The 72089-nt window shown below is 32.1% G+C and overlaps 4 protein-coding genes and 1 pseudogene across 5 annotated transcripts in view; 3 read left to right on the forward strand and 2 right to left on the reverse strand.

The window, feature by feature from the left end:
• Window positions 1-20129: 20129 nt before the first annotated feature.
• LOC100775359 (protein FAR1-RELATED SEQUENCE 11) lies at window positions 20130-24285 on the forward strand. Its single transcript, XM_006597651.4, has 5 exons — window positions 20130-20354; window positions 20530-20670; window positions 21125-22139; window positions 22643-23086; window positions 23164-24285. The coding sequence occupies exons 3-5, from the start codon at window positions 21171-21173 to the stop codon at window positions 24025-24027; spliced, it is 2277 nt and encodes a 758-aa protein (XP_006597714.1). The 5' UTR covers window positions 20130-20354; window positions 20530-20670; window positions 21125-21170; the 3' UTR covers window positions 24028-24285.
• Window positions 24286-28508: 4223 nt separating this feature from the next.
• On the forward strand, window positions 28509-30635 carry LOC100807429 (uncharacterized; annotated as a pseudogene).
• A 5931-nt stretch (window positions 30636-36566) lies between these two features.
• LOC100808498 (importin subunit alpha-2) lies at window positions 36567-41016 on the forward strand. 2 transcript variants are annotated; one of them, XM_006597652.4, is made up of 11 exons: window positions 36567-37024; window positions 37217-37313; window positions 37406-37497; window positions 37589-37720; window positions 37812-37997; window positions 38080-38243; window positions 38337-38415; window positions 39144-39272; window positions 39809-39936; window positions 40041-40427; window positions 40545-41016. In XM_006597652.4, exons 1-10 carry the CDS (start codon window positions 36809-36811, stop codon window positions 40411-40413), a joined length of 1596 nt encoding a protein of 531 aa, XP_006597715.1. In that variant the 5' UTR covers window positions 36567-36808; the 3' UTR covers window positions 40414-40427; window positions 40545-41016. The 2 variants fall into 2 exon arrangements, with proteins under 2 accessions (XP_006597715.1, XP_003546338.1); XM_003546290.5 differs by having other exon boundaries at window positions 40041-40423.
• A 13379-nt stretch (window positions 41017-54395) lies between these two features.
• LOC100809037 (leucine-rich repeat extensin-like protein 6) lies at window positions 54396-55315 on the reverse strand. Its single transcript, XM_003546291.5, has one exon. The coding sequence runs from the start codon at window positions 55160-55162 to the stop codon at window positions 54662-54664; it is 501 nt and encodes a 166-aa protein (XP_003546339.1). The 5' UTR covers window positions 55163-55315; the 3' UTR covers window positions 54396-54661.
• A 15316-nt stretch (window positions 55316-70631) lies between these two features.
• The window catches only part of LOC100809583 (two-component response regulator ARR2), a 9396-nt gene continuing 7938 nt past the window's right edge, over window positions 70632-72089 (reverse strand). The window contains exons 7-8 of the transcript XR_001385193.3: window positions 71821-72089; window positions 70632-70884 (exon numbers count right to left, since the gene is read on the reverse strand). The exon at window positions 71821-72089 is cut by the window's right edge and continues 1941 nt beyond it. The gene's annotated coding sequence lies outside the window, so the exon portion shown is untranslated. The remainder of the gene's footprint in view (window positions 70885-71820) is intronic.

The following is a 72089-nucleotide window of genomic DNA, read 5'->3' on the forward strand; positions in this document are numbered from 1 at the left end:
ATTTATTAAATCATATATATAAAGAGATGATATATTATATAAAAATGATCATTTTATATAAGAATAAAAATGATTAATTTTAATCGTTACATTCAAATAAAATATTAACATTAAAATATTTTAAATTTAAATTAAAACTTTATTTAATTATAAAATTTTCATAAAATTTATTAAATAGAAAAGCAAATATCTTAAAAATTTAATTTATATTAAGATTGTCACCATGACGTTGATGACAACGATGGTCATGATAAAAACTTTATTTTTTTCTCTCTCTATATATATAATATGATTAAAAATAATAGAAGGTTGAAATTAAAATATAATATAATGATTAAATATGTGTTTGGATTAAAATTGATGATGTTAAGTTTGAAACTTAAGTTTGCTAAGACAATAAGTATACACAACTTGATTTACGTTGGAATATTTGATTCAAAATTACTTTTAGTGAAATGAAACTTGTTTAATAATAATAATAATAATCAAAAGTAATTTTAGATGTGTAATTACTAAAAAGGGTATGAAATTTATAATGTAATATTAAATATGAAGTAACAACATATTGTTAAAAAAATAATAATTCAATAAAAATATTTATATAATATTGAATATTTATTTTCATTATTAATAATAAGATTCCAAAAATATTAATAATTGAACTTTATATATGATAGAATGACTTATTATGATGCCTGTTCGTAGTGATCGAGCTCAAAAAAGTAGGAAGCTTAGCAATGCCTTTGGCATTGATTTGTTATATATTTATTTAGATATAATTGCACTTTTTGTCCATAATTTTTTGATAAAGTTTACCCAACAAACTATTTTAGCACATTTTGCTCCTATTTTTAAAAATCTTGTGAATTGTGTCTTCTGGCATCTCCCAATCAAATTCTAAACTTAATACTTTCTGTGAGTTTTTAATCATCACTATTTAAAATAAGTGTTTCTATCATTTATAATGGTGACTAAAAACAATTATTACAATTATTAACTTTTATTGTCTCCCTTCACCCTTCCCATCATTCTTCTTCTTCCTCACTCCAATCAAACTACCTCCATCTCTAGATCCAAGTGGAGTCGATCAATGTCTCTCCCTCTCTAGGTTAGCCTCTTTCTCCTTCTTTGCTTTCTATTTATTTCTCAAGCTCTTCTTATCCACTGTTTGTTTCCTTCAATTGACAATGCTGATAAGTTTTTGGAAGTTTCCAAGAATCAGAACGTGATTCCTCTCTATAATTGCATATTTTCTCATCACTCACTCTGGTGCTTGCTTATTGGTGTTGGTTAAGAAGGAAGACAAAGATACATTAAGATTTCCAAAAATGACCATATTCTTGAAAAAGTTTTATACATTTTTCATTCCCTCTTATGTTTGAATTGCTTATCATTTGAATTTCAAGTGTATTAAGGTAAGACAAAAAAAGGACCATATTCTCTGCAAGGCTATTTTTTGTTCGTACAAGTAACGAAGACAACATATTTGTAGCACACAAAATGACAATATCTTTGTCCCATTTCTCTCTCCACCCCAAATTTTCACGTAACAACACAATGAGAGAACGGATATTTTTTTTAGAAGGCTTTAATCCCCACAACGATTACTTTTCTAAAGCTTATAAAGGAAATATCAAGCTCAGCACATAACAACTTTTGCAATCTAAGATATTCAAGTGTTGTCAATTTTGCTCTGATATATTCTTTATTGATCTTAAGGGAAAGATTGAGGATGTGTTAGAAATACCAGGATGAAATACTTATTTTGTAACTAGTGTTTGATTAGTAGATACTTCAAGTATTTCAAGAAAAATTGAACTTAGTTCAATTGTACTTTGAGTAAACCAATACAAATAAAGTCTTTAATTATACTCTTTCTTTAAAGCTTTAACTTGTTTTGTTTTTTTTAACATACCTTGCATAAGTTCTTAGGAAAAATTGTTTCGAGAAAACTATTTTTAGCCTCTTTGGAATTTCCCTGATAAAAATCTTGTTTTACAAAACTTGGCTACAAATTGTGTTGGAAAAATTTTAAGCATGTCTATTTTTCAAGTATTTTGTCATATATGCTTTAGAAAATATTTTCATCTTAAAAAAAAAGTTTAACTTTTTACTAACATGTTATTCAACCTTTCTTCTAATGTGTTTTATTCATTTCATTAATGTCTTATCCTATTATGATGTATAAAAAGTATCCTCCAAATTATATTTATTTAGGCTTTAGGGGTTAAATAAATAAGTATATCTTTGCTTTTCATTTTAATGAAGAACTCTCAAGTTATATTATTTAATTTAGGATCAAATATTTTTTTTTTGTCTCAAATGCTATCTAAACCACTTTTTACTTGGAAGGACCAAAATAATGCATTTTAAATTTAAAGGAAAAAATAAATATTTTAAATTAGAGAGACAAAAAAAATAATTTTTTTTAGAGGAATTATGGGCCAATTTATTTAAAATTAAAAAAATTAATTTTAAAATAAAAATTTAAAAAATGTTTCTAGTGAGTAAATATGATTTGTTTCTTAAAATAAGTAGATGACTACTTTTTAAAGCAAAAATAGCTAGACATTAAAAAAATAAACAAAAACTTCTTATTTTATTAAAATAATTGTTTTTAATAAATAAATGTAAACAAACTTTCCATGTATATAACTAAACTTTGGAAATACAAATTAATGTAGTGCTTAAGAAACAAATATGCTATATAGAAGTGGATTGAAACAATGTGAGAGAAGGGGAGAAAGAAATAATGAATTGACCGGTTTGACTACTTTTTCTACATGATTTTATATTAAAAACTATGTGTATATTAATTTGAATAAAGTTGTTGGAGTCTAATTTGCACTTTTACAAAAAGGTTACATATATATATATATATATATATATATATATATATATATATACCCTGGTTCACACCAAAAGATTATATTATATAAAAAAAATATTGTCTACTAAGTGTAAATCATTTTAGATCTAAAATTAATAACTTTTTTAACTATATAGGAATAAATGATTGGACGATATTTTAATATTTTTTTACAATATAAATATAATTAAATTCAATTTTTACATTATAATATAATACCTCATACATTGCATATATTAATAGTTTTCATAAGAATTTAAAGAGTTGGCGTTTTATAAAATTATGAGATTTAATTATTGTTTTAATACTTCAATTTGAGGTTATGTTTTTTTAGTCTTTAAAATTTAAATTTGAATTTGAATTTTTTCATGATAAATTAATAATTTGTAATGATTTTTAATTGTTAGAATTTGATTTTTAATTTTTAATTATTTGTATTTTAAAATTGAAATAGAATGATAATTTATCACGTGAGAGGTAAAAAATTATAATTTTCAAAAATAAAGACTAAAAAAGTAAATTTAAAATTTAGAAAATAAAAAGAATAGAATCAACTTGAAGTATTAAAATAGTATTTTTACAAAATTAATCTTAGTATTAATATTACACTGAAAAACTAAAAAAAAAATACTTAATACTAATATTTGTGAAAAAATAATTTAATATTGCATTAAACAGTTAAATTTAACACTTATTTTAAGTTTTTTTTTTTCAAAATGCGACCTTTATTTTAAAATGAAGAGAATAATTAAGTCAATTTATTAACTTTTTAGGAAAATACTAATCTTTTACGGATTCCTATATGTACGAAAACCCTTATGATTAGAGGGGAAAGAAATATTCTAATTTAATATTCAGCTTATCATATTTCGGCACATACCTGTACTTTGTTCATGCCAACAGTGTTCATTTCATACTATGTAGGGTTGCTGATTTTCCTAAAATAAAATGTTCCCTTACTTTATGGATATCATCTCTCAAAAGGTAACAATGTTTTCCATCCGGAGAATATCTGAATATTGCGATGTTTTCAGTTCCGACAATGAAAAAAGCCAATTGGAGCAATGAACACGTCCATAAAAGCACGAAGAAGCAAAAGTAGATGTTCATGTGGGGGACGGTCTTCCAGGAAATACCTACATATATATGATATGATGATATAAAGACACTACACAAGTGACCAATAGTTTAAGCTTTGTATGTGTTTAGTTTAGAGGTTAAATATAAAGAAGATAAAAATAGAACAAATTTTTTAAATTAAAGATTAAGGTAAAAGTTGTGGATTTCACAAAAAAAAATACAATATCTTTTAATATTATTTTTTCCCTTAACACACTAAAATATGGATTTAATATTTGACTATATGAATAAAACATCATTTCTGGTGGATAGAGGAGTTATTACTATTTTCTTTTTTACTTTTGTGAGAGATTAGTTTCATATTTTTTCTGCTATAAAAATATCTTTTAGTCCAATTTTAGATCAAAAAAGATTAAATGATCGTGACTTAATTGATGGCAACATACACTACATTTGTAAAAGAAAATTTGAGTTTGATTTTTAAATAAAATATTTTTAAGTTTGAAAAAAGAAAAATATTTAAAGATTAAAAATAATTATTCCGTTCGTTTTAAAAGAAGTGTCGTGTAAAAGAAACAATATTTCTTAAAACAGTTTCATGCCTATATATCGAAAGATCCAATTACAAAATGCTGTTCAATAATTATTTTAAAATAATTATTTTAAAAGTTAAAAAACTTATTATATATATGATAAATTATAAGTAAATGAATGTGTAAAACTTAATGCATAACTTTTTTTTTCTTCTCAAAATAATCGTTATTTTAGTTTTTTAATTTAATAGTAATTACATTTTCCCACTAATACCCCTAATAAATAATAACTATCACTTTAACTTTTAATATAATATTAATAATAAAGTTATTATGTAATTTATTAGTTTTTCTTGGTATAAAAAAATATTAGATGACACTCATTATTAGATAAACAGTAAAATTTTATGATTATATGGATTGACAGATGTCATTTTTATAATGGATCGTTTTTTTTTTTTTTACAAACATGTGGTTGATAGTTTCTTATCAAAAGGAAAATGCGGAATTGAATTTCATTTATTTATTTCAAAATGTAAAATATGTTGAATGTTTTTCCAAATTCAATGGTTAATTTTAAAAGGAGTCAAATAATTCAAGTGATCCACTCTTTAGCAAGAACCTCTAGGTCATATGCTAATAACCAAGATTTTGAGCAAATTTCAAATTGTATCACTTTCTTATCATAAATGAAATGACATAAGATGGTTTAATTTATAAAAAGAAAAACATTTTTCTTTCTTTTTTGGTTACGTCATTTATTATATCACACAAAAACTTTCTCTTTCTATTTTTTTCCTTGTTGCTCTCTCTTTTTTCTATTCATTCCAAAATTGTTTAATAATGTTTATTGTTATTTTTTTAAAAGTAAGCGAAAGAGAGTGACTAGGGGACAAAATATTGCCGACACCTAAATAAGAAAATGGGACTACCTAGGCACGGATTTTCGGAATATCTAATAAAATGACCTATGTTTTGGTAAAAAAAATGTCAAAATGATGTGTAACAATTATGGAAAGTTGACTGGAGTGATTTGGGGCAGATATGATTTAAACTTTAAAGCATGCATGTTACACAGTAATGCCGATGAAATAAAGAGGAGGAAACAATGTTTTGAATTAAGAGAGGGCCAATAATACATTTATTAAATTATCATTTTTATCATATATTTTATTCTATTATTGATTAAAATTCATTAAAAATTATAAAATAAGACATAAAATTTATAATTAAAATAATTATGAATTTTAATAATTTTTTTACTAATAATAGAATATGTATTTAAAATTATGTCAAAAAGTGTGTTGTTGGCTTATTACTAATTAAGGATAACAATTCTATTCTTTATGAGTACTAGCCAAAAGTATCTACAACAAATAGAATAGTTACCCACTTGATGAGAACGGATCCAAAGATGAAAAATTACCTACAAATTTTAATAAAGATAGATGTAATTATGAGTATTATAGTATTCATACCTCTCTCTGTATGTAAAACATAGCATACACTTGAAGCGATTTACACCTTTTCTATTTTTTCATTTTATGTTTTGCCATATCCAGTCTTCCCATTTTTATTTGGTTTATTAGATTTTGTGACTTTATTATCCCAAGTTGTTTTATATATTTCACTTTATAAATTGCCTTTTTCGTAGTGTGGCACTGTGCTTAGTGCGCACTCTATCCCCCCTTCCTTGTGTGCTAATTATTTGTTTGATGATTAATTCAGCCCCTACAATTGCAAGCTTGTGACTAAATATACTGTATCTTGTTTTTTTTTTTTTACACAACCACACATTACAAGGGTCAAATGTCTTGGTGAATGACTACATTAAATATGCAACCCATTAATGCTCATTTTTGTATATAGAGCCATAAAATAATTTAACTATCATTTAAGTATTAGAACATCTATAACACATTTAGTTATATAAGTTGCTTGAAAATAAGGCAAGTTACTAAACAAAAACTATTGTTAGAGCATTTGAGATAGTTTTTCATATATAACTATATAAGAGCACTGTTGTTTAACTATTTTCTTATTAATACAAAAGGTATTTCCCAGGACAAGAATTATAAAAAAAAAAAAATTTAAGTTAAACAAACATTCATATCAACATCCAATTTTAACAACAAATTCAAACACATGAATCTAGGTAGTAGCCAACAACATTTTCCTCTTCACCTGCCATCTTGCATTTGATCGAACGATGCTATTCCTCCTTCAGTGTTGCAAAGTAATGGTCCAATGGAAGTTGGACATTTGAATAATGATAGTTTCAAATCATTTTGAGGTTGAAGACTTCTTTAAGTTGAAGTACGGATCTAGAAATCATCCATTCAGAGCGCAAGATGGAAGTTTCGAGACGAGCCACGATTAGTTGCTATAATAAGATGACTAAACACAACTAAGAATGAATTATAGAGAAGATAGTAGGGGACGACCATCCTCCAACGAAAGTAAGGTATAAGATTCCATGTTCCATGGCTCATTTCGTAAATTACAAGAATAAATTCGATACATCACCAAGTATATTTTATATAAGATTTTGAACAAGAGCAATGCTATAGCTATTTGGTAGAACCTTTATAATTTATAAAATAAAATGAGACGAACTCAAGCGGATAATATTTTGTTGGTTCTTTAATAAATTAAAAAAAAAAAACATTAATAGAATACAATAAGAAGTACGTTGTTTGTGTATAGGTTTCGTGCAAAAACTTCGTACCATCCAGCATTTTCGTTTGAATAAATTAGAAACAAAAGAAATAAGGGTAGAGAGATGAGAAAGAAATAAATTGTTTCTCTATTTGAAATAAATTAAAGTAAGGAAAAAGAGAGGTTTTTTATGAATAAAAAAGATAGTTTTTTTTTTTTTATATGAAATTCACACTAAACAAATTCTTTCTTCTTGTGGTGAGATATGTGAGGAGAGAAGAGTCCCTTCGATTAAAAAATGTGAGTATAAGATAAACAATTTATAAAATAAAAATCTCTTTTTTTTAGTTAAATAAAAATTACTAAGAAAATTCTACATAATTTATTTAGGTTTCACCTTTCTTCTTTCCATATTTTTATATTTTTATTCTGTTATTCTTCTTTCCATCTATATAAGCGAAGAAAATTTTCTCATCTTTTTCCTTTTTTTATTCTTCTAAACAATATATAGTTTTTACTCTATTTCAACTCTATTTTTATTTTTCCTATTTTTTTCCTTCATCCCAAAAAATGTAAGACTTTAAATAATAGTGCAAACAAAATCCCAATTATTTGTATTTTACTTTCAAATATCATTTTTTTTTATATAAATCACATTTATTCTTAAAACAATCATGTTCCAACATGATAGTATCACTATTTACCCCTATCACATACCCTATGTCAACATTGTATCGTGTAAATTAAACCAACCCACTGCAAGTAACATCGAAAATGCAAATTATAGATAAAGCAACAATCGATGAGTTCAAGCAGCTAAGACAGTTACAAGACACTGGCAAAAAAATACAAAGAACATGAAGAAGAGAAGTTGGGAACATGAGACACAATCAATGGGGCCTACTTAACCCTCACATGTCACAAGTACCGCGAAACATCCATGAAAATAGAATATTTGCTCACTTCAAAATAATCTATATTGGGGGACACAAACTTCTACATAGTGGGCATGCGAAAGCTTTTACATCTCTCTCCAAAACCTTTTTACATACAATACAAGTCCTTATTTATCCTACTCTAAAAGACAAAAACATTTAATACTCTACGTAATTTTTATGTAATTTTACCATTAAAATAATACCAACACGTTACAACACATTTGTTACATATTTGGATTTCTTTCAAGTCAATAAAGTTTAATATAATTAATAAATAATCGAGTTTCTTAGGCACAAGCACAACTTTAAAACCAGAGACAATACTATAATTAAAACTAAAAACACTATCTATCTATCTTCTTCGTAGTTCGTACTACTATGGAACAGGAGAGCCAAGTCTGTGGCACTGGAAGCGCTATTTTAGGTGATAATTCAAAGACAGAGCAGTGAGTTTGGTCAATGCAACAGCAATACTTACCTGATATGATGGAGGACTCATGGACTACACTACACTATGGGGCGCTACATGAATATTCAGAAGAAGACAATCAGTGCTGCATCTGCATGAGTGACAGTGACGGCGACTTCGGTGCGCGGCGCTGGTGATGCAATGATTCCGATTTGGGTGCTTGACTAAGAATACGTTGTTGATCACGGCCGGGGAGAATGCATGGTGGCGATGGCATTTGGGGTTAATTGGAAAATAATTGATTCTCGAAATTTGATGGAAAATTACATATTTGAATAGTTAGATATTTTTTTAATATTATTTTTGCTTCATTATGTTTTTTAGTTATTTTATTTTAATATATTAAATTTCAAAAGTTTTATTTTGATTTTTTATGTTTTTAAAATATATTATTTTAATTTTTTTTAATTTTTTGTTAAAATTATTAATGTTATGATAACTTTTAAATTTTAAAAAATGATCAAAATCATATACTTTAAAAATATAAAGGATCATAATAATTTTTTAAAAAATTAGTATACCAAAGTAAAATATTTATAAAGCATAATAGACTAAAAGTAACATTAAATCTATTAAAATAATTAACTTTATATAATAATGGTTAAAAATTGTCACTATTTTTATAAAAAATAAACAACTAAGAAAAATTTCTTTGACGAAAGGAAAAAAAAATACAACACCACATAGATCAAATGACATCAACATATAATCTTGTTGAAACCACAAAAAATTCTTATACTCCTTACTAGAACACCAAAACTTTTCACGCAACTATGTTATTAGAAACTGATGCAGGGGAGATCAGAGTAAGAATTATCTTTGACGAAAGAAAAAAACATGACTTTAACTCGCCAATTAACCTAGATCTAAACAAGAAAGTTACAATGTGACTCTTTATGAAGTTTACAAGCAACACCTCTATTTGTCGCACACAGTCGAGTTGGACAAGTAGAGGGTTTCCTATTCGACATTTACAACCGGGCCAGATGAAAGCGAGTAGTGCAAAAAAGGGTCAAAGACTGTGTTCCATTGGACCAAAACAAACTAATGTTTCCAACAAAAAATATAAAAAAAAGATCAAAATGACACATTTAAAAAACTTAAAGGACTAAAATGAAACTTTTAAAACATAATGTACCAAAGCAAAAAAACTTTGAAACATAATGGACCAAAAGTAACACGAACCATTTTAAAATTTAAAAGTTAGCAAAACACTAATGTTTCTAACAAAATTAAAAAAAAAAGGTCTAAAATGATATATTTCGAAAACATAAAGGATTAGAATAAAACTTTTAAAACTTAATGTACCAAAACAAAAAAACTGTGAAATATAATGGACCTAAAGTGACATTAAGCCTTTTTTTAGAAATTTGAATACTTAATATTTAATTCAAAAAAAATTCAAGGGAAACCTTATTGAATTTCTTAGTAAACTAGCATGGAGTGTTCTAGCTTAAGATCCTGGGTTCAAGTCCTCGATATGCAGCTTCATTAAATACTTAAAGAAAGAATTTTTTCGCCCATGATGACTCTACCCAACTCAAACATGATTATTTTCACTAGAACAAACCAAAAAAATAACTTTTAAAATGGAATTCAAATGTATCCAAACTTTGTTTTAGGTGGTTTATAAATGTTAACACCTTGAGGAGGGTCACCTATGATGTTGTGTTGATGTTGGGACTTATAGTGATCGACTGTGGATGTAACTTGATGGTTTAAAAATCAAATGCATTGTTGATTTTTTTTATCTCCATGTAAAGGTGTAAGTAATAAGGATATGTACATGTTTATTGTCATGTATGGAAAGTCTAATTGAAGCATGGGTTATACCTTGGGGATACTCAGAGGTGTGGAGTCATGCATTACCTTGTCATGATAGTAACTATTCCTTTATAAATATCTTGAAGCATCTATAATGTTGGATTTTAAGCTGCATTCTTGAGCTCAAAATTTATTCTTCACAAGATCTACTACTAGACACAAGTTTGGGATTTCTAGTGTAAAGGATGAGTTCTTGTGGAAGAATTTTGAAGATCTGCATTAGTTTAAAAAAAAAGGGTTTTTTAATGTCTTTGTCCCTAACCGCTTCAACCTGGAATCAACAGAAATGGAAGAAGGGAAAGAAAAAGGAAGAGCAAAACAAGGGGATGAAGAGCAACAATCAAGTCTAGAACATGAACAGATTCAAAACAATAACAACAAGTTTCAAAATAAGAAATAAAAAATAAAATAAATTAAAAATATGCTTCGACGGTGGGCATTCGAACCACCATAAATGACACCACTCTTTCCCCAACGGGGTCCTTCACTTCTTTCTCTGTGATCGTCGAACACCATACTAAGCACCTCCGCCATGTCACGACCATGACACTTTGAACCATATTTGGCAGGGCCACCCCTTCCTCGATGAGATCTTTCACCTTCCTTTGTGATTTTGAGAAGAGGATCATGGAGATTGTTGATCTATGCAATTTTCACGAGATCGACGACCTTAGAGGTGAGATCATGTGCTCCTAGTTGAAGATCGACAAGATCCTTGTTAATAGGGGCAAGATGATGGTGGGGTAGAGAAGAGTGGGCGAAAAAGAAGGGTGGTCGCCGAGAGGATGGGGGCTACGGAAAGGTTGTTTTGGGCTAGTGTTGCATCTTGAGCTGTGAGTTCCAAAAGACTTCTCTTTGTTGGCGTGTATGCTCGATCATGAAGGATGGCATGATCATTGGCCGCCATGTTCTCTATCAGCTCCATTGCCTCCTCTAGTGTCTTCATCTTGATTTTTTCCCCTGCGAATGCGTCAAGGAGTTGCTTTGACTGTGGTCGCAGGCCATCTAAGAAGATGTTTAATTGCACTAGCTCGTTGAGTGATTCATCGGGGAATTGATGGAATGAGGATATTTCCATCTTTCCTTCGACAGTCTTTGACTCTGGGAACTATTTCTTTAAGAACTTTTCTACAACTTCCTCACAAGTCTGCAAGTTATTGCCTTTAAAGGAGTGTAACCACCTTTTTGCTTCCCTTGCCAAATAAAAAGGGAAAAGATTGAGGCGTATGGCATTCTCGGGAACACTGACTATCTTTACCGTGTTACATATTTCTATGTAGGTGGCGAGATGAGCATAAGGATCCTCATTCGGTAGACCATGGAAGAGGTTTCCTTGTATCAACTGTATGAGAGAGTGGGGATAAGAGATGTTGGCCACTTGAACCTCCGGCCTTGCAATACTAGTGAAGAATTGCGGGGTAGTTGTACTAGAGTAGTCCTCTAGTGTCACTCGTCATGCATGCTCCTCTTCCTACCTCGCATACACAAAAACAAACACTACCGTGCAAATTATAGAATAAAAAAAATGAAGAAGAAAAAAATAATGAATAAATTTAAAATTGTAAAATATAGAATAAAAGAATTAATATTTTCACATTGAAAATGTATGGCAACCAAGTACGAAGAACAAAGTCCCTGACAACGACGCCAAAAACTTGTTAACCGTTTGACAAGTGTACCAAATATCCAAGTAGTAAAGACTCGGAAGTCCGAGTGTTGATTTCCATAGAGACTTTGTTTTGTACTTATGTTGGATAATTTCCAATTTATAACAAGAAAAGATAAGATGACGTATAAAAGATGAATTTAAAATAATAATAACTAAATAATGACTATTAATAGAAAACAAAAGGAAATAATAGGAAATTCAATGAGATGAGAATGTTAAGACCTAGCATGCTTTACTTGCCTAAGATGTATTAATTGAGATTTTTCTTATCAATTAGGTGAATTTTTCCTACCCACATCTATTAGAATACTTGTCCTTGATGTCTCACGATGACCAATCTATCTTACCTATCTATCTCCTAAATGTCTTTGCAAAGATTCAATAGATAAAATGTATGAAGTTCTAATTCTAGATGCTTGCTTTGATGCATGAGCATAATGTAATCACTCTATGTCTAACAATGATTTTATTAAGATACCCCTTCTTTTTTGTTCTATTAGAAATTATCCTCTGTCGAGCGACTAATTCCTAAAACTGATGCATGCAAAAGCTTCCTTGTATTTCTATTAAGGATTACCTTCTGTCGAGCACCTAACCCCAAAGATAATGCAAGGATGGATGATGCGTGAAACTTAAAGTAAGAAAGGATAATAGGAAAGAGAACTCCTATTTGCATTGATAGATATGAAGTATACAATACATCTTTTGGGATTTTAGACCTATCAGATCCTAACTAAGGGTTTAGCCTCTCATAGCCATAAGGGGCCTTACACTTGAAAAGGAGCTTAGAAACTGATGGAAGAGAAGGGATGGAAAAAGGGAATAGAAAATAATGGAAGTGAAGAAAGAATTCCTTAAGGGAGAGTTCTCAGGCTTTGGGTGTGTATTAGAGTGCTCTGAGACTCGGTGTGCCTTTTCTTCTTGACTTGACTTTTTTTATAGTTGTTGGAGTGAACTTGAGTATGCGTACTCGTGCTTAGCGCGCGCTGCTCGCTAAGTGCGGGTGCCTATATTCGCGCTTAGCGTGTATCCTCTCACTTAGCACCAGTGTGTGTTTTCGGGCTTAGCGCGCCTCGTCATGCTTAGTGAGGGTGCCTGTATTCGCGCTGAGTGTGTGCTGCTCACTAAGTGTGTCTTGGGCGGGGCCTTTTTTCAAAATTTTGCCATTTTCTTCATCTTTTAGGCTTTTAATCCCTCCTTTTCATATCTGCAAGCCATGAATAGAAAAAACATCAATTCTTAACAATTAAGCATGAATAACAGCTAAATAATTATTTTTAAGGATATTTTCATTATATTTTTAGTATAAAAAATACCTCATATTTAATGGTTATCATGTAGTATGGATAAGTAAAAGGAAGTAAGTTGTAAAATGAAGTAAATATTTTGTGTGATGGATATTTCCAAAATCTCAATCTCTTTGAAATGTAAACTTTGCAATAATAAATCCAACCACATATATAAGAACATTGTTGGGTTAAAATTTGACAAGAAAAAAGAAAGAATAAATGTGAAAAGAGTGGGGGGGGGGGGGGGGGAGGGGTTGCAAAATAATAATTCCCGAAGTTCTTTTTGGGTTTCCACAACTGGGCCTTCTTAAGAACCAACCTAAGACAAATCCCCTAAGAAGACGAACCAAAACCAAGGATTTCACGAAATCAGGACTAGACCAATTAAAAAAAACATGGAAAACCTACGCAGTTAGATTTTAATCTAATGACCAATGTTCGCTCGATGCGCTCGATAACACTATGCATCCATGACGCATGATAAGGTTTGTTCCCCTATGAATGTTTGGGCATTTTTACCCAAAAAGGGTACTTTTTTCGTTTATTCTAGATGGGGTTGATTTTGAATTATTTACCGAAAAGGGGTAAGTTGTAATAAGTGTTATGACTTTAATTTTTTTTTAACTGAAGTCGTAAATAATTTTACGACTTTCGTGTAATTTTTTTACAACTTCAAAATTCTAACCTTCTTTTTTTTGCTTTTACAACTTTGAAGTCGTAAAAGGTTTTTTTTCTTCTTTTTTTTGGTATTATGACTTCAAAGTCGTAATACCGTTTTATTTTATTTTAATTATTACAGCATATTAAAAGGTTTTAATTTTTTTTATTTGACGCAATTTTTTTAATTTTATTTTTTTTATTTTCAATTTTTTTTTAAATTGTAAAAAAAAATATTTACATAATTATTAAATAAATAATTTTAATTTTAATTTTTATTAGTTTTATTTAATATGTTGTATATTTTTTATGGTTTTATTTAATATGTTATTTTTTTAATGTTTTATTATTTAAAATATATTATATCTTTTTAATATTGTTTTATTTAAATATTTTTGTATATTTAAAAGTTAGATAATCTTTTAGTAATAAAAGTAGTTGTTAAATTAAAAACAACATAATACATTAATATAAAATGAACAATACAAATTAAAGAGAAACATAAAAAGTAGAAACTATATTAGCCATCTACTTACTTGTATGGGCAACTAGTACAATTATGTCATTCACTTCTACACAATAAGCATTTCTTAGGCTTATTTGGAAGTGGTTCGTCCATCTCATTATACATACGAGTAGTGACTGGTCTTTATGATGTTTGTTGTCGTTTCGAAAGATCAGACATAAAATATGGACCTAAATATTGAGGTCATTTGTCTTCACTTCCAAGGGAATGAAAGTGATGTTGATAAACTTTGAAAATATTTTCCAACTTGTATAGAGTGTCAACAAAGTCATCATAATTTAAATTGCAAAAAACACACGCTGCAATCGCATGCGAGCAAGGAATTCGAAGTGCTTGAAATTGTCCACAATCACACGATCATTCATTCAATTTGATAGTGCATGTCATTGCTCGTCGACCAAGTCGCATATTTGCAATTTCTTGAACCTCAAACTCCCTTGTTTCTCAAACATACATGCGAACATAATGTGAGGTAGTAATGTGTTGATTTTCTTGTATTATGACATATATGTCTTCAAAGTACCTATGTCCTGCATGTATCATATTCATGATTTTCATGCCATTAGTAACAAATGAATCATTTATTTTATTAAATGTTTCATTGACTAAGGCAGTAATAGGTAATGTTCGAGCTCCTTTCAAAACATAATTCATATATTTAGCAAGGTTGGTAGTCATATGGTCGTACCGTTTTCCTTCATCGTAGGCCCGGGACCATTTACTCTTGGAAATTTGAACCAACCAATGTGCTGCTTGTGGAAACTCTACTCACATTGTGAGCAAATTTGCCTCAAATCGTGGTTTCCTTATCTCATATCCTATACCAAAAGATAAAACAATGAGTAATAAATATAGTAAAGATGTAATGAAGCAAGAATTTGATGCATGAAATGGTTAGAAGCCTACCCATATTGATGACTTGTTTTTGTAAGTCAACATTTTTAAATTGTTTGTTGAAATTTGATGCAATGTGACGAATGCAATACGCAGACGAAACATCTGGTCCAATTCACCCAACTCGTTTTGATTGTAAAGCTACTAGCAAACTGGTTCCTTTACCTGATATTATATACAAATTTGGTTGCGGTGTAAGATATCTCCTCAAATAATACAAGAACCACATCCAAGCTTATTTGTCTCGCTCTCGACAATTACAAAAGCAAGTGGAAAATTGTTCCTACTACCATCTTGTCCGATGGCAGTCAACAAAGCGCCACGATATTTTCAGTTAAAAATATGTCATCTACTTGCACAATTGGCTTGTAATATTTAAAGCCTTCAATGCATGGGTTAAACACCTAAAATACACGATTAAGAATCAGCCTACGAGACTCATCCTCACCATCCTCCATTGAAGATGAAGTTTTGTATTTTACTATTGTAACTGGTACAAAGTGTTGAGTAGTTGTCAATCATATAGGCAGATAACTGTATGATTGTTCCCAACTTCCAAATGCCATTTCAAGGGCTTTTTGTTTAGTTGTCCATACTTTTTTATATGAAACAATATAACCAAATCGTTGTAGTATGTCTGCAATCAAGGTTTTGATTTCGATACCAAGATTTGCTTTCACTAAATGAACAATATTATGAATAATTACAAATAAGTCTAACCTAGCATGATCTTGTGATATAAAAGAATTTGTGCAAGTGTGAATACCGTTTAATTTCTTTAACTCCCACCTCTTGCGTATTTTGCTAAACGATACTCTCGTCCTCCAATAACATCCATTATCATATTGACTACACATGAAAACATACTTGTCACTCTTGTTCTCGACCACATCAAAATTAAATGAACACATAAAATGAAATTGTTTAATGGCATTCACAACTTCTTGTTTTGATTCAAATGCCTTCGTAAAGGTCATTTGAACTAGCACTCCCTCTATTTTAAGAGTACTCTGGATTTTCTGAAAGTTGACTACTAATAGTTTCAAAACTTGAAGATGACTAACTTTGATTGTTTGGTTCTCCATGTTCATGAAAATCATGTTGTTGCTCGTTGTAACTAAAGTTGCTAACATTATCTCTTATTGTGGGTTCTCCGTTAACCATCGGTCAAAAAATACAAAAAGTAACTTATTAGTGAAAATGTAAATAATTTAGTGTATCCATCGTTAAATAAAAAACACCAAACCAGGAAAAATTTAAAAAAATACATTCTTTTAGTAAAAGTCCCTAATTTTGTGTATCTAACGCTAAATAAAAAATATACCGAGAAGACTGTAAGTAAAAGGTGAAAATGAGAGATCCTTTTGTATTTTGATAAACATGCAAGATTGTTAGTTCGAGAATTAAAAGTGTGAACTAGACCTCCTTTTATAACTCACATCATAGGGAATAGTTAAATGTAAATAGTGAATACTAATTAGTGAAACATACATTTGTATCAATGAAAATAATAATAACTATCATAAAATATTATTATCTAATAACTTATTTAAGTTTCTAAAACCCTAAATTAATATTAACCGAACACTTATAATTTATTAAAAGACTAAACCCTAAGATATTATTATGTAATGCATTATTTAAATTCGTAAAACACTAAAAAAAATTAACTTAACACTTATAATTTATTAAAAAACTAAACCCTAAAATAATAATAACTTAAATCTTATAACTTATTAAAACATTAAACCCTAAAATAATAATAACAGTTACAATATTCTAATATTTAATAATCTATAATGTTTTAAAATTTGAAAAAAGCAAATAGTGAAGTCTTGGAGAGGCTCATGACTTCACTAGCCTCCATCCACCGTCCATTCTGTCAATGCACCAATCCAAGCCGTCCATGCACCATGAATAGTGAAGTCGTGGAAAGGCTCACGACTTTGAAGCCATTTGTAGTGTTGCGACTTCAATATGCACCATTTTTTGTTGCAGACTGCATGAAATATGCAGAAAATGAGCTACTATTTTGGGCATTTCGTGCTCAATGCTAGTGTAGAAATTTATTGCAATAATTTGGCCATTTGCACGCAATTAGTATGTCAGTCAAAGTGCTATAAAAATACAGAAAATTGCATCATTTTGGCCTTTGAATGAAGCTGAAATAAGTAGTGAATTGTTGAATCAAACTATAGAAATAATGACATCAACTTAATGCACTCATGAAGCATGCACAAGCCTTCATAATAGTATGATTCTCGTGCTGTCTAATTAATGGATGCACATGCTGATACAAGAATAGCATGCTGAATATTATAAAAGTAAAGCTTTGTACATGAACATGCTTGAATAACCTGCACTTGTGAAGCATGCACATGCATGAATAGTATACAAGTAAAGCTTTGTACAAGAAGGATGCACATGCTAGTAAATATCAGCCTCCTGAATATTATATAGGGTCTCTTACATGAAATGAGGTATCATACTTGTGGAATCTTAGTAAAAAAATAGTTGGGTGAAAGACTACAACTTGTATATAGCTAGTGAATAATAAGTTGTCATCACGGGCCACTGAAACGATTAAGTGCGTGAGGTCCAATCAAGTTGAAATATCACATCATGATGTTGATAGGCGGTTGTTTGATGCCGGATACATCAGGTGTAAGAGTTCATTTTATGTATCTCCTTTTATTATCAAATTTGATTGTGGCAGGTCATTACAGTTGGGGTGCAGCAGTATTAGCATCCCTTTTTTGAGCTCTAGATCGGCATATGAAGCCTGACCAAAGGGAAATTGGTGGATGTTTGTTGTTGCTACAGTCATGGGCATGAGACCACATTAAATGTATTGCCCCGAAGATAGATTACCTATCCATGGAAGAAGTACAAGAAGGACTTGGATTTCCTCTTGCATGAAGGTGGTCTTGTCCAACCTACCAATTCAATCAGATTGATACGTGTCATATTTGATAGATTACATATGAATGAGGTTCATTTCTTAATTTTGATGAGTTAAGTATTTTTTTTGTTTCCTATTCGAACTTAAATATGTGACAATAATAATGTATGTCTTGCAGTTCTTGTGAACTCCTTATGACACCACATAAATAAAATCATTAATTAATGATGTTGAGGTATCAATGCTTGTTTAGGCAAAAGTCCCTTTCATATGTTTTGCAATTGTGGAATGACATCAGGGCCATGAGACAATTTGAACTACAATAAATTATCCCAGATGACCTACCAAACCTATATCAACTCCATGACATAGATATGAGAGGGAAAACATATTTTTTGGCCTCATCATCATCGTCACTGGATTGCCAAATGGAATCATTGGAATGATTATATTATTCACGGTGAAATGGACCAAGGTCTTTTGCATGAAAATTCAAAATACATGCAATGGTATGTTCGTTGAACTAGACAATATATATCACGTGAGGGGACACTATTTACTGAGGTTGTGAGTTTAATTTACAATTTAAAAAAATTATTGATATTATTATTCATTATTATTTCTAACTTTGTAAATCTTAATTCACAGTATTATTCTAGCCATCACCAACATTAATCATATGCTGAACCCAATGTACCTCTAGTGCATGTTTCTGGATGTATGCCCCCACATCATCCATCAGAAGCTCAATATCAATCAGCGACCTTCTCTGGATACAGGTCTCAAGGATATCAACAAAGTTTTCAATCATTAGAGTTCTCATCGTATATGCCTCAATACTCATTTCAAGTTCCTTCTATCTCAAATGTTTTTGATGGACCGTCACAAAGGTTTGACACTACTTTCAACACTTCATCACCTGCATATAATTTACCACCATCGAGCTCTTGTTATCGTCCATCATTACCTACTCAAATGCTTGACATGAGTCATGAAGATGAAGATGAGGATGAAAATGATGATAACAACAATACCAACAATAACGATGATGATGATGACGACGACAACAACGGTGGTGATCAAACTGATCATGTTTCTCAACAACAACACACAATTACATGTGATCATCCTAGAACAAGAGAATGTAGAGGTCATAGAACAAGAGGACAACAAACACATGTAAATCCAGTCCAACAAGATGATAGACCTCGACACATATCTAGAAGAACTCGTTGTGGAATATCATCTGATTATTAATTTTGTTTTAACATGTATTTTTCATATAAATGTCTTCGATTTTTAAATTAAAATGTTTTAAAATTTTAGTATCTATTTTTATTAATAGATTATCTAAATTTTAAATAAACAAAAATATTTAAATAAAACAGTATTAAAAAGATATAACATATTTTAAATAATAAAACATTAAAAAATATATAATATATTAAATAAAACCATAAAAATATACAACATATTAAATAAAACTAATAAGTAAAATTAAAAATATTTATTTAATATTTAAATAAATGATTTTTTTTACAATTTAAAAAAATGAAAACAAAATAAAATAAAAAAAAATTGTGTAAAAAAATTAAAACCTTTTAATATGTTGTAATAATTAAAAAAATAAAAGGGTATTACAACTTTTAAGTCGTTATAAAAAAACCTTTTACTATTTCAAAGTCATAAAAGAAAAAGAAAAAGTTACGTCTTTGTAAAAAAACATTTAGACGTAAAATTATTTACTATTTAACTAAAAAAAATAAAAAATATAATAAATATTATGATTTTTAACTGGTAAATCATAATTCGTGTTATGAGTTATAGCCTTTTCTTAGATAATTCAAATACAAACCCATCATGGAAAAACTAAAAAAAAACCTTTAGGGTAAAAAAGCTGAATGTTTATCGTTCTCCATGGGATGCGCTTTACTCAGCAACCCTCCCCGCCACTTCTATCTTCGTTTTTTTTTTCCTTTGATTATTTTTTCTTCTTCTCAAATTTTGTAGTTTGTTATTGACTGTTGAGCCCAACCTTTCTAATTGGTATGTTTTATGGGCATTTTAATTTCATGTTGAATTTTCAACCTGAAAAACTGAACCTTTTTTAAAATTTAGTTTATCACATGTGCTTGATTATTGGTTTTAATTTAATTGCTTGCTTCAGTTGCTTGCTTTCTTTTGTTGAATTTTGTTTTGTTTTTTTGGGTGTGTTTGTCAGTGTCTGGAATGGCGTCGAGTTTGGCTGAGATTTTGGATCTGTGAGGGTTAAATGTGAGTTCATTATTGTGAGAATTGGGTGACCCACGTGAGAGAATCTTGGACATTGGAGAATAGTTCTGTTCTGGGAAGTGGAATTACGGTGAGAAACTTACTTTACTAAATAGGTGTTCATTACTCATGCTGAATTTGATCATTTTTAAGCTCTCCTAGCAGATAAGTTCAGTTTGTTGTTATGAGGCTTTGGCATTGAGATTAACACTCACTTTTAGTTTTACTGAATGGAACGTATCTGTATTCTGTAATTGGATTTTGGAGAAGCTGTGCTTAGTGCTTACTGTGTTGTTTAGAAGTTCTGTTACTTGCCAATTGCCATATATAGGATTCGCGTCCCCTCCGGTCCATTTTATTTATCCCTGTTCCGTGCCACAATTTTCCTTTAGTTTATCCTCTTTATCAATTGTTAGCCTCAGAGCTAACATGGATATAGGTAGCATTTAAGCTTACCTATATCATTGAGTATTTAAGTAAGCTAATGCCTTACATTTGAAGGCAAGTCAACTTAAGCTGATATTTTTCATTTGCTTGACTTGCAGGTTTAAACATCTGCAAATGAATTAGGCTGTTATTACTGACAACAGAATGTCGGAAGGAACCAGTCTGGTGCTGGAATCATCTGAAAATGGCACAGATTTGTCTCAGGATGACATTGGCACCATTGAGGAAATAGCAGAGGAAACAATTTTGTCTAGACAAACTTCTGTCAACCTTGTTCCTTTTATTGGTCAAAGATTTGTCTCTCAAGAAGCAGCTTATGAATTTTATTGCAGTTTTGCTAAGCAATGTGGCTTTTCAATCAGACGACACCGGACTCGAGGGAAAGATGGGGTTGGCAGGGGAGTTACAAGGAGGGATTTTACTTGCCATTGTGGTGGATATCCCCAGATTAAACCTTCTGATGATGGGAAGGTGCAAAGGAACCGCAAATCATCTCGCTGTGGTTGCCAAGCATACATGCGTATTGTGAAAAGGTCAGATTTTGATGTCCCTGAATGGCGTGTTACTGGTTTTAGGAACATTCATAATCACGAGTTGTTAAAATCCAATGAGGTGCGTCTTCTTCCAGCATATTGTCCCATATCTCCTGATGACAAGAGTCGTATATGCATGTTTGCTAAAGCTGGAATGTCAGTAAGGCAGATGCTAAGATTGATGGAGCTAGAGAAAGGCATCAAACTTGGTTGTCTTCCTTTTACAGAGATAGATGTAAGAAACCTGTTGCAGTCTTTCAGAAATGTGGATAGAGATAATGATGCCATTGATTTGATTGCTATGTGCAAGAGGTTAAAGGATGAAAACCACAACTTCAAGTATGAATTCAAGATAGATAGTAATAACAGGCTTGAACATATTGCATGGTCCTACAGTTCATCCATTCAATCATATGAGGCATTTGGTGATGCTGTGGTTTTTGATACAACCTATCGTGTAGAAGCTTATGACATGCTGTTGGGAATTTGGCTTGGTGTGGACAATAATGGAATGACTTGTTTCTTTAGTTGTGCACTTCTACGGGATGAAAACATTCAGTCTTTTTCGTGGGCTCTAAAGGCAAGAACCTTATGATATTGTAACTTGATAATCTTGTATTTGATTTCTCAATTGTCTGCTATCTAATGTAGGCTTTAATTACTATGCTGAACCTACTATTTGCTAGCTTTTGATAAAGTTTTGCAAAAATAAAATCTGATCTATTTTTTTATATGTATAAATATCAATTAGTGAGAACATATAATAAATATAAGGGTTTTATTAACATGTGAACACAAGTTAAGGTATCAAATGCTGTTTGGATTTTCAAGGTAAGGACCTTAACATGTGCCCTGATAACTGCTGTAAACGAAACCTTATTATTAAAGCAGCAAAAAATGTAGTTTTCTTTTCAATGTTTGATTCTTTGCTTAGGTATAATTTTTGTTTTCTTGATAGGAGAATAACAATGACAATATATAATCCATTGATTGATACTTTTGTTGAAATTTCCTTTACATGATGTTTTTATGAGATCTGATTCATTTGAGTTTTTGTTTTTAACCTAATTGTCATTGATGCAGGCTTTCTTGGGCTTCATGAAAGGAAAAGCTCCACAAACAATATTGACAGATCATAACATGTGGCTGAAAGAAGCTATTGCAGTTGAATTGCCTCAAACTAAACATGCCTTTTGTATATGGCATATTCTTTCTAAGTTCTCTGACTGGTTTTCTTTACTTCTTGGATCACAATATGATGAGTGGAAAGCTGAATTCCACCGGCTCTACAATTTGGAACAGGTGGAAGATTTTGAAGAGGGCTGGAGGCAAATGGTGGATCAATATGGACTCCACGCAAATAAACATATTATTAGCCTATATTCATTAAGGACATTTTGGGCACTACCATTCTTGAGGCATTACTTCTTTGCAGGATTGACCAGTACATGTCAGTCTGAATCCATTAATGCTTTCATCCAACGGTTCTTGAGTGTGCAGTCTCAATTAGATCGATTTGTGGAGCAAGTCTGTAAAATATAATTTGTTTCCTTTAGTTTTATTTATCAATATAATATGCCATATTTAAATATCGTTTTTTACAGGTGGTTGAAATTGTTGATTTTAATGACCGAGCCGGAGCAACGCAAAAGATGCAAAGGAAACTGCAGAAAGTGTGCCTCAAAACAGGTTCACCTATTGAATCCCATGCTGCCACTGTCCTTACTCCTGATGCCTTAAGTAAACTCCAGGAAGAGCTAGTTTTGGCGCCACAATATGCATCCTTTCTGGTTGATGAAGGTCGTTTCCAGGTCAGACACCACTCTCAGTCAGATGGAGGATGCAAAGTATTTTGGGTTGCTTGTCAAGAGCACATCAGCTGCAGCTGCCATTTGTTTGAGTTTTCAGGCATCTTATGTAGACACGTGCTACGGGTCATGTCAACTAATAACTGTTTTCACATTCCTGATCAATATTTACCAGCCCGTTGGCGAGGCAATAATTCATCTTCTGTTAACCACTACCGTGGTACAACCAGTAGGGATCAGTCTGAAAGGATACAATTTTTGGAATCCATGGTTTCAACGTTTTTAGTGGAATCCATTGAAACAGAGGAACGCCTGGATGTTGCTTGCGAGCAAATTTCCATGGCGCTATCACGCATCAAAACCTTTCCTAGGTCCCCACACGGGGTGAATGACATTGCATATAGTTATCCATCAGATTCATTAATCCTGCCACAGGTAGAAGATACTGATGGAATGATTCACGGCTTTACAATCACAAATCCCCACGATTCTATCACTACTGGAAAGCTAAAGGAGAGAAGAGCAAGAGATGGAGTCGATCTCACTAGGAAGCGCAGGCAGTTCTCCTTGCCATCGTGTGCTCAATACGGACATGATGTGTCTGATTGCTCAATAATGGCGGGTGACAATATGAGTGGAGATGCATTAGGATACTTGTAGAGTGAGTGGAAGTAGTACTGCTGTACAAAGTAAATGCATTTTTTCATGGGGGGTACATAAATGCATTTTTTATTTATTTCAGATGCATGTTGTAATACACATCTTTTATATTTGCTTCTCCTCACTCTTTACATCAGCAGAGGTTTTAGTCCTATTTGCACCACTTATATTAGCATTGAGAATTTTGATTTACTTGAATACATATACATTTTCCTTGTACTTTTTGTGCCTGTGTTGTAAGAATCATTGCCTTTTGGAGCTTCTGCCTACAAGCATGCCGGTTGCGGCCTTTTAGATTCCAGTTTGTACGTTGAAAGTTGTAGTTGAAAGTAAAATATTTGTATGAGTTCATAAGCTGCATAAAAATGTTATTTATACGTATATTCATAAGCTGCTTGATATTTCACTTAAACTTTGAGTTGATATGGCACTCATGTTTATATTACGGGTTGATAACTAGGGTCGTATCAAAATTTCTAAGATCGTTTATGAAAATTAAAGCCTTTTTGCACGCTGCCATGTCAAGTGAGGGATAGAAATATTGATTGCCCGTACATTTTTAAAAAATCACTTTAACTTCGTCTCAGAAAAATGATATTTTTTCTTTTTGGAGCCCCCCTTTTTTTTTCTCTGTCCTGCAAACCAATGCTAGTAGTAAGGAAATCATTGTTGACCCAGTAAATGATCAGTTGGGGCAATACATTATTAAGCTATTTTACAAAATTGCCGATCATTTGTACCTCCCATAGAGTCACTGCCACTCAATTTGTTTTGCAAATGAATCATGATTACTGCCATAGACATATCTGGAACTTCTATATTTACATTCCATGCTATCAATCATAAGCTAGCATTCTAGATGCTTCATCTCTTATTGCAATATGGAATTATACATTTTTGGGCAGTGTCAATTAGTCATACCTATATCTATGACTTATTCAGCAGAATCTTCTCCCAGAGAAACTTTACTTAGCCTGCTTGGCAATGATTTAGCACTGTTACTACTTGCAACTTTTCTTCTCCCATTTTTGCGTAGGTGAGACCTCAAGAGAGCTCTCCTGGCTAGTTCTTTCCCCATATTGGATTTGGTTGTGGCAGGAATCTCTGGGGAAGAGTTTCCTTGGCTCTTGCTAGCATCAAAAGAGACCTTCTCAGAAGCCATATTAAGATGTTCAAGAAGGGTAGCTAGGACTGTGAGGTGGATACTGAAGAAGAATGATTAGAACATGGTAGTAGGTGTTAGATTTTAAGGTGGTTTAAGAGAGACACTTTTCCACTTATTATGCACCACATGGAAGAGAATATATATGTTGGATGGCAGCAAGGTTAATGGGGTGCTCAAGGAATCACTTGCAAAAGTTCATGACTCTTGGAATAAATTAAACAAGTGTGTGATGTCTTGTATATGAAGAAACTATGTTCAATTATTGGACCTGGCATTGGCCATGCGGTCATTCACGAAGAAGGCCTATGCTGTAGACAATATATGTAGAAGATGCTTATGCAGTTCTTTTTTCTTGTTTGGTTTACAGCTTTGATAGAGATCCTTTAATTTAATCGTGCACTTCATGATCGCAAGAATAAAAGGACTGAGTCATCATAGAATGGTCGTCGCAATTTGAAGTGTCAAATTGAAGCAGCTATATGCTAATAAATTGATGTGAATCAACCAATGGTAAAAGGTTTCATAATTTTCATTAATTAACATAGTATAATATAGATTTAAATTTTAAAAGTTAAAAGAGTTGGAGGGCTTTTTCACTATAGTAGTGTTTTTCTATTATTTTTATTTGACTTAAATATGTTTTTTGATCCAGTTAATGTTTTTTCATTTTTTGTTCTTGTAAATTTTTTTTTAAATAATCCTTGGAAGTTCATATATTTTAAAATTTTAGTTCTTATAAGATATTTTATTCATTTTTATTTTTAAGAAAAGTGTTAACTTCAAACATTATGGGTTCAGAGGCTTTCATGTTCAAATTGGGTAAATGCTTCAATTATTTGGTGATGGTGGAGTTTTATGCTTGTCTAACAAATTTAAGGTGGCCACATACAAAAATTCTAACACTCAAGTAAGATCTTCAGTGTTATATAAACGTTTGCGAGTGGAATAGACAATGTTATGTGAGATTAAGGGAGAGTTGGTCGTCTACCTATTAGTTAAGCACATACATATCATGTCTCAGATACACGACCAGAGGTGGCGTGGCTACATGACTGACATACTGATCTAGAATAGAAAGGTTTGTGTTAAGTTGTGTTTCTCACGTCTCAAATATGAGAAACATAGAAACTAGAACCAATAACTTTTGTTGTTATGTGAAAAATCATGCACGTGATCCATTTTCAAATACCCTATCATGAACACCTAAACTACACGTTAAAATAATTATTGAATCGGACTAAGTACATGTTTAGAAAATCGTTACACCTCTTCCAAAAGTATGTTGAGGATAAAAGATACAAACGAGTATTCTTCTTGAAAAGTATATTCAACGCCTAAAAGTACATTCAAAGAGGTTATCCAAATACTCGGCAATTTTCTGGATGAACTTTTGAAATCATATGCATCGGTTATTTTAATACTTTGTTTCTTAAATTTCTATTTAGTTTTCGACTTATGATAGATTAAGTGAAAAAAAAGACCAAAGTAAACATCTTTTTTACAAAGTCAAGTATTAAATGCAAATTAAAGACGACTAAGGTAATTGATATCTATAATTTTAAGTACTAATTTAAGAATTTGTCAAACTAAGCTTGAAAATAATTAAATAATCAATAATAAAAGTTTTCATTGGTCATTAATCCTTGCATATAAATAGGGGCAAATCTTCACGGGTGTTCTCTCTAAATATGTCACTCTCTAGCTTGATGTACTCTAATATATGCCATTTTCCCAACTTGCATTGAAAAGGATTCTTTTAGTCTCACCGGACTCTCATCAGTATCCAATATCTCTCAACATATTATCCATCTTAAAATATGATGGTAACATTTTCGTAGAGCTATTGCAGGGAAAAAAACTGGCTCCTAGTCTCTAACTATATATGTTCCTCTCTGTAATATTTTAATGAGAAAAAGGACATTGGTAGTTTGGTACGGTCACATGATTGCGTTCAATAATTTTAGTTATATAACTCATTTATATTATAAAAAAAGACTAGTACAATACGATAGTATGTAACCAATGAGTGTGTAACCAGGGTCTATTTGTTTGTCATATTTAGATAAAGTGTCGTGACACAGATTGCATTTTGGCGATTAAAGATAAGCTTAGAAATGGCCAGTACAATTATGTTGGGACAACTATGAAATGCATTTTACAAATTCTTGTGGGGAATAAGTATTAGGTTGGATTTAACGATTTAATTTTAAAAAAATTGCATGTTTAAAATAAATTTAAATTGTGTTGCTTAATTTTTTATAGATTGGTTTATTGGTCTCGTTTTTAAAATTTAGAGAAATTAAAAGTGAAGAAATTTTTTTTTAAAAAAATCTCTTGATTGAAATAGAAACGCTATGCTAATTAGGTAAGCAGGTATTATTTGTAAGATTTGTCAAATAAGTTCTGCTTTTAAAAAAATGAATGGAATGTTTTAAAAGAATTCATCATCAAACATGTAATATAAAAAAAGAAATCGCATTTTAGATAGACCAATATGGACAAAAAATTGTGAATACATTTTTTTTTCTCTTTGTAAAAACCAAGCCACCATGAGCACCATAGTTACCAGTGTACCACCGACATCATGCTTCCATTTGTCAATTCACCTATTTTGGTGTCTCTAGGTGGCTATTTTTGTCCCTCTCCTTCTCAACTACAATTTCCACCTCAGGATAGCTCTTTTTGGAGCTTTATTATTATGCTCAGCACTTAGGTTTCAACCAAGAATATTAAGCTCTAGAGAAGAATAACAACCGTTCATCCTATAATGCTTTGCCCCAAGTCAGAAGCAGAGAATTCATTCCCTTTCTAATTAAATTAACACTTTGTGATTCCTTTTCTTTTTCCTTGGCTTTCTCTTAAAAAAGACTTGTTCATCAAGCATTTTCTACTTCAACATACGGGCAAACTTTATCTTCTCCTTTTCCCTTTGAATCAGAAAAATATTATCATCAGAAATGGATATAACAATCATATAAAACTAATTGAAGGTTGTATTCTATCTTTTTCTAAAGCAAACACTAAAGGGGTCCCTTCTTTGCCATAGGTTTAAAGGCAAATTCAAGTTCAATCCTCCACATCCATATAACTTTTTTTTTTGTTAATATTTGAAAAATAAAATAAAAAACTGAATTAACTGAAAGGTACACTGCACTTTGGGAGTTAAATGGCCCTAATGCACACGTGTTTGATGTGTCATGACTCATTTGCACTTTCTTTGTCTTCATCGTTCAATACACTTCAAACATAAACATATGGTGCTAATTAACAATTGCCTTTGTGGGACTGCTTGGTATTAAATGCCACACAAGTGGGAATCTTTGGCCTTTAAGCAACCTTTACTCCAAGCAATTCTGGAAACTCTTCCTTCCTTTTCCCAATTCTTCCCTTCAAAATTTAAAGAAACTTCAATTACTCTCCTTCTGTTGTTGCCCCCTTATGAGAATTGTGTTTTTCTTGAGCACAAAAAAAGGTCCCAAAAAACATGCCACAGAGAATGGCAGTTACACATGCAGACCTTGAACCAAGCAGAAGTAAAACAGATTTGAGTAGCAAAACTGGTGCATTTCTTATGGTTCTCACAATCCTAATAGGCCTCTTCTGCTTCATCCTATGTCTCATAGCAGAAGCCACGCGTTCCGAGGTACACAAGTTTGATATGCTTGCAAATTAGTGAAATTAGTACAAGTATACCGATTACCCACCCCCCCCCCCCCCCCCCCCAGGGAATGAATGAAATTCTCATGAAGTTTTTAATATAATGAATGAACTTGTCATGGTAGGTGACATGGATGGACACAGGCGGGAAAGAAAATGGAGCCAAATCAGAATGTGTTTATAGTGGAAGTGGGAAAGTGCCATTGCTATGTGCTGCTTCTGCTTTTGTTGGACTTGCATTTGCCATGGTAATGGAACATGCTTACATGTTGATAGCAGTGAGTAAATCATCACCTTCTTTGCTTACCTGGGACCCTGATTCTCCCTCTGCCAAGTCCCTAACATGGCAGGCAGGGTTTTTCTTCATTACAACTTGGTAAGAAAAAAAACATTTTTTTGTTGTTGTTGTTGTTGTTGTTATGTTCTTTATTTTATTACAGAAAAATACATTCATGTTTGCTTTTAAATTTCATTGACCTTATCCAAATAAGAATTGAAAGATTAATTTGCTAGTGCTAACTGGACCATAGATGTGCTTTGAGGATTCACCCTCAACAACAATGTTCAATGGGGCAGTGGACCAAACTGATTTAAGATTAGATGGAAATAAATTGAGATAGAGTAGAAGAAGAAAGGGCTAATAAAAACTATGGGGAGGGGAAGAGAGAGAAAAAAGAAAAGGATGGAATAAGAGAGGTGTGAGGACATCAAAGAGAAGAAAAAACAGACTGATTTTATGGTCCCAGCATGAATCAATTATTTGAAATCTTAATTTCATACATAGTTATCTTTTAATAGACAAACTTCAGCCTTATATTATTAGGAAAGGAACTAGGAACATTATCTTTACAGCTAAGTATCCTTAATTTAAATTAAGCAAAACCTAATTCAATATGAATTTCTGCATATGTTAACCTGTGGAATAATCCAATATAAGTCCTCCTAACAACAACCTGACAATTCTGATTATAATGCCATTGTCTAACAATAAGGCACATGTATATGTTAAAGAGTTTAATATCTATGGACTCGGAATGTAAACAAAAATTTATACGGTAAACTAATCATAAATTATTATTAATGAGTCTTAATGTTAAAATATTATAACTCAAAATCCCATATTTGCAAAAAGTTTTTAAAAAAATCAATTTCTTAACTTCTCTTCTTGTATTGCTTTCAATTAATATCCGAGTAATTCATAACCAAAATCTTTACTGTTTTAGCAATTAACTTAACCTCTAGCAAAAACATGTGAATTTAACTTGTTGTATGTTGTAGGATTTGTTTTGGAGTAGCAGAGATTTTGTTGCTGGCAGCACTTAATGTAGAATCAGGCCATCTAAAGAACTGGACCAGGCAAAGAACAGGTTGCCACAGCATCAGAGAAGGGCTGTTCTCTGCTGCTGGTGTGTATGCATTAGCCACAGTTTTCTTGGCTGCTGGTTTATACCTAACAGCACTACGTGCACAAAGAATGTCAGAGGAGCTAGTAAATGTTCGAAGGGAGCTTCTAGAAGCCTCTGCCTTGTATGCTTCTCCACCAAGATCACCTCAACCACAATATATGTCAACTGTTGCCAGGGAAAACCCCACAACAAGAGAGACTCAGAATGAGCTTCTGTTATCTATGTTTCCAACTCCATTCATCAAAAGTTGAGTTTGTATAAATGTAGAAAAGTGTATTTTGAGCCTTTGGTTTGGTGGAATCTAAAAGGTACAGGGAAAGTGGAGTGAGGAGTTTTAGTTTTACACGGCTAAAGGGTTGAAATTCATTTGATTGTGTAAATAACTTGAGAATATGATTCGCTAGGTAACTATAACTTCGGGCTAAGTTGACATTATTAATGGCAGAGTAACTTAAGAACAAAACTTACTTTCAGTTTATCTAGGATTCATTTTATACTAAATTTCATGTATTCTTTCTCCTTTTTTTTCAAATTAAAAGGTGACAGTTGGTAATAAAAAAAACTAATGACGAGAGTATTACTTCTTTTTTTTTAATCAATTTGTGACTTTTTAATTGAGAGAAATAGGAAGAAGACAAAATAAAAACAAGAATATGTAATTTAAATTCATTTTAAAGAGAGAATATATATATATATATATTTTCTTAAAAAAAAGTCTCATGTTAGAAAACTATATAAATTCACACTTAGCGTGCGCGCGTGCATATAAAAAATTGTGTGTACAAATTAAAGTTAAGAGATTAGTCTCCTATAACATAGGAAATTCAAGTTCAAATCCTCAGAAGAAGTATTATTTAGTGTCCAATAATATCTTGAATAAGTTTTTTTGATACATCGGAAAAGATATGAATCAACAGCAAACAAAAAATCTACTGTCTGGTAATGAAAAATGCTGTCAATTTGCTCCATAACTGACATTAACATTTACACGTCTCGTTAGTCTTAAAGTTTTGCTCATAGTTACTGATTTGTGGATCAATCATTGCCTGTTAGATGACATGAATCCAATGGTCAATAATGCAGAATGTACCAGAAAAGGAGGCAACATTCAAGCTCCTTTAAGTGACTCTTCTTTACTTATAAAACAAACATTTTCCCTTCTTTGGTTAAAAATCTTAATTGCTATGCTCTCTTCAATGGATACGTATAATACCACATTTACACGTGATATTATTGATATGAAAACCACAGCTTATTTAAAACGTTACACAAAATTACATGTTAATAAAATCAATCTAGCTAGGGAGGAAGGTTAAGTGGTGCGAGTAAAGTTACTTTATCATGGTTGTAAATTGTAATATCAAGCTGGCATAAACCAACCGAAAACTACATTGGAACCTGAAAATATTTCATATTTTCAAGTGTCTCCAATTACAACAATAGGCACAAACAACCAAGAAATAGTACAGTCCTACTGCTTAACAGAAAATAGCAAACATTGGATTTTCTTGTAAGAAAACTCCCGAGCTTGGGGTAAAGTGATTCACTTGCAAATTCTCGGAAACAATGTCAAAGGAGGAAAAAGGATTTACATAATATAAAGAGAAAGAGAAACGTTAGATATACATATTTTCTCTTTACAAAAATTTCAGAGACAATGGTTGAGAGCTTTCCATTTCCATTCATTGTATTTCAGAGCAAACAAGTCATTTCTCATTAATTTTAGTGACTAGTGAGAGTGACGTGTGTAGGCGAGGCATCCCAACATGTTGGTACGTTCTCTAGCTATAGTTTAGCACGACTGCGGTTTTTAGTCTGGTAGAAATATTATTATTTGTATAATACATATATATATTCGTACAATCTACAAAGATGAGAGAGATAAAAAAATAAAAATATAAGATAAAATGAATAATTTTACGGAAAATGATAAAAGAATAATATTATAAAAAGCATTGTAAAAATATATTATATGAATAATACAATTCTTCTATTTATTGTTCATTGATTTATACAATTAAAAAGTAAACTACACAATCTCTCTTATATAATAAAAAAAATTTACTACTTGGGGAGTCAAATTCTTACTCTCTCCATTCTTTCAATTAGATGCCATCAATATTCTTGATCTTATGTGTTTTGGATATGAATTCCACACTCCATTCCCACAACTTTGTTAAAAAATTGTCTCTCAACAACTTCAATTTAATCTTCTTTTATATTTAATTACTTGTATACTTTATATTCCTTAGATTGAGTTAATTTCTATGCATTATGAGGGGTAAAAGATTTAATTTGCAATTTAATAAAAAATTATTGTTGGTGGACCATTTGATCAAGTAAGTCGATCAAAAATAATGGATTGACCATAATGAAACTCTTGAGTCCCTAATATTAGTCGGGCTTTAAACTTTTTGTCTAGAAATTGAACATTCCTTAAATAAAAGTGATCCATTTTGTGACCCAAATTCACATACAATTTTGGATTTTGCTGTGGATTTTAGAGCTTCCAACTTTAAATCTTTCAAGATCCAGACGGGAACAATTAGTATAACTTTTGCGTGATTATTGTAAAAACCAACTTTATCACATATGACAAGTTGGCATTAGAGAGAATGTGGAGTTTAATTACTTGTATACTTTATATTCTTTAGATTGAGTTAATTTCTATGCATTATGAGGGGTAAAAGATTTAATTTGCAACTTAATAAAAAATTATTGTTGGTGGACCATTTGATCAAGTAAGTCAAACAAAAATAATGGATTGACCATAATGAAACTCTTAGGGTGTGTTTGGTTTGTATTTTCATTTTCTGTTTTCATTTTCAAAAGATTATAATTCTGAAAACATGTTTGATTTGATTTCTTGTTTTTTTATTTTCATGAAATAAAAATACTGGAAATTTATGATATATTGACTTCTTGTCTTTTTGTATTTCTATATTTGCTTAAAATTACATTCATTGTCACCACAATTTCATTTTATCCGAAATAAGGTTTTTATTCTCAACTGAAAATACTGAAAATGAGAATTTATTGTTTTCATTTTCTGGTTGTTTCCTGTTTTCATTTTCACTGAAAATGTTTTCAAAAATCCAACCAAACACATTTTCATCAGCGTTTTCTATTTTCAGTGAAAATGAAAACAGAAAATAATCAAACCAAACACCCCCTTAGAGTCCCTAATATTGGTCGGCTTCAAACTTTTTGTCCAAAAATTGAACATTCCTTAAATAAAAGTGATACATTTTGTGACCCAAATTCACATACACTCTTGGATTTTGCTGTGGATTCTAGAGCTTCCAACTTTAAATCTTTCAAGATCCAGACAGGAACAATTAGTATAACTTTTGTGTGATTATTATAAAAACCAACTTTATCACATATGACAAGTTGGCATTAGAGAGAATGTGGAGTTTAATTATTTGTATACTTTATATTCTTAAGATTTAGTTAATTTCTATGCATCATTGGGTGTAAAAGATTTAATTTGCAACCTAATAAAAAATTATTGTTGGTGGACCATTTGGTCAAGTAAGTCAACCGAGAATAATGGACTGACCATAATGAAACTGTTGAGTCCCTAATATTGATCGGGCCTTAAACTTTTGACCTTTGGACATTCCATGAATAAAAGTGAGTTAGTTGCTTTGGATACCCAACATTTTTGCTGGGATACCCAACAACACACTGAAAGAACTAAAATATCCTTCACTTTTTCACGAATCGGCGATCTGTATGACTCATACAGATTGACAATCTGTATGACTCATACGGATTGACGATCCATATAACTCATACGGATTGACGATTCGTATGCTTATACGGATTGATGATCAGTATGATTTTTTTTTTACTCACATGGATCAACTCGTATGAGTTTTTTTTTTTACTCATAAGGATCAACAACCTGTATGAGGTTTTTCTTTTTTAACGGATTACCAATCCGTATTAGGCCTACGAATTGCCACTTTTTATTACATTTTTAAATTTATTTTCAATATCAAATACGGATTGGCAATCCGTATGTTTTAATGTTTTAAAAATTATTTTTTTATAATTTTTTTATTCATTTAATTTATTTACAAAATTTTGTAATTAAACCAATTTGATATTTAATTGAATGATGTATTTAGATGTTTATTATAATGATTAAAAATTAAATAAATATGATATTTAATTGAATGATGTATTTATATATTTTTTTATAGCAATTGATAATTAAATAAATTTGATATTTTTTTACATATGTAAATATTTATTAAACCTATGATTTTTATTTATAATTTATATATGTAAAAAAATTAATTATTAGATAAAAAAATAATCATCACAAAATTTATTATGTAAATTTACCTGTATATTAAATATAAATTAAAAATTTTAGTGTTATATATAGTGATGCGATTTGTTTATAACATAATGTGTCTATTAGCTTAGTTGATTTGAGTGTTTTATTAATAATGTAAGAGACACAAGTTTGATTCCTGCTTGAACCATTAATTTTAAGTGCATTTTAGTCCTTTTATTGTGCCCAAAGCAATTGCCTAAAAATCATCATCTAGTATGCGACCCAAACTTTTAGGCTGTTGATACATACAACTACAGGAATAAGCTTTTGGCATTAGAGAGAATGTGAATTTTTAATTATGAGATTAACAAATAAGCTTTTGGCATTAGAGACGCAATCTACTAGTTGATACATACAACTACAGGAAAATGTCATCATCTTTGCTTTGATTGGAGAGCTAAGAGTAGCATGGACAAGATGAAATCTAAAAGATTTTACCAAGTCAATTGTTATTCTTATTGGAAGATTTGAAGTTGTCCTTGTGGCGGTTTACATGTTGAAGTTTCTCAAAGATCCCGAATCAACAATCATAAAGAAGAATAAAATGAAAGACTTCATTATTATGAGTTCACTTCATTGATGAAGCAATTATATGCTTAACCACTTCAAAATGTTGTCAAAAAGCTGTTTCAATGAGTTGCTATGATGAGTTGTATGAAGGACGAGATAATATATTAAAAATGGATGTTTGATAGGATTAGTCCAGTTTTCTTTTTGTTTTTAGATACTTTAGCAGTCCAGTTTTCCATCCTTACCCATATATTTCTTTATGATAATTGCAAAGGCACATTGAACATTTGACATCATTCGAGCAGGAGCAGTTTCGAAATTGATATAATATTGGCCTTTTTGTCAATACTGATTATTGTGCCTAAGCAGAGTGATTGTGTTTCATGAAATCATGGTACAACTTCTTATATCAACTACAAACTATTTAAAAGACGTGTATTTTAACTGCATTTGAATTTTCATTATGTACTAATTATAATAATTTTATTATGTATTTTGAATTCACATAATCTATTAGTTATAATAATTTTATTATATCATGTATTTTCAATTACATTACCTATTAAATAGTTTATTTATATATATTTTATATTTTGAATTCATATAATTATAATAATAATGCAAATTTTATTAAAATAACTAATATTTAAATTATATATTATTTTATTTATATTGTCCGATAACTCCAATATGTTTTTTTATTGTTTTCTTTCTCCTGTAACATAATACATATCAAAGACATCCTTAGAATTTTAGTATTTTTAATGTTTAATAACTATTTTGAAAATGTGAATTATTTTTCACGTCTTTGTTTTCGTATAAATATTAATTTTATAGCCCTTCCATTAAGAGGACATTTGGTATACGGTAAATGTAAATAAAGTAATTTTCTATAAAAAAATTCTTCTATCTTTTTAAAATTTCTGTTTAATTTAAAAAAATATTGACAAGTTAACTCAAGTCCTCTATTCACCCTAGAATCGAGATAATTGATTTTTAAAATAGATCGAGTCAACCACTTCTTATATTTTGATGGAATAGAATATGATTACTGAACATGAAAGTTTAAACTTTAATGTCAATAATAATTAATATAAGTGATATGAATTTATACATTTTAATTAAGTGATACAGGATTTGAATTAATATCATGATGAATAAAAAAAAGTTAAAAACTTCATGTCTTTGTTTAATTTTATTACAAGATTATGTAATGAAGGATATAGTTGAAATTGGGATATTTAATTTTACCTATTTTTTAAATACTTTAAAAAAAGATATGGTTGAAATTGGATATTCTTGGAATACCCTTCCTAATTCAAGCGAAAGATCGTTTATGAATTATGATTGAAGTGAGGGTCCGTCTCCCCACGGAAGCGTAACCCGTTCGCATAGTATCGGTACGATCCATTTTAAAAAAACAGAAGAAGAAAAAAATCAAAATTGGAAACACTTTCATTATTGAGAACCAACGGGTCTTGACCCGACTCGAATATGAGATCCGATATCCAAAACCACAACTACCACTACACACAAACGCAACGCAACCCCACACCCCACCGCTATTTAAATTTCCTCCGAATATCACAAAAGCAACGTCGCTCCAATTCTAGGGTTTTTCCTCCGTTCCCAATTCCGATCACTTTGATAGATCTTCGCTTATTGTTAGGGTTAGGGTTGTTGTGAACGAGGATGTCGCTGAGGCCGAATGCTAGAACCGAGGTTCGCCGCAACCGCTACAAGGTGGCGGTGGACGCCGACGAGGGTCGCCGGCGGAGGGAGGACAACATGGTTGAGATCCGCAAGAGCAAGCGCGAAGAGAGCCTCCAGAAGAAGCGCCGCGAAGGCCTCCAAGCTCAGCAGCAGTTCCCCACTCCTCTCCAAGCCTCCTCCATTGTCGAGAAAAAGGTACCACAATCGTGAAAAATTAGGGTTCCGTCGTGATCTCGAAGTTTCAGATTCTGATGCTTCCGAATTGCGATTTCCAATCGCGTTTCGGTGTGATTGGGATTTGGTTAATTAGTTAGTTATTGGAACGGTTATAACGATAGGTTGTATTTGTTGTTGTTGTTGTTGTTGTTGTTGGTGGTGGTGGTGCAGTTAGAGAGTCTTCCTGCGATGGTAGCTGGAGTGTGGTCGGATGATAACAGCCAGCAATTGGAAGCGACCACGCAGTTCCGGAAACTGCTTTCGATTGGTAACTGGATTTTGATTTGATGATGTTATTGATGGATTGTTCTTTTTCTGTATGTGCTAATGTCGTCGTTTTGTTTGATTTATGTTCCGTAGAGCGCAGTCCTCCGATTGAGGAAGTTATTCAAGCTGGGGTTGTGCCTCGGTTTGTGGAGTTTCTTGTTAGGGAGGATTTTCCTCAACTACAGGTTTTGCTCTATTCCCTGCATTGGAAGTTTTAGTGTAGTGTAGTGTAGATGGGATTTGTTGTGTTGATTGGTTCTTTGTTTGTTTGGTTAGTTTGAGGCTGCGTGGGCTCTCACGAACATTGCATCTGGAACTTCTGAGAATACCAAGGTGGTGATTGATCATGGGGCGGTGCCGATATTTGTCAAACTACTTAGTTCGCCCAGTGATGATGTTCGGGAGCAGGTATATTGATACATGAATGTGGTAGTGCTGAAATTTCTTGTTTTGGAATTTTGACCGAGCTTGCCTGAATACTATATCTTTGAAATTCCAGGCAGTATGGGCGTTGGGAAATGTTGCTGGTGACTCCCCAAGGTGTCGTGATCTTGTTCTTAGTCACGGTGCCCTGATCCCATTGTTGGCCCAGTTGAATGAGCATGCAAAACTTTCCATGTTGAGAAACGCCACATGGACCCTTTCAAACTTCTGCAGGGGCAAGCCACAGCCTCCATTTGAGCAGGTAGTTGTCTTTTTGGTTAATTGAAATCAAACCTGTAAGAGAAATTGTTCTGGCTTATTAGTATGGGAATTTTGATGGACAGGTGAGGGCAGCGCTTCCTGCTCTAGAACGATTGGTTTTTTCCAATGATGAAGAAGTCTTGACAGATGCATGCTGGGCGCTATCATATCTTTCCGATGGAACAAATGACAAAATCCAAGCCGTTATTGAGGCTGGTGTTTGTCCCAGACTGGTGCAGCTCCTTCTGTGAGTATTAAATCTACTATACCTGTTCAACCAAGATTCTATTGTTTCAATTGTTGATTGTCTTGGCCCTAAATTTGTGTGCTTGTTTTGAAGGCACCCATCCCCTTCAGTGCTGATTCCTGCTCTTCGCACAGTTGGAAATATTGTGACGGGAGATGATATGCAGACTCAGGTAATGACTTGTAAATGGTTATAATAATAATAATAATAATTAATTGGTACCTTATTATATTCTTATTCAAGTTTTGTGAAGTAATAATAATATAAGTTAGTGTTATATAAGTAATCTTGAAAAATAAATTAAATATTTAAATAACTTAGCCCCAAATTGTTGATAAGTTAATTTTGCATTTTAAATATAATTAAGTAATCTTGAAAATTTAAATTAAAATATTAAAATAACTTCACCTGAAATTTTTGATAGGTCAATTTTGCTAGTCTAATATGACCAAGTAGCTTTTGCCTATCCAAAAAAAAAAATGAAAATGACCAAGTAGCAAAAACGCTGCTGCTATAATATGGGTGTAATGGAACTGTGTACTTGTCAAAATTTTGAACTTCATAACTTTGTTGGTGAACTTATGCCTAGTGGTGGGTGAGTTGGATGTAGTGATGCAGTTGGTCTTTCTAGTTTGGTATTGAATACACTCACAACCTCTTTTTTAAGGGTTTGGGAATAGAGTGAGAGGTTTGGTAAGAGTGAAAAATTATACAATGATAGTCATTGCATCTGCCATTCACCAAAGAATTCAATTCGTATGTCTGTCTCGTGGTTTTTAGCACTTGCACATGCCAGTGAGATACTACACTTAACCATGAATCTAGTGTCTGCTTTTGTTATATTCTGTGCATGCATGACTAGTGCGAATTTCCTGATTTTGGTGTTACTCTTTTCCTTAGACTATCATCAATCATGGTGCGCTCCCATGCCTCTTGAGCCTGTTGACACACAATCATAAAAAAAGTATCAAGAAAGAAGCATGCTGGACCATATCAAACATTACGGCTGGAAACAGAGATCAGATACAGGTAAGCCGGTAAATCCCAATTGTTTGTTACTTGATGTAAATTCTTGTGTTTAATCAAGCCTTCTTACTGCCAATTGATCTTTTTTTTCCCTTTAAGTTTGATGTCTCCATGCATGTTAAATTTGATTTCTCAATGAAGATATTTACCTTTTTCAAATCATGTTTCGTCACCCTTTAAATAGTGTTACTGTTGCGCTGTGGTTCTGTAATATAGGAAGTTACATGTTCTGTAACATGGAGATGTGGTGTGGTAATAACCAACCTAGAAATATCTAGTTTACGCAAACTCTCTAGTTTGACAATCTTGCACATGATAAATATTTTAATTTACAATTTGTTGCAAGTACATCACTGAAGGGAATTCTTTGTCTTGCTAGAAGCAGGGCATTAGTGGTTAAATTTTCTGTTTGGGATCTTGAACATGTTCTATTTGTATTTTATAGTAAAGCATAGAAATTTACAGTAAAGGATAGAGTTTAGTTGGCTTATTTCATTCAAGAAGCTCTCTGAACTTTATACATTTTATATATAATGTAGGCTGTTATTGAAGCTGGTCTGATTGCCCCCCTTGTCAATCTTCTTCAAAATGCTGAATTTGACATAAAAAAAGAAGCTGCTTGGGCAATCTCAAATGCTACATCTGGCGGTACCCATGAGCAGATCAAGTATGAATTATTATTATTATCATCTTATTTTTTACTTTGCTTTATGATGATGAATTGGTAATTATTGGAAATTTATGTATTGACTTATCATATTTGGTTGTAAGGTATTTGGTGAGCCAGGGTTGCATCAAGCCTCTCTGTGATCTGCTTGTTTGCCCCGACCCAAGAATTGTCACTGTCTGTTTAGAAGGTCTTGAGAATATTCTGAAGGTTGGGGAAGCTGAGAAGAGCTTGGGTAATACTGGAGATGTCAACTTGTATGCTCAGATGATAGACGAAGCAGAGGGATTAGAGAAAATTGAAAACCTGCAGAGTCATGACAACAATGAAATATATGAAAAGGCTGTTAAAATTCTTGAGACATACTGGTTGGAAGACGATGATGAGACACTACCTGCAGGCGATGGTGCTCAACCCGGTTTTAATTTTGGAAACAATGATCTTCCGGTTCCATCTGGTGGATTCAACTTTAGTTGAAGACTGTTGTGTGGGTAAATGTGGTTTCATTATTTTTTTTACCTTCAGGGTCATTAATCAAAATTTACACCCAATTTTTTATATAAATTTCACAATGTTCTCTAAACCAAAATTGGTTTCTATAATTGTAGGAACCTGGTTGGATGGAGCAGGGTTGATGCTAGGGTGACTGTCAGAGTCGAGTCTGGGTGGGGTGGGGTGGGGGAGTTGGGGGTTGGGTGGGGTGAGTTTGGTCCTTGCACCTCATGGTGTCTGTCTGGTTTAAGTCTGGTCTTGTGTCTGGTTAATGGGGTGCAGGGATGGGTCAGTTTAACTACCATGTCCAAATAAGAAGGGTGGTGGTGGGTTCAACAACAGCATAACGACCTTGTTAGAAGTTTATGTTGTGTTATATATATATATATATATATATATATATATATATATGCTGGGCATAACTATGGGGAGGTTCTATATTGCAGTAGCAGGGACCATATTATGTGGCAGTGGATGGGATTTCTTGAATGCGGCTTTTGAGTCCTATTTTTTATTGAGTCATAGTTGTATTGGTAATTTATACCGAGTCAGTATTTGATTTGAGTGAATACAGTATTCAGAAACCAATTTCATGGTGTATTCAAATGAAAGAATTAGCTATTTTTTGTGCGTGCATATATCCTTTTGACTATTCTTAAGCTTTCTCCCTGCAATTCACATTAGTGCGTAGAATTCGTAGTTGTCAATAAGCCTGTGAAAGAGCTCTGACGAGGAGAGTCGCAATGTGTATCCAAAGGAAGTGTATATCCAGTGTAATCAACTTGTCGCTGTATGTCCATTTTGTTTAAATTCACAGTATGTCCATTTTGTTTAAAGTCTACGAAGTTTCTAGTATCTTCGGCTCTAATTTGAGTTCTACAGGATGATGAAAATATTCATTTTTTAATGTTTAGGATTCATTTGGTTATTGAGAATTATAGAATGGGGATTACAAAAAATTTTGCGCCAAAAGGTTCTCACGCCTAAAATCTTCCTGTATAAAACTCATACAGATACGGGTGAAACTGTAAGCCGAATAGCATCTCTCTCTACATTGAAGATATTAAGTAAATAAAATCAATCTTTCGAAAAGAAAAAATGGAGACTTCCTATTAGTTAATGCTTGCAATTGACCAGTGTTATACGTGTCTTATTTCTCGGATGTAATTGAAACCCTGAATTTGGAATGCATACTACTTATACAGGCACCAACCTTGAAAAATGAAAACTGTAACTGAAGTTGCATTTTTTATATCAATATTAATGAGTGTAAGACATAAGGAAATACTCGTTTAAAAAAAAAAAAAAGAGACAAGGAAACACAAGGGGATTAAATTGTGTTTTCAAATTTGCAACTCCTTTTCAAAAGATGCGCGTTTTGTCTGATAGATAGACATGCAGAAGACTTTTGTTATAAATCCAGACAAGATAATAATAGAATTTATAACAGGGTTAGATAATAAGAGAAATAGAAAGAACAAAAAGAACATAAAATTTTGCTCGTTCGCGAGGAATTTGACTTAGCACCCCCGTTACATTACATAATTTAGTCTGCCTTTACAACTGAGAGTACATCGAATTTTTTTAGGCAAAATTATATTTTTGGTCCCTTAGTTTATCTTGAGTCTTAGATTTGATTCTCCAGTAATTTAATTTGCAAATTTGGTCTTCCTATTTTATAAAATCGTGCAATGTTGATCCCCCAGACCACAATTGAACGTTCATGTTGATTGTCACGTGTTACGTTCTTATTGAATGATGATTGTCACGTGTCATGTTCTGATTGGTCAATGAAAATAATAATTCATTTCATCTTTCACGGAGTTGACATCTAATCACAACATGACACATGACAGTCATCATCCAATAAGAACATGGCACGCTCAACATCACTTGTTAACGGTCAACATTCAATTTCAACCTGGGAGACCAACATTGTACGATTTTATAAAATAAGGATCAAATTTGTGAATTAAATTATTGGAGGATCAAATTCGAAACTGAAGATAAACTGGAGGACCAAATTTACAATTTTACCAATTTTTTACTCGCCATCACTTGTCATTATATCTTCACAAGATATAAATATTATTTTTCAAGTCACTTCTAATTAACTCAAGTCAAGTAGTTTTACGCTTGCTTGTTCAGATAAATATCCCAAGTATATTCTTGATTTTAAGCATCTTTAGGCTTCAACCAATCACAAAGATTTGGTTAAGCGTAAGATACAATCCTAATCATCTTATAAGAAGGATATACAAATATAAGCTCTAGATTTTTCTAATATTGAGATTACAAGAGAGCGTTTGAAAGCACTAATACAATGGAATTGTTTGCAAAGTCTATAACGCTCTTGAAAACTTCTAGCATATATATATATATATATAGGTAGTCTTGAGAAACTAGTCCTCTTGTTGCAGTGGCCACACATGCTTTCTGTGTAGACACATACATACACTAACCTTCTCTTTCCACTGGATTTGGTATGCCATTTTAGAGATTAGGTGAACACCTTTTTTGTAATTTTGTGGACCTCTTGTTTGAAGCTCCTAAGGCATACTTTGAGAGTGATAAATGCATAGCCCAAGATCCTAATAAGCTTTTAGACTAAAAGAACAAAGATTTGATCAATATAAAATAAATAACAAGCTGAAACTGTTATTATTGTTCGTATTCTTACTGTTTTTATTGATAAGATTATAGGCCGACTCTGGACATTTCAGGCCATGATTCTATGGTTTGGAGGTATGTTAACAATGGGGGTTACAATGTAAAGAGTGCCTACAATCTTATCATGGAAAAATTTGTTGATCAAGCTAGCTTGTGCAAGGAAGGAGATTGGAGTTTAATAAGGAAAATAGATATTCCTCCTCGGGTTAAACTATTCCTTTGGAGGTTATGCTATGATTGTCTTCCTACCAAGACCAAACTGAGAACTCGAGGGGTGGAGTGTTCTTTGATGTGCGCACTATGTGAGAATCAAATTGAAAATGTATTTCATGCTTTTTGTCACTTGTCAAAAGAGTGAGAGTTGATGGGAGAAAATTAATCTTAGGCGTTTTGTCCAAGATTTGGTGCTTCAGGTTGAGGACACAAGTCTTATTTTTAAACTTCTCCAAGTTCTGAATGAACAGCAAAGGAAGAGGGTGGCTATGATGTTATGGAGGAATGAACAGGTCTGGAATGACAAGTATTAATCTGATTACACAGTTGTGCACAGGGGTGATGAGTTCTATCAAGATTGGGCTAGATCGAAGAAGTTGATTTCGCTTCCTGCATGCATGGATTGTAATTCTGTTGCAGATAGGTGGAACCCACCTTGTCATGGAACGTTTAAATGCAAGTGTGACTGACATGAGAGTGTGCATCATGGATGAATATGGAAGAGTAGTGGCGTTGAGAACAGATCAGCGGAGGCTATGCATGGCAGTCCAAGAAGGAGAAGCCTTGGCTCTTGTTGCAGCTATGGAGTTCGTAATTTCATCGGGATATAACGCTGTCACTTTTGAAACAGATTGCAAATGTGTTGTCCACAAGATAAGAGTGTTAAGCTTTATACGAGTCAAGCTTCAAACTCCACAAGAGACAGTCTCTTGAATCAAATTCAATTATTCATACCCTTGCAAGTTGTATAATAGACTTATTTATAGAGACACAAACTAACAGAATCCTAATCTTGTGTCTTTAAGATAAATTAAATCGAAAACAAACTATGCTAAAGATAAGATAACATAACTAACTAAAAGAAATTCTATCATCTGTTTAAATAATATAATCAGTTGCCCATGCTGGTGCACTTTTAATCCTTGATTCTATTGGCTTATCTTTGTGAGTTGTAACATTACCCCTCCCATGGAAAAGGACCTTGTCCTCATGGGCCGCCTCGGTATAGAGGTTGACTAGAATATCCCATGACTCCTAAGTAGCTTCTTCGCGTGACTCGTTAGCACATTCGACCAAAACTTGGTATTGATTTCCCTCTGGAGTTGGGACACTGTGTTCAGAAATGATAGCCTGCGGTGTAGGTAACTGGTGTTTTGGATGATCATCACATGTGATGGACATAGGAGGAGTTGGACCTGAGTAAGCCTTTAGTAAGGAAACATGGAAAACTGGATGAATTCAACTATTGGATGGCAAATTTAGTCGGTATGCCACCTTGCCAATGCATTCCAAGATTCGAAAAGCTCCAAAATACCGCTTAGAGAGCTTAAAGTTGAGTCTGCGAGCAGAAAATTGTTGGCGGTAAGCGTGAAATTTTACCCACACCCATTGGTCCACTTCAAAATTCTTGTCAAGTTGATTACAGTCGGCATATTTTTTCATTCGAGTTTGTGCTCTAGTCAGATTAGCTTCTAGTTCGTTCTGAATTTCTTGTCGATTGATCAACATGGAATCCACATTGTCTACTGAAGTCTTTCTTGGTGTATAAGATGGCAATAACCTTGGGTTAGAACCGTATAATGCCTGATGAGGGGTCATCCCTATGGCAGTATGATACGTAGTATTATAATTTAACTCCACCCAAGGTAAGTAAGTATGCCACTGATGTGGATGATCAGAAGCAAAAACTCGAAGATATTGCTCAAGGCAACAATTGACTACCTCAGTCTGGCCATCGCATTGTGGATGATATGTCATTGAGTAGTGAAGATCAATTCCTCCTGAACGCATGAGTTGACACAAAAAAGAACTTAAAAATATTGGGTCTCTATTTGAAACGATGCCCTGAGGAAACCCATGTAATTTAACTATATAGTCTAAGAATACATTAGCCACAATCTTCGCTGTGAATCTCGTTTTGAGAGGCATGAAATGTGTTGTCTTAGTTAAACGATCTACCACAACAAAGATTGTTGGGAACCCATTAGAAGAAGGAAGGCCGACGATAAAGTCCATTGAAATTTCTGTCCATGGAGTAGTAGGAATCGATAGAGGTTGAAGAAGGCTTTGCGACTTGGTAGTGATGTTCTTGGTTTGTTGGCATTGAATACATGTCGCCACATATTTTTTAACTGATTGCTGCATCCCTTTCTAGTAAAATTGTTCCGCCACTCGTTTATATGTTTTTAAGGATCCTGCATGCCCTCCTTGTGGGATAGAGTGAAATTCATACAACACCTTGGTTACTAAAGGCGAGTCTCGTGGGATGTATAGGCGAGAATGATACAAAAGAAGATCGTTGTGAACCTCAAAATTAGGAGGAAGCTTGTTCTGGCCATGAAGTGCATGGAACTTAAGGAGTTTGGGCTTCAATGTATTGGCATTTCGTAACTATGATATAATTGTGCTTTCCACTTGAGTGTAAATATGATAATGTTCAACTAGTAGTCGAGATAAGGAATCAACAACATAATTTGTGTTCCCGGGACGATAGACAATGTCAAATTCGTACCCCAAGAGTTTCGTAAGATAGTATTGCTGGTTGGGAGTTTGTATCACTTGCGACATCAACTCTTTCTAGCTCTTATGATCTGTTTTAGTGGTGAATTTTCTTCGTAATAAGTAATGTCACCATCTCGCAACAGCCTGCGTAATAGCATAGAGTTCATGCACGTAAGTGGATGCGTTGCTCATGCAATGTGAAAGCTTCTTAATAAAGAAAGCCAATGGACGACCTTGCTGAGTCAACACTGCACCAATTCCTGTAGTGCTAGCATCAGTCTCGACTTCAAACGAAAGCAAAAAATTTGGAAGAGCGAGTATTGGTGTTGAAGTTAGAGCTTGGTTGAGTAACTTGAATGTTGTTTCAGATTCGGGAGTCCAATAAAAACTATCGTGTTTCAACATCTTCGTCAAGGGAAAAGCAATGGTGGCATAGCCTTTTACAAAACGACGATAGTAACCAGTGAGACCTAGAAACCCTCGTAACTGCTTAATAGTGTATGGTAATGGCCAAGATAGAATAATGTCAATTTTAGAGTTATCAACCTCCACACCTTTAGCGGATATGACATGTCCCAAATAATGCACTGAGTCTTTGCAAAAATCACATTTAGTAAGCTTGGCAAAAAAAGAACGAGTTTGTAGTGTCTCCAGAACCAATCGAAGATGATGAAGATGGTCCTCCCAAGTTTTGCTATAGATCAAAATATCGTCAAGGAATACAGACACAAAGTTACGTAAAAAAGGTGGAAAAATTCGATTCATGGTAGCCTGAAAAGTAGTTGGAGCATTGGTAAGTCCAAATGGCATGACTAAAAATTCAGTGACCATTATGAGTATGAAAAGCTGTCTTATGTATGTCTCTTTCCTCCATACGAATTTGGTGATAACCTGAGCGTAAATCCAGTTTGGTGAAAATGATGACACCCTACAATTCATCCATAATCTCCTCGATTGTAGGCATCGAAAACAAGTCACGGACAGTAATGGTGTTGGGGCCACAATAGTCTACATAGAAACGCCAAGATCCATCCTTCTTTTTTACTAGGAGTACTGGGGAAGAGAAAGGGCTTGTGCTGTCACGAATGATGCATTTTAGTCACCAAACGTTCAATTTCTATTTTTTGGAAGTGAAGATATTTATAAGGTTTGATCTGTACTGATTTTGAATTTGAATGCAAAGGAATGCGATGTGAAATATCCCTTGTAGGTGGTAAACCTTTAGGCTCTTGAAAAACAGCAGCATATTCTTTCAACAATTCTTGAACTACTAGCGGAAAAGTAGCAGTCGGTTTATCTGGCTGGCATACTCGCATAGTGCACAATGAGGAAATATCATCGTGAAGGAGCATATGGTTAATGCGACGGTTCTTGATTGGGTTAGGACTTAACAAGTGCTCAACATGCAAAATGATTGGAGTCCCATGATAATCAAATTCCATTGTTAACCGGTTGTAGTCGGTCAACACTTGACCCAAGCTTTGTAACCATGACAAACTAAAAACCATATCAGCACCAGAAATTTCTAAGTGGTGGAGGTCAACCGGAAAAGAAATGCCTTGCACTAAAATTGGAACATCATAGCTGCAGGTGTTGCACCATATAAAATCGTCGCTACCGACAAAAACTTTGAATGGTTCAATATTAGTGACGTGAACCCTTAAACGACGAGCAACTGCAGGTTTTATAAAATTGAATGAACTGCCATTATCCACCAATATGTTAAAGGTATGTCCCTGGTATGTCCCTTTCAGTCGTAACGTGCGAGGACTATATTCTCCTGATAGGGCGTTAAAACTAATGTCTGGAACCCCCGTTCCCTCGATGGCTGCATTGTTACTTGCATCAGCATCCAATAGGCCGTGGCATACATCTACCAGATCATCAGGTGCTAATAGGATATGGCACTTGGCCTAGCAATTGTGCGATGGATTGTATTTCTCATCACAATAATAGCAAAGTCCCAAATGTCGCCGTTCACGCAACTTTGCGGCAATAAAACATTTATATGGAGGTTTGGTTGTTGTTTGGCTAACAACAAGAGTTTGTGGGGTCAACATGGAGGAAGAGTCGCGAGTCTTATTGAAAGCGGTAGCGTTCGAAGTAGGTAGATGGTTGATAGGATTTGTAGCTGGTTGTGCGGCAAGGGTTCGAAGTGTACTGGGTCGTGTAGAAATAGGAGAAAAAATTGACGATTGTGTCAATGATTGTTGTAGAGCGGCGTAGTTTTATTCATGGAGAAAGGCTAGAGCAATTGCCTCATGGTAAGATGGTGGTTTGGTCAATCATAATTGACACTTTAAGTAATCATTGAGACGAGCCACAAAGAAACTAACAAGCCATTGTTCTCTCAACCCATTTACTCTGGTGGAAAAAGCCTCAAATTGTGTTTGATATTCTTTCACTGTGCCTTGTTTCAATTCCTTGAGTGTTTTTTGCGGGTTGGTGTAAAGGTTTGAGCCAAAGCGTTTGTATAACGCATCAACAAAAATCGTCCAATCTTGAGTGTAATTGTTATGAATCATCCACTTGTACCAAGCGTAGGAAGGTCCTATCATGTGAAAACTCGCAACTTTGATACATTGCTCCAAAGGAGTTTGTGCAACATCAAAATACTCCTCTAAACGAAAAATCCAATCATCAACATCGGTTTCGTCGAACTTAGGAAGATCAATCTTGCAATCTTTGGTGGATATGAGTGTGGTGGAATAACGCGGCGGGCTTTGCGAAATCGAGTGCGTGGACTCGGCGTCAAGGTTTTCGTCATCTGATTTCTTCTTTTGTAACAAAGACATGAGTTGGGTCATTTGTGCTTCCATGCGCTCTTGGAAACTCGAGTTTTGTGCCTCGATACGAGATAACTCATTCTCGATTTTGCTAAGTCGGGTTCCGTCAGCCATGGAATAATTCAATGTCTCTTGAATCAAATTCAATTATTCATACCCTTGCAAGTTGTATAATAGACTTATTTATAGAGACACAAACTAACAGAATCCTAATCTTGTGTCTTTAAGATAAACTAAATCGAAAACAAACTATGCTAAAGATAAGATAACATAACTAACTAAAAGAAATTCTATCATCTGTTTAAATAATATAATCAGTTGCCCATGTCGGTGCACTTTTAATCCTTGATTCTGTTGACTTATTATCTTCGTGAGTTGTAACAAAGATTGCAGCTATGGATAATTTGGAGTTAGGTAAGGTTATCCATAGGTGTAGAAGTTTGTTAAACCTTAGTATACCATTTTCAGTTGTGTTTTCCAAGAGACATGCAATGGTGTAGCTCATGAGCTTGTTAGAGTTGCACCATTCTTACCTAGTCTCTACATTTTGTTTCATGTGATATCTTGTATTGAAGGTTAGGAGATCATCAATGAAATGAGTTAAGTATGTTGTAGTAAAAACAAATATAAATCTATCGATTTTGTTGATAACAAAATAGGCAATTGCTTTCATACAAGACTTATATTGTTTGTTATGCATCAAAATAAATTTAGAGTACTAATTTGTTCTAATACCTAACAATGAGTAATAATAAAATAATTATGAAAAACCTTTTATGAAGAAAAAAACAATGATTTGTTGTGAATATATTTATTAGTGTATGTTCATATTCCACTTGTCATTTCATATTCTTTTAGAAGTTTATAATACTTGATTATTCATCTTCATCCACTAAACTAATGTATCCTAATTCGTTGCTTTGTACCTATATATTAATCAAGTTTCCTCAATAATTTAAGAGGAGAGATGAATTGAGCTGCTTTAAAATTATTTTGCTCAACCGTTACAATTGAACATAATTGATTCCTTTGGAATTAGAGAAAGAGAGTAATTTTTACTCAAACCCTAACCCTACAAAATATGCAAATAAGCACAATTAAGTAAATTAAAATAGTAAAGGTTAGAAGAGAGTGCAACAACATTTTATACCAGTTTGGTCAGCCTGACCTACGTCCATGCTTTGACCCACTTGAAATTTTTGACTAAGTTGACAAATTACAATGAGCAAGCTAATTATGTCATCACTTGGAACAACCCCTCAAATGAACACTTCCTTTGAACTATTAACCTAGCCCTTAGGGATCATACACCCTAGTAAGTTTAACGAAGAAGCAGCAAGCTAACTATGTCACCACCTATAACATCCCCTAAAATGGATGTTTCCCTTCCCTTCAGATTTAACTCTCAAGGCCTCTAATTCTTAAGTTATAATTTTCTAACAATCATTCTCGATACTGGAAATAGTAACTCAATTAAGCACTAGCATTCTCTTTCTCAACTAAGCAAACATAGATGATCCAAGCTATAAGCATCCTAGTTCTTTTAATTATGATAATCTCAATAAATAAAATAATTAATTTCTTAAAGTATTTTTTGCATTTAATTGCATAGGACAAAAAAAGAGAAGAATATTAAAAGTAAAATTTTAATTAAATAAAAAATATTTAAAAAATGATATCATTAGTTAAAATTTACTTATATTTTAGTCCATTATCCATAAATTTATTGTTTCTTATATTTCAGTTCGAATAATATAACAGTAGAATTACAATACTTAAAATACTAATAGTGGATGGATTTGGATGGACCGAGACAGATGGTTTGGATTTGGATGTGAGTGGCAAGTGTGAAAAACAGGAGGCCCAGTTCACCACCATACTTAAATAGTGCCTTCCAGCTAATTGCTCCCATCACACACGTCTCTACTTCTTTTCTTTTACTGAAATTATAGTGTGTGTTTCTTTCTCTGTTTGTACGTGTAAAATCATGTCTCTCTTGTTATTGTTAAGCAAATGCCCATTTCAAGTACCACTAAGGAAAAAAACAAATAAATAGTTTTTCAATGGGAATTTTGTCTTCAAAAGTAATTTCTTCTTATATGTAAAGTTATTTTAGAAGAATTAATATATCTCTTCAAAACCACTCCATTTATCTTCGTTTCTTTTTTAAATCAGATGTGTTATAGCTTAAAAGAAAGATAGCAATAAATAAAAAAGTTACTATTATAAATAGAATGTTAAAAAAGGAATTAAAAATATTAAAATTATTATAATTTAGATTTAAACTTTCTTTTTAGTGGAAGTTCAAAGATAAAACTTGTTAAGAAATAGAATAACAGCGGTGACTTCACAGAGGTAAAAGAGTGAGCAACCATGGAAAGCAGCAGTACTACTTGCTAATAATGTAGCACAAGGTTGATGATGATGCATCTCTTCATTAGTTTAATGACGTTTTTTCTTCAAAAAAATGAATTAGTACACTGTTGGTTACACTCATCAAAAATGCTAAATGAAGCACAAAGTCCTAAAGGAAGGAGGATTTTATTTAACCTAAATATTAACTGTAAATTTAGTAATGGTCAACGATTCTCAGAAACTTGATTGGCCATGAATCCACTAAGAACATTGGTGTCAGAAAATTGAGCTGCCACTCTCATTTGATGGACACAATAATTGTCCTAGTTAAGGATATGGTGAGACACTGCAACTTGTCTTGCACATGATCCCTTATCGATTAGGTAACTAAGTTAGCCACAATTTTAGATCGCCTGCCATAACATTAACCAAAGAAAAAACGTGTTATGTGGTAATATTTTCGTATAAAAAAAAGAGAAAAGAAAAAGAAAAATATGATAAGATGAGCAAAACCAAAAAAATACAAGTGTTATAAAAATATTTTAAATAACTTTATGAATAATATATTTCTTCATCGATTACCTTCATATTACCTACACGTTTATTATTATTAAGATAATCAACAGTGTAAAAGTTTTATATAATCGCCCAATATTAAGATTTTTGACTTTTTAATTATCATTTTAAAAATTATATCTATCAGTTATTTTTAATTACCAATAAACTATAAAATTAAACTATTATTATTGTTCGTATTCTTACTGTTAAATGTCTTTACATTTATGCCAAATTAAATCTGCATTAAGTAAATGCATGCATGCCTTCCTCTCATTAAATATTTAATTCGAATAGTAATCCAGAACAACTATTGTGCATTTGTAAATGTTTTTATCTTATTTTATATAAGCGGAAACACAAGCGTTGTGTACGTGTGTACATATTTTTATTATGCTATATTATTTTTATATTTATCATTTTATTAATTGATGTGTATATTAATTATAGTTTACTATATTTTCTGAATACATGTTGATTTATATGAATTTTCTTACTTTTTATATTATTTTTTTGCATTGTGCGTAATTTATATCATATTTTAGTAATATTAAAAAATATCTAAGTTTAATAATTAGTCAAATAAAAAGTTATCTTAATTTTTTCTCCATGCTTGTTCAACAACTTCTTTGTTCTCTCTTCACATTTTTTTCAATCTCTTTGTTTACTAAAGCTCCTAAACTATCAATTAATCTACCCACGGCTTGTCTGATATATATTTGTTAACGTCAAGCATAATTGTAACACCCATAAAACAAAAGAATAAAAATATATATCTAAGACAATGGTGGTTACTCGAAATTGTTCACCCATTAAAGAATTATGTTTCCTAAATCAAATACATATCTACATTATAGTTGTGAAATTCGATTCGATCATTGATCCAATTGAGGTAATGGGTCATTGGGTTAGTGGTCCAACCGGTGAGTCAACAATTGATTCCGTTTGATTGATATATATTAAAAATTTAAAATTATATATGTATTTATTATATAGTAGTATATAACTAACATTATTTGAGTAAGAAAAGTTCATCCATACTCCAAAATTCAAAATAAACAATTGATAATAATGAGACATCAAAACGACATCATAGAGGTAGTACATTTTTATTGTTTTTTCTAAAATCATTTGGGTCGGACCGGTTCAACGGGGATCTGGTGACCTAACCGGTTAGGTTTGGCCGGATCATCCTGGATCAATTGCGTGACCAATCTAATAGTGAAACTGGCTCGGTTAGACTATTGGGTCCTGATTGGAACGGTCCGACCATCCGGGCCGAACTGAATTTCACAACTATGATCTACACACAGGTACCAAAATTATGTAAAATAAATAAGATGCTAACAAAGAAAATTGACTAACAAAGATGGGGCAAAAAGAATTATAATGAATCAGTGGAGGGAGTTATTATTTTTTTCTAATGCAAGCAAAGAGTAAAACAAATAATTGGTTTGAAATTGATATCTTAATTGATTTGGAGTCTCACACAAATGTCTTGAAATGAAAATGTTTTCCTTCACAAATTGAAGAACTAATTTAGTACGCGAGAGAGAAAAATAGATTGTTACATGCAGGAGATCTCAAAGCAATAGATGAATGAATTATTAAATTGATATTTTCAATGATTTGGAATGACATATACAAAGCACAAGTGTCCTTCAATAAATTGAAAATACTTTTCTTCCATGAGTTAAATGATTGAAGTTGTTGTGAGATGTAAAGAAATAGAGATATACAGAGATAAAGATTTTACATTAAAAGATGACAGCTAATTGGAAATATAGTGGTAATGAGAGTCATTTGTGACCGAATTAAGTTTGGATGTTGTGAATGAAAAAGAAACTAAAAATAAGGCAGTTATGAAGCATGGTAACGTGAGTGGGGTAGCAGTCACGTAGTGGAATCTAAGAAGTTATCAAGTTTCACTATCAAAAGATAAACTTTTGATTTGGAAAACAGAAGAAATCTAAAAAAAAGTGATCAAAATTGTGGACGATTTTACTATAAGTAGAATAAAAACAAAAGAGAATTAATTAATATGTATGCAATATTTAATATTATCAAAAGAATAAAATAATCTTAAAAAGTAGAGACAAAAAAAAAACAATTGATACAAATATCTATTGTTATAGATTTAGAGATAAAGTTTTGTTATCTCGAAGAGACTCCTCTGAGAAGCTCCCACATTCACTGGGCCGAGACAAGGAAAAAAAAAATTGAAAGGAAGCAAACAAGGTTTATTAATTATTTCTGTCAAGATAACGTTTATTAATTATTAAGTGAGTCTGGCTAACAAGTACAACATTTTATAAAAATATTAATTAAAGAATTAATAAATAAACATTTTTCATTAACCATTATAATAAAAAAAATTAAAAAGAAAAGAATACATTATTTGATAAAAAGAAAAGAATACGTTAACAATATTTCCATATATTTTTTAAATTTAATTAGTGTCCTAAAGGCTAATTAATTAATTAATTAACGTACAAAATAAAAGAACATTCCCCAACGGATCAATGAACAAGGACCCTTCTCTGGAATTAAAATACTAAGAACTTGACTTAATTGGACCCTTCTCTGGAATTAAATTAACTAAGAACTTGACTTATAATGAACACCATTGAATTCAACTAACTAAGAATTGTAAGCAAATTCTTCTGAGTGACTCTTCCAACAGTCACCGTATCCATCATTAGTATCATTATCAACCACATGCCAACACCTTCAATTTCCTGTTTCACAACGTGCCCTACTTATTTTCTTTAGCCACCGCCTAGCCCAACCTACAATTATTGCCCCCAATAAATAAACTCACCTCATAGGCCAAAATTTACATCACAAAGTAGTAAATAAATGGAAATTAATTAGAACATTCTTCAATTTTTAAATTTTTTCATACTAACCAAAACCAAAAGTCTAAATACAATTACAAATTGTCAACAAATTGCAGATCAACCTACATTAAATTACCACTAAGAAAAGTGATTCTTCTTATCATATGATGCTTGAAATTGAAACAAGTTCAGGGGCAAAATGGGAAATAAGCTCACTGTCCTTGCTTGGACTCACCTCACTTTCACTTTCCCGAGATCTGCTAATTTGTGCACTTATTCCCACCATTTTCCTTTTTCTCTCTTTCTTTTTTCTTAGAGAAATGCAATAAAAAGAGTTAACAATGAAATTGCACTGGCACAGACCAACGAGCCTTTCACCGGCGGAGGCGCCGCCGTGGACGACAGCGGAGGGGTATGGTAGTAAAACGGGAAATAGGGCACAATTGGGTTGGGAGGAGGCGGCGTTGGGTAGTACCCTCTCGGCGGTGGGTAGTAGTACGCGCCACCGCCACCGCCTCCGCTGGTGGACGCCGGCGGCGGCGGCGAGGAGTAGGTGTACTGAGAGGGTGGCGGCGGGGAGTAATAGTAAGCACCACCACCGCCGGAGCTTGGAGGCGATGGCGGCGGAGGGCAGTAGGTAGTGGTCGGAGCTGGCGGCGGCGGAGAGGGTGGAGGCGGCGAGGGAATTTGACCGCAAGGAGTGCACTTGATGTCATCCTTCGACGTCGTTTTAAGGTTGTGATCTTCCAATGCTATTGCAAGAGCATTGAGAGAGAGGAACATCACGAAACAACACCACACTCTGGTTCCCATTTTCTTAGGATCCGAGGAATGAGGTTGCTGTTGTTGCTTAGAAAAGAAGAATAAGAGAGTGAAAAAGAAACTATGTAGAGAAAGAGAAAGAAAAGTGAAGAGAAGAGAAGGGTGTTGCTAGTTTTGGTGTGTGGGGTAATAGTAGTAGTATTCTTCTCCTGTTAGCCTTTTATTTAATGTTGCAATTTTTTTTTATTTAAAAATAAAGGAGAAAAGAAAGTGAAAAGGGAATAATATCAGAACACACCGACACGTTTTTACTTTAACAGAAAGCAGCCATTTTTGAAACTTTAAACACCAATAAGAACAAGAAACTTAGGTGGAGGTTAATTTAACTATTATACATGGTTATTATAGTTAGGTAGTAGTTTTTTTGTTTTACTTTTTTACTAATTTAGTGAGTGAGGTCCGTTTTCGTTTTAGTTAGATATGTGTGAGGTGGAGTGTCTCACTCTGAAGCTAACATAAGTTGTTTATTTAGGTGAGTATGGTTAAATTAGGTTAAAATATGGTGTGCATATAATAGGATAGGATATGTGTATAGTTGAAGGTGGTAATAATAAAGTGTTGGAGAGACGTAAAGGAAACGCAAGAAGTGGTTGAGGTGTAGAGTGTGAAGCTAGTTGGACTTGGATTCATCTGATTGTTTATTTCTTTGGGGGGAGGAAATGCGTTGGATCTGTGCTATACAAATTGCTTCTTCTGTCCCTTTGTGCCTATATATGTTTATTGCACTACTGTTCATAAATTTCTTTCAATAAAGTTATATATTTTTGCCTCTTGTCATCTTCCTCGCCCGCCACACATACACACATGTAACACTTGGTGAAGGTTTAAATAACACTAGATAAGTAACTACGTGAAAATGGAGATAACATATTGGGCCTGAAGTGCACTTTACATTGACAAGTGACATTGGTTTAGACAAATTTAATATAGATATATATACAAGTCTTCTTTGTGTGGGCATCAAATTTATGTAATTTGAAATGATAAATGTTAATTAGTGTCACAATAATATTGATTAAGAAATTTAAAATAAAATTATTTTTATTAAAAGACGAATAATTATGTTGTTTATGATTTTTTATACTCTATTATAATTTAGATCATAAATATCTTTTACATTTAATTCCTTAATTAATGCTTTAATAACAATCATTAGTAACACTTATTTGAAATTGATACTACTAGTACTATGTTAGATAAATATGACGCACAGTTACGTTATGATTTTGAGTGTAATTAAATTTGTGGCGAGAATACTTTTTGATGATGTCTATTTTTTTTTTTAAAAAAAAAAACTTATAGTACGCTTTTTACAATCAAAATACAAAAGTGAAAAGAAACACTTTTCAATTATACATTCAATTTTTTTTTTCTAATGTCATTTAACCAAACACTATCTTAATTACTATACATACTCATTCAATTAAATATTCATGTTTCCTTCGTTCAAATTGCGATATGTGAATGGCTTGAAAGTCATAATGCCCATGGAACCATTTTCAAATAACAATCCAAGGATAAATTCAAAACAATAGAGAAAGGCAAAGCACCCCTACACCAAATTCACTAATCCCAAAGTTTGCTAGCTTGTGGTAAAATTATTAACCATTTGTCAACGGCAAACGGTGTTAGAAAGGCAATTTTCCACCACAAATGGCCGTCCATGGTGCCTTTCCAGCCTGGTTAATTCGCCTTAATTAAATAAATGATAAAGTTGCACACTCATCTATCGGCCTCAGCAGTAGGTTCCACCACCCAAAAATGGTTTTTCTTTTCTATAGTAGTAACATTTATTTCTAGTTCATTTATAGACAATCCAAGTTCTTTAATTTCCTGTAGTTTAATAGGTACAGTTAGTTATTTTTATTTATATTTAGATCGGGATGTAGTACACTTTTATTTACCTACTTGATACTTCACATTTTTTTTAACATATGTGTGGTCAATTTTTTAAAATCTCTCTGAAAAATAATGCTATTTTATCACAATTCACAAGCAGTGTCGCAACAAAACAATGCACTCATAGTTTGCATTGAATCAATATATTGGTCTACATATATCTCATACCAAATGTACAAAATGATTTTTTTTATTCCGTATGGAGTACTTCTTTACATTGCGTTGCTTGTAGTTTAGCATTATTTAACAGAAAGTAAGGTTATTGTTCTGATCATAATAGACCAAATAGAAAAGAAAACGAACATTGTGTTGTGTATATATATATTATGTATAATGCATATCTTGCGGTTTGTTTGTGCTTGTTCAAGGGCGTAGAAGACTCCAACCGAACATAAATTTGTCAAATACTCAATAACACTAACAAATTAACAATCGTCTTTATAAAGCCTAATAACAACATAATTAAGAGAGAACATTACAAAAAGAATGCAAAGCAATTATTATTTGTAGAGATATGGAATCCCCTCAGATAACAAATAGTACTGCCTGAGAATTCAGCCCGATCTAATAATTGAAAGGGAGGTTCTGTTATTTTGAGGTTCAATCAAGAAGTGTTACAGCTGGAAAATATATCCTAAATTACAGGACTAATAAGGGTTCATTTTGATGGTCCCCACTTTAACATTTTCTTGGGATTGCTCTTGTGGTGAGAGCATTAGTCTTACAGCATCATACACCTACACAGTGCTTTCGCATTTTTGTAGAAGAATAAAATATGATACGCCATTCATATCTCTTATATATTTTTCTTTACTTTTTGTCACAATGTATCATTTATCATCTACCTTTAACACATAGAGTGTCTAAGGATTATTTTTGTATAATATATATGAACACTCATATCACAAACACTCATTTAATATCTCCTATTTCTTCTTATTTTTTTTATTCTTATCATATCCTATCACCTGTGATATCTTCACTTCTTTTTCTCATTTCTTTCTTTTTTCTTTCTCTCTCAATACATGAAATAACATAAGTATTTATATATCTATTGCTTTCTACAAAAATGATTTTTGACATCCATGACACCTATGAGATAATGAGACAAAGACAGAAAAGAAAAAAAAATATGGATATAATGATTGTATATATGATGTGATAAGAAAAAATAAATTAAAAAATAATAAATATTGATAAAATTACAAAATTGTAAGGTATCTAAATTTATAACCCTTCTTTCTATCACTCCTCACACTTCACAGTTCACATCTCTCTTATTTTCTTTTCTTTCTTTGAGTCTTTTCTTTCTATCTATCTCCTGTGGCTCAAAATATACACTCATATTCCTTAATGTTAGCCAGCATGGACATGCAATGCATTGTTCACACTTTCAATTACTTTTATGCCTTTTCAATATATGGCTGTCATTGTCCAAGGGAATTTCTACCCTTTTTGAGATATAATGATAATGTTGTATACTTGTGTCTTACTTTCCAAGCGTTAATTTTTCATGTATTTAATTTGCTCGCGGAAAAACGCTCTAAACCACTGTCCCGAGTCTGCCAAAGATGTTGGGGGCACATTCTGAGCAGAATATTACCGACGATAATGTGTTATAATCCTCAAATTTGCCTTTGGGGTCACTTCAATGGGATCCACATCCAGAATATTCAAGTGGGAAGAATATTGGAGCAGTTCATTTTCTATTCTTGAAGAACATATAAATTAACATGCAATATTATGTATTTACCCCGCATGATTTTACTTTGAAAAGTTGCATCTATCAATGTTCATCATGTCTCAACCGAGCCTAAATGTATGCTTCCTTGTCAGGCATTATAATTGATCTTTTGACAATAACTTAATGATCATTTAGCTAATTTACAAATTAATCTGTATATATGTTTAATTTTGCTTATTAAAAAATAGTTACGTATTTTGTAGCTTTTTACTTTACAACAAATTATTATTTACAGAAAATCAATCTTTTTATCTTTCTCTAACATACTAAATTGATCTAGCAATGAACTCTAATTATTTTTGCATGCAGCTCGATCACCATATAGCTTGAAAAAGGAGCTTCAACAAATGCGATCAATCATTTGCCAATTGCAAACTAAAAAGTTCTTCATATTATTTTGACAATGATAAATTTGCCATTGTTCATATTATTTTCAGCCTACAAGAGAAAGATCGTGTAATTGCACACTTAATGGAGGCGGGGTCCGTGTTGTGTGAATTTGTGCTGGATCGATGTTGACCTCAAATACCTAAGTCATACACTGTATAACAATAATAACGGGAAGCAAAAAAATGCTTTTTCAATCAAAAAATGAGAAGTTTGGAAGCTAAATTATCAATAAATTAGCTCAATGACTGCTTAAGCAACATGAATTTGGAAAATCATATATATATCTCATAGGGGCTGAGTCACGAGCACTGGCCTAATTAATTGGGTCCTTCATCAAAGAAACCAACCAAATTAAGCTCCTTAGCCAAATTATTGATGGGTCCCTCATACCATCTCCTTCCTCAATTGAATTTTCCAGTGCACGTTATTCTCGTCCCACGTGCCATCTGCATAAGCTTCATACGTAATAAGGGAGCTTTAGAATGCAAACACCAATACACCTTATCTTATTGTTTTTTTATTATTATAAATACCATTTTTATTTAATAATATTGTTTTAATGTTATCTTATAAATATTTTCAAGCGTAATTTTATTTTCAATATTTTGGGTATTGATTAGATAAATAAAAATAAAAATATTTCAATTGAATAATTAATCAATAAAAACATTAATATTGATTTGAATTATAACGATACCAACATTATCACTCGTGTTATCTACAAAAAGATTAATAAATTTTTTATTCAATTTTTCATTACAAAATTCTAAAGTATTTTTTCGTTTGGTACATGTATGTTTGTATTAGACGTAAAATATTATCATTTTGAAATTAATGTAAAAAAATTAAATAAGGTTAACAAATAATGTAACTTTTAACATAATTTTATAAATTAAAAAATAATTTAATGTAAATTAAATTTTATTAGTATATTAAATTTAAATTCAGTATATAAAGTAATTATACTTTTTTATGTTAAATTAAAATTTAATAACTAGTTAAAAAATTTAAATTGGGTTAATTTTAATATATAAAATTATTTAATATTGTTAAACAATGTTTTCATTTTTTACATTAGTTTTAAAATATTGAAATTTTGTATCTAATACTTACATGCATATATCAAATGAAAATTATTTGAGTTTTTTTACTAAAAAATAAAAATTAAATGACAAAATTATTAAGATATTTTTTGTGATTGATATAAGAGATAATGTGTATATTATTATAATTATAATTAATATCATTTTTATATTAGTTTTTCGATTGAAATATATTTTATTTTATTTAAATAATTTCTAAATAATATTAAGTATGACAAGGCTCATTGTTGTTCACACTCTAAAACTCTCTTAAGAAATTTTTATATAATAATTTTTGTTATACTTTTACCAAATATATTAGGCAATGTAGATATTTTATTGCCTGTTCACACTTGTGTGGTCTTGGATTGAATCATTCAAGTATGAGAATTAACTTCTTTTTTTTACATTCTATAAATGTTGGATATGTTTGAAAATATGGAAAACAAAATCAAACAGTTTGAAAAATATGAAAACTAAAATTAAGCAAGTAAAAATTGAGGGTCATGTCAATACTGATGTGATGTGAGTATTCCAGTTCCATGTGAAAGAGCAAAGGGAGAATTGAATGTAGTATTTTTCAAAAATTTTTATTTTTATAATTGTGGGTATTTTTTTAATATGCTGGTCACCCAGTGTTGCCTTATCATTTTTGGATGTTCACATCTAGGAATTCAAGTTGAGGTATGAACAGATCATGTAGTACTGAAAGCAGTACCATTTAGTGATTTCATGGCCTCATGCATGGGACATTGGATGATGGGCCAGAATATGCTGACAAAGTCAGAAATTTCATTAGCTAGATCACATTGTAGCATTCATCCAACAGCTGGTCAAAGTACTTAAATAGTTAGATTTAGTAACCATTTACACGTTTTAAAAATGCAGAATAATATGGAACACATGTGATGACACCAATTCGGTTAGTAAGACGCGTAAATTGATTGGCGAGCGATTATTTTAACGAATTTTAGGTTTGAGTTTTGGATATGTAGAAATATTTATATTAAATATTTGAAAAAAAAAAGTTTTATAGTTCAATTTTATCTATATCGAATAGGATTAATTTCAATAAAAAAATATATGTACTCTAAATAAAAGAATTTTTTTTTAGCAAGACCTGCATTGAAAAGTGTTGAACAACGTAATTAATTAATAGGGTATATTTTTCATTAGTTAATATGTACCGCATTTTAGGCTAATTACAAGTTTTATAGTAAAAATTGGCTAATTAGAGATACAACTCTAAATTCACAATAATTATAATTCAAATAATTATTTTTTTATCATAATTAACTTAGTTAAGTCAGATTAGAAGGAAAGATTGGTTTTATAATCCGTTTAAGTTAATTATAAAAATGCAAGTCTATTTAATTAAATCTAAGGACAAAATGGTCTTTCCACTGTTAAGAGCATAACAAAATTGTAGAAAAATACCATAATGTAATGACATTATAAGAATTTCAAGTCAAGATGTCTTTAAGAATCTTTTGAAACTATTCTTAAAGTTAAGTAATTAATACTAAACTTTTTTATTTTTTATTAAGTACAATATTATTCGAGTTAATATGTAATGAATAAACTAAAGCAACAGAAATTCAAATACATTTAAATTGTTTGTTTGTTCAAATATATTTAAATTATTATTCATTTATCAGTAAAAGTTGTTATGGTATCACTATTGGTTATGATATTAAAACAACATTTCAATACTCTTATATGGTATAAGTAACTTTTGCTTAACAACAAACGATCCACAACTGCCACTAGGACTTCATCTCCCACTAATGGCATCCAAACCATTCTAGTCACTAATTAACTATCAGTTGTGGCCCCAAACACTCACGCCTCAATCAAACTTACTTGTGCCAATTTCCGTGCATGGAGAGTTTAGTTCAATGCTCTCCTTATGGGGTATGATCTCATAGGTTCTGTTGATGGCACATCATGTGCTCTGTCCCATCTCACAGGGACTATCCTAGAAACGACAGGATCAATTGATCCTTCATGCAATTATCTCCTCGGTTGACTCCAGTGTTATCATCATGTTGGGAAATGTCAAAACCTCGAAGGAAGCCTGGGATATCCTCCACAAGTTGTTCGCTAGCAAGACAAGACCTCGAATCATGCATTTGAAGGAGTGTTTATCCCGCTTCACAGAGGCCTCGAAACCTATCTTTGAATACCTTAATGGTATTAAGTTAATATTGAATGAACTAACTCTCGTTAGTTCTCCATTGGATGATGTTGATATAGTCATTCACACCTCGAATGGTCTTGGTGCTGAGTATAGAGAAGTATCTGTACCACTACTCGGGAAAATCCAACCAGCTTTGAGGAACTCCATGATCTCCTTATTGACTTTGAGAATTACTTAAAGAGCAATGAACCACAGCTAGATTCCATAGCCACTGCTTATGCAACACAAAATGTAAAGCATAACTATTATAAAAGAGCACTCAATCTGGGTACAACCCAAACTATTCATCCTCTACTGGCAGACCCACATCATCCAATTCAGAAAAAAAAGTTATTTGTTAGTACTATAAGAAAACTGGACACATTGCCAAGGTATGCTACAAGATCCATGGTTATCCAAACCCATCAAAGCGCAATAATGCTCCTACAACACATTATGTTAGAGTGCTGCCCTTGAGTGTGACTAACTGGATCATGGATTATAGGGCCACACATCACATCACTCATGATCTTGATCAACTACATCTCACACAATTATACCAAGGACATGATCAAATAATTGTAGTTGATGGCTCGGGTCTTCCTATTGCTCTCACAAGTGAAACAAATCTACACACTCCCTTTCATACTCTTCACCTTTCAATCTCGGTTGATTTTTTATTTTACCATTTCTTGTTGAAGGATCTAAAGACAAGGTTTCCACTTCTTAGAGGACAACTTAATAATGGCCTCTACCACATGCCACACCCATCATTCAAACCCAAAGCATTTATCACAACCAACCACCCTCCATGGCATCATATTTTAGGGCATCCATTTGGTATCATGAGACATCTCTTTTTCCTTCATGAAATAAAGAGCAATTCTCCACCTTGAAATTTGTGTGGTAGTGTCAAGAGTCACAAGCTACCTTTTTCTACATCCAGTATCAAAAGCAAGCAACCTCTTGAGCTTATCTACACCGATGTTTGGGGTCCTGCTCCCACTAGGTCATTAGATGGCTTTTCTTATTATTTAATCTTTGTTGATCATTTTACGAAGTATACTTGGTTGTACATGTTAAATAATAAATCAGATGTCTTAATTATATTTCCAAAATTCAAAGTTGTTGTTGAGAAGTTCTTTAATTTGATGAACTCACGTGAGTTCATCAAATTAAAAACGTTCCTTAATACACATGGAATAACACACTTCTCCACCCCTCTACACACCAGAATTAATGCCACCATTGAAAGATAGCTTTGACATATAGTTGAAACAGAAAAAGCCATCCTTCATACATCAAACCTACCCCCCAATTCTGGGCATTTGCCTTCTGCACTGCCACTTACTTAATCAATAGACTCCCAACCCCAATCCTCAATATGTAATCAGCCTTCCAAACCCTACATCACACTAACCCAAATCCCACTCACCTTTACTCCTTTGGTTGCTTATGTTTCCCATGATTGCATCCCTATGCATCCAACAAACTTCAACCAAAATATCAGCCATGCATATTTGTAGGATATGCAACGTCCCAATATGGCTATCTATGCCTTGAACCCAAAACCCAAAAAATATATACATCTAGACATGATCACATTTTTCCCTACTATACCCTAACACAAAAGTTCCCAACCCAAATCCTAACCTCAATCACAAACCAACCTTTACATATCACTATCCCTCTCACTCCAACACATAACCCACTCCATACTCAACCAACTATCCGTCCTCATCAACTTCAAGATGCCCCTTTGTGTTCAAATGCATCAGGTAATTCTTCAAATCACTCTCCTTAAATTCCAGATACTATTGTTACTGCTAACCCTTCCACAGATAACACACCATCAATCTATAGTCTCCCTAAGGTTACCAGATCTAAGAACAACATCTTCAAACCCGAACACCTGCTCATAACATCCAACCACCCACTCACTAAAAATTTCAATCCCTCAAATGTTCGTGAGGCCATGAAACATACTTACTGGAGAAAAGCCATAACTGATGAATTTGATGCACTTCTAAGGAATGGTATGTTGTCCTTAGTTCCTCCTACAAAAGATCATAATATAATGGGATGCAAGTGGTTATTTTAGATCAAATGTAATGTTGACGAATCTGTCTCATGCTACAAAGCCCGATTGTTAGCAAAAGACTTCACATAATACCCTTGGATTGACTTCAAGGAGACATTTGCCCCTGTTGTTTGCCCACAAACCATTAAAATTATCTTGACACTTGCTCTAGCACAACAATGAGAGATGCACCAACTGGACGTTAACAGTGCCTTCGTACAAGGTGTTCTACAAGAAGAAGTATTCATGGCCCATCCCCTTGGTCTTAACGATTCTTAGAATCCCAATTATGTGTGCAGGCTACATAAAGCAATTTATGGCATAAGGAAACCTGGATGATTCCCTAACCTTGTCTTTGAATTAGGAATTTCAAAATTTTAAGGAATTTGAAATGTCTAGAATTTGAATTGTTTTAATTTTAATTTCTTTCATTTTTAAATATTTTGTTTGGATAAATCAATTCAAATTTCTTTCATTTTAATTCTTTGTTTGGATAGGATAATTCAATTTCCTCCATATGCAAAATTTTAATTTTATATTTTAAATAGATGAAATTTTAATATTAAACTTTATAGAAATAAATACGATCTAATTTTGAAATATTAATTAAATTTTTTTTCAATTTTTAATAATTTATAAATATAAAATATTAATAATTTTAACTAAGGTTGTTTTGTCTGACCACAACCAGTGATATTTTTAAACCGACATCAACTAAAGCTATTTTTCGGTCGACATCAAATAGAATTTTTTTTTTGTCAAAATATGTCGGGAATATTTGTCAGTTGACTTCAACCGGGACTATTTTTTGGCTAACGTTGGTTAAGTCTATTTTTTAGCCAATGTTGACTAGATTTTTTTTACCAACGTCGACAAAGGTTTTTTTGGCCGACACCGACTAGGGTCTTTTCGAACAACATTGACCAAGGTTATTTTTAGCCAACGTCGGCCTAAAAAATCCTAGTAGACATTGACAAAAAAATCTACCCAATATCGGCTAAAAAATAGCTTGATTGATGCCGACCAATAAAACCTACCCGATGTCGGCCGAAAAACATCATTGGTCAACATTGGCCGAAAAATCCATAGTCGAAGTTGGCTAAAAAAATAGCCCTGACCAATGTCGAACAAAAAATCCTACCCAACATCAGATATAAAATAACCTTTGCTGATGTTGGCTAAAAAATAACTCTGATCGATGCCGACCGAAAAAACTCTAGTGGATGTCAACTGTAAGAACCTAGTCGATGTCGACTAAAAATAGTCATGCCCGATGTTGGTAAAAAAATACCTAGCTAGTGTTAGTAGAAAAAACCCTAGTCAACATCAATCAAAAAACCTAGCTAATGTGGTTAAAAAATAGCTCTGGCTGATCTCAGCCAGAAAACCCTAGTCGATGTCAACAAAAAAAATCCTAACCAATGTCGGCTAAGAAAATCTCGTTGACATCAGCCAAAACACCCTAGCTAACATTGGCTAAAAAATAACCTTAACCAATATTGGCTAAAAATAGTTTTGGCTGATGTTGGCTGGAAAAACCTAGTTAACGTCAGTTGAAAAATCTTAACAGGTGTTTTTAGTCAACATCAACTAAAAAACCCTGGATGACAACGGCCAAAAAAAATTCTTGGCCGACATTAGCAAAAACTTCCCATGAGTGACGTTAGTGAGAAAATAACCCTAACCAACATCATCTAAAAAAAATATTAGTCGATATCGACAAAAAATAGCTTTGGTTGACATCATACAAAAAAATTTGATCGAAAAAATCTCGACCAACGTCATTGAAAAACAACTTATGTCGATATCGGCCGTAAAAACTTTGGTCACCTATAGTTGTGAGTTTTGAGCGAAAAAGAGTCATGAGCAAGAATGTGAGTTAGAGTGAGCATCTCTGAAAAAAGAATTTCAAATTCTATATTTTTTTAGAGAATTTGAAATCTCACTATTTTAGTCAATCAAAATGATTCATAAAAATACCAGAAATTAAATATTCTTTCAAATACTCTATCCAACCAAGCTATTTTATTATGAATCATTTTAAATTCCTTGAAAAAATGAATTTCCCTGTTAAATTACTCCATCCAAACACAGAGTAAAGGAATTCATCATCTCATATGGATGTCAAACTAGTAAAAGCAATCCTTCGCTATTCATATATGTTTCGAGTGGCATCACAACTTAACACAAGATAAACGTTATTGATGACACATTCATCTTGAGGGGGTGTAATGGATAAACCACAACAACATAAATTCAAATGTATTTAAATTGTTTGTTTCAGTATTCAAATGTATTTAAATTATTATCCATTTATCTATGTAAAAGTTGTTATGCTTATCTGCAGGCAATGGCAGATCCACTCATTGGGTTGTGGGAGCAATTGTCCGCACAAAGTAAATTTTTTTACTTGAATATATTTAATAAATATTTTTTTTGTCCCCATAAATAAATAGATTTTGTCCCATATGATAACTTTTTTTAATAAGATGAATGTAAATAGTTATAAAAGATAAAAGAGAGAATAAATTAATACTGATTTTACTCACTTTATCATTTTCAATTTTATTTTTTTATTATCATTTTAAATAAAACTTATATAATTTTTTGTTTGGAAAAAATACTAGATTATTGTTTGCCCCACTAAAAAAAATAGGATTTGCTACTGTCTGCAAGCTATCAATCATAACAACTTCACTCTCTCAGTAGCTCTATATATAGTGCAAATGTATCACTCTTGATTATGAAATAAAAACTTAGTTAGTTCATCATTACTCTTATAATAAGATAATTAATTTGTGGGTAACAAATCTCTCCCTACGTAAGACTTTAACTTGAGACTACTAGTTAATATTAAATTCAAGAACATTTTGAAAATTTTGAAAATTAAAAAGATAAATTATGGATTATTGGTGAAATGTTGCATACTAGAACTTAATTCAAGACTAATATTAAAATTTAATTAATATTTCTAAGTGGAACTTGTGTTTGGACAAGGAACTCTATGAGTAATTCATTTTTTATAGAGAATTTAAAATGTGTTGTGGTGAAATATGTTGCTTGTATAAGAAATGTAGGAAGAAATTAAAATTTTAGTAACTTATGAAAGTGTTTTTGATTACTTAAAGTTATAGAATTTTAAATTTCACTAAAAAAAAAAAGTAAGAATCGCTTTCTAATAACTTACAATTTAATTATGTATTGAAAATAAATGTAAAATAGTTTTACACTCTTAGTTTTACAATTTAATTATATATTAACTTTGAATTACTTTGAGATAATTATTTTAAAAGTCAATAAATTTATCATACATAAGTTGTAATTGAATGATTTTATAAAACTTTTTACACTGTCATTATATATCTTATTTTCTCGATAACTTATCATCTAAAAAAAGTAAGACAATAATTATAAAAAACAAAAACAAAAATAATTCAACACATACTTCCAAAAATAGAATTGACATGATTAAAAGGGTTTCTAACCATAAAGTGTGATATGCAAAAGAGTGTATTACGAGACAACATGATAGCAACGAATGGATCAGTAATGGTAACAATTGACGTAAAGAATTTCTCATAAATGTATTTAAACTTATAAATGTATATTTTTTGTAATCTTAATTTTTCAATTAGCTGTCAAAATTTCAAATTTTTTTCTTTAAAATATGTATCTCGTTTTATAAAAAAAGAAATTAGCATAGTTCAGTAAGTAATGTAACATTTACGCAAATCTCGATGGTTTACAAACAAATACACTCCACCACAAAAAACAATAACCAATAAACTGGATAATATATAACTTTAATAGTCACTGGGTTGGGCTGTTTTCGTACTACAGTAATTTAAGCCATGGGCTTGCCCTCTTCGACATTCCCTTTTAGGCTTTGTTATTCTCACTCTCATATTTGTTAAGTCTACCTACAATTTTTTTAACAATAGTTTTTTAGGGAAATTCGTTTCTGTTGTATATCTCAATAAATGTTATTAACATACAAAACAAAAATATATTTCTGTTGTGCAATTATATATGCAAGTTACTTTCTTTAAAATGTTACCTTTTAATAGTAATTAAATTAATTATGATAAAAATTAATGTTTTTAATTGAAATTGAATTAATGACTATATAAGTTATACGTAACTATAATCAAATTAATTATGATATAAATTATCATTTTAATATCAATTAAATTATTAGGATACAAACTCTCAAAAAATTCTTTTGATACAAATTAATTATGATACTATTAAAAAGGATAATTTGTATCACAATAAATAATTCTATTATTATTAAAGGGTAACTTGTATGGTAATTAATTTGATTATAATTAAAAAATGTGATTTTTATCAAAATTAATAATGTTACTATTTAAAAAATGTAACTTGTATAATAATTAATTAATTTTTAATTAAAAAATTTATTTATATCATAATTAATTTGGTTACTATGAAAAAAAGTGAATTTTATCATATTTAAATCAATTTAAAATTAAGAAGATATTTTTTATCATAATTAATTGTGTTACTACAAATGTCAAGCACAAACAAAAATTAATATGATTGAGTCGTGGACTAAGTTGATTTCTTTAAACTCACACTCAAAATTTAGAATATTTTAACAAACCGTTCCATAAATTTGATATTAAAAGGTAACTTTTTTAAAATATATATATATATATATATATATATATATATATATATATATATATATATATATATATATATATATATATATATATATATATATATATATATATATATATATATATATATATATATATATATATATATATATATATATATATATATATATATATATATATATATATATATAACTAGTATCATAGTTGTGAAACCCAGTTCAGTTCGGTCGGTCGGAGAGGTCCAATCAAGATCCGATGGCCTAACTGAACCAATTCTACTATTAGATCGGTCACATAATTGATCCAGGATGATCCAGTTAAACCCGACCAGTTAGGTATCGGATCCCGATTGGACCAATGCGATTCGGTCAGATTTATAAAAAAAATAAAAATGGAACACCTCTACGACATCATTTTGATATCTCATTATTATCAATTGTTATTTGGATTTTGGAGTATGGATAAAATTTTCTTACTCAAATAATGTTAGTTATATACTTATATATAATAGATATATATATATAATTTTAAAATTTTAATATATATCAGGTCAAACCGGATCAATTACTGACCCACCGGTTGAACCAATGACCCATCACTTCCACAGAGTCAGTGATCAGGTCGGGTTTCACAACTATGACTAGTATATGAAATTATTATTTTTTGTCAAGAAAAATAAACTCAACTAATATGGAGTTTGATCGGAAAGTAAGTGAAATATGGTTAATAATTGATTTCGTTAAATGATTAATCTCAGATAATACATGAACTTAATTTCAACATATTAATCATTTGTGTCAAATCACTTGTATATCAACTTAATTATGCAACCAAAACAAATTTTTATTGTATATTTCTTTTATTCAGAATTCCAATGTATATTTTACTGATTTTTTTATAAGCAAAATTATTTTATTATAAATTCCAAAAGATAGCTTAAGATGTGCAATGGAGCATCAAATTACAATTCCAACGTGATGGAAAACACCACCACCACCCAAATTCCCCTCCCATAACAAAAATTAGTGAGTGTTTGGATTTTCAGTCCAAACTTTGGTTTGGTTAATCTTCATTTTTTTAAAAATAAATCATTAAATTTATTTTAGAATTCATGCACTGAATTTTATTTTAAATGTTTGAACATCCGCACATTAAAGAACTAAGAACCCAACCTAACAAATAGGATTAGAGCCTACCCAAACACACTTTTTACATAGTGCAAACTTTACCCTTCTTTTGGCACAAACATAAAACCATTGCTCACAGTCCCGGGTTTTGAAATTACTTATTAATTAATAAAAACTATTTTTATAAGAGTAAAATTTTTTTTATAAGGGCATTGGGAATTCAAATCTTCGTTCATTATTACCTACTAAGTACTCCAATTAGGTCTAACACGTGTTTGGTGCATTCCGCATGAAATGTGAACACATGCACAATCAATGGCATGCAACAAATACCCTTTCTCATTCAGCAATTGGTCATAATTTGAGAATCTGTAAACAATAATAAACACTTCCTAAACAAACAAGTCACCACTCAGGAATTAATCCGAAAACAAAATATCCAAATTCCAACCCACTCCTAAATACCGTTTCAACTTAATTAGCCATTTGGCCAAGCCACCCTTCTCCTTGACCATGTCCACATCCAAACTTACGTGATCACCACCGAACAAAACGGTCAAAACCAAAACCTGCTCCAATGAAGAAAAATTATTAAATACTCTTGTGTGTTTATGATTTCAATCATTATAATAATGATTTGCTTTTTTGTTGTTGTTGAAATAGAAAGTATTTATTAGAAGTATATCAAGAATCTACTAATGTCAATTTTTAATAAAAAAAACTCATTTTTAATTCCTTTGATTCGTAACCAAAAAAACAATTCTTTGAGTAATAATTCGAGCCTGCCAATTTAATTTAGCAATCCAAAACTACGTAGTATAATAAAACTTTGATAAGGCATGGAATAGGAACCAACACTACACAACGCGCTCTGTCCCTTGAATCACTCTACTCAAAGACCACAACAACGTTAAACAATCTTCTTATATTCATACGATGTTCTAACTTCTAAATTCTCTAATTAAGACCAACAACATACACATAAAATTTATTCTTATTATTCACTTTCTTCATAACACCTAGCCGTGGCCATGGCCTTGCATGTCCACAGCTTCTTCTATTTTTCCTTCCTCATCATCATCATTATCGTTGTCATCATATTTTCCGCGGCACCGTCTATGTCTCAGCCGCAAGCCACCGGGTCCTGCAACGGGATACTCTTGTCATACGTGTACACCGGCGGTTCATGGCTGCCGCCGAATGTCTCGGACCCGACAGAGCAGTCGTATCGGTTCTCGTCGATGCTAACAGTGCTGAACAACGGGCTGGAGGAGCTGAAGTCGTGGAGGGTGTTCCTGGGGTTTCAACACGGCGAGTGGCTGGTGTCCGCCTCGAACGCGGTGCTCGCCAACGGCACGAGCCTCCCCGGTTCGGTGGAAAACGGCACCGTTTTGAGTGGGGCGATGATACGAGCAAGCTTATAATTCCAGAAAACAGAGGAAGCACCAGCAGCAAAGGTGCAGAGAGAAGAAAAGACCAAGAGAAGAGTGGTGAAGCCAGCGTACCTTGATGATGACGTCTAAGGGGCAGAATTGGAAGACCGGATTAGTAGAATCAGCACCAAATCCTGCTTGGGGTGTTTGCTCCCTCATAGGCATACATGCATAACAAAATCTGTTATTAGAATATTCCTTTTGGATAAGAATTGACACTAATCTGTTATGTGAATTCCTCTATATATAGCCATGTAAACAAACAAGTAGGATATGAGAAATATAATTTCCTCCTTACCTTGAGCTTGTCTTCTTCTCTTCTTCTTCTTCTGGAGGTGCTG

Source organism: Glycine max, chromosome 15 (genome assembly GCF_000004515.6).
Source record: "Glycine max cultivar Williams 82 chromosome 15, Glycine_max_v4.0, whole genome shotgun sequence".
Taxonomy (NCBI): Eukaryota; Viridiplantae; Streptophyta; class Magnoliopsida; order Fabales; family Fabaceae; genus Glycine; species Glycine max.

Coding starts and splice junctions, on each gene's coding strand:
- LOC100808498 (XM_006597652.4), top strand. CDS start 36,809: ATGTCGCTGAGGCCGAATGCTAGAACCGAGGTTCGCCGCAACCGCTAC. Junction 37,998..38,079: donor CACAGCCTCCATTTGAGCAG/GTAGTTGTCTTT, acceptor TTTGATGGACAG/GTGAGGGCAGCGCTTCCTGC. Junction 39,937..40,040: donor GGTACCCATGAGCAGATCAA/GTATGAATTATT, acceptor TTTGGTTGTAAG/GTATTTGGTGAGCCAGGGTT.
- LOC100809037 (XM_003546291.5), bottom strand. CDS start 55,162: ATGGGAACCAGAGTGTGGTGTTGTTTCGTGATGTTCCTCTCTCTCAAT.
- LOC100775359 (XM_006597651.4), top strand. CDS start 21,171: ATGTCGGAAGGAACCAGTCTGGTGCTGGAATCATCTGAAAATGGCACA. Junction 22,140..22,642: donor CTTTTTCGTGGGCTCTAAAG/GCAAGAACCTTA, acceptor TCATTGATGCAG/GCTTTCTTGGGCTTCATGAA. Junction 23,087..23,163: donor TAGATCGATTTGTGGAGCAA/GTCTGTAAAATA, acceptor CGTTTTTTACAG/GTGGTTGAAATTGTTGATTT.